Genomic DNA, 72,089 nt, shown 5'->3' on the forward strand with positions numbered 1-72,089 from the left:
CATGTACTGTGGTCGAATATTATGAATTACCTCTAAGAAAACGATTTATTGACACACATTCAACAAGGATTCGGCAAATATCGTTCTTGTGAAACACAACTAGCTCTATGTTCTCACGAAATAACGAGTGCTTTCGACAGGGAACGTAAAATTGATTCCATGTTTTTAGATTCCCAGGAGGCTTTTGACACAGTTTCTCAGAAGGGACTTCTAATCAGATTGCGTGCCTATGGAGTATCGTCTCAGTTGTGTGACTGGATTCGCGATTTCTTGACAGAAAGGTCACAGTTCCTAACAACTGACGCAAAGTCATCGAGGAAAACAAAAGTAATATCTGCCGCTCTTGAAGAATGTATTATAGGCCCTCTGTTGTTCCTGATATACAAAAATGATTTAGGAGACAACGTGATCAGCCCTCTTACATTGTTTTCAGATGGTCGCGTACTTTACCGTCTTGTAAAGCCATCAGATGATTAAAATCAATTGCAAAATGAATTACACGAGGTATCTGTACGGTGTGAAAGGTGTCAATTGACTCTAAATAATGGAAAGTGTAGTCATTTAAATGCATACTAAAAGAAATTTGCTAAATTTCAGTTACACGATAAATCGTACAAATCTAATGACTGACAAATCAATTAAATACTTAGGGACTACATTTGCGAATAAATTGGAATGACGACATGGATAATGTTATGGGGAAAGCAAACCAAAGACTATGATTTATTGGCAGAAAACTTAGCAAGTGCAGCAAGTATACTAGAGAGGCTCCTTACACCACGTTATTCCACCCTCTTCTGGAGTACTGCTGTGCAGTCGGATCTACAGCAGTTAAGATTGACGGAGGACACGGAAAAAGTGCAAAGAATGGCAGCTCGTTTTCTATTATTGCGAAATAGGTGAGAGCGTGCCACGTATACGATACGCAGGTCAGGGTGGCAGTCATTAAAACAAAGGCGTTTTTCGTTGCGGCAGGAGTTTCTCATGAAATTTCAACCACCAACTTTCTCCTCAGAGTGTGAAAATGTTTTATTGGAGCCCCCTACGTAGGGATAAATGATCATCATAATAAAAGAAGAGAAATCAGAGCTCGCACGGAAGGATTTAAGTGTTTGTTTTTGCCGCACCCTGATCGAAAGCGGAACGATACAGAAAGAACTTGAAGCTGGTTCGATGAACCGTTTGCCAGGCACTTTTAATTGTGAACTGTAGAGTAATGATGTAGATAACGCTTTTGACAAAATGAACAAAATACCACTTCCTCCCTCTCGCTCCCTTCCCTCCCTCCTCCCCCCTCTCTCTCCACCCACACACACACACACACACACACAACAACACACACACAAACACACACACACACACACACACACACAATCAGCGCTGCTGGGAATTAACTGACGCATATCTACGGGGGAATTTCAGGTAGAAAGTCAGCCACTATTACGTCAAGCCAAGTAACTTTTGTTGGATGTTGCACTACATGTCAAAGTGACACAGATACAAGACACTATTTTTGAGCATAGTTACCGGGTCTCAGCAAACAACGATCGCAACGTCCTATCATTAGTTCAGAAATCCACTTTTTCGTCAAGGATGCCGTTAGAGAACCACTCTGTCGATGTCTTTACTGTTGGAAGATCTCTTTCCTCTAGGCGCTCTTTCAGCTTGCCGAAAAGATGCACACACGGTGTTTCCGTAAGAGCGCGCAAGAATTTGACAGTACATTTGCTCCACTAAAAAAAAAAAATTGAGATAGGGACCCTATGGTCGGAGAAACCACATACAATGTCATCGGCGAACCTCAAAGTTTTTATTTCTTCTCCATGGATTTTAATACCTACACCAAATTTTTCTTTTGTTTCCTTTACTTCTTTCTCAATATACAGATTGAATAGCATCGGGGAGAGGCTACAAACCTGCCTCGCTCCCTTCCCAATCACTGCTTCCCTTTCATGCCCCTCGACTCTTATAGCTGCCATCTGGTTTCTGTACAAATTGTAAATAGCCTTTCGCTACCTATATTATACTCTGCCACCTTTAGAATTTGAAAGAGAGTATTCCAGTCAACATTGTCAAAAGCTTTCTCTAAGTCCACAAATTCTAGAAACGTAGGTTTGCCTTTCCTTAATCTTTCTTCTAAGATAAGGCATAAGGTCATTATTGCTTTCATCATCATCATAATCATGATCATCATTTAAGACTGATTATGCCTTTCAGCGTTTAGTCTGGAGCATAGCCCCCCTTATAAAATTCCTCCATGATCCCCTATTCACTGCTAACATTGGTGCCTCTTCTGATGTTAAGCCTGTTGTTGTTGTGGTCTTCAGTCCTGAGACTGGTTTGATGCAGCTCTCCATGCTACTCTATCCTGTGCAAGCTTCTTCATCTCCCAGTACCTACTGCAACCTACATCCTTCTGAATCTGCTTAGTATATTGATCTCTTGGTCTCCCTCTACGATTTTCACCCTCCACGCTGCCCTCCAATGCTAAATTTGTGATCCCTTGATGCCTCAAAACATGTCCTACCAACCGATCCCTTCTTCTAGTCAAGTTGTGCCACAAACTTCTCTTCTCCCCAATCCTATTCAATACCTCCTCATTAGTTACGTGATCTACCCACCTTATCTTCAGTATTCTTCTGTAGCACCACATTTCGAAAGCTTCTATTCTCTTCTTGTCCAAACTGGTTATCGTCCATGTTTCACTTCCATACATGGCTACACTCCATACAAATACTTTCAGAAAAGACTTCCTGACACTTAAATCTATACTCGATGTTAACAAATTTCTCTTCTTCAGAAATGATTTCCTTGCCATTGCCAGTCTACATTTTATATCCTCTCTACTTCGACCATCATCAGTTATTTTACTCCCTAAATAGCAAAACTCCTTTACTACTTTAAGTGTCTCATTTCCTAATCTAATCCCCTCAGCATCACCTGATTTAATTTGACTACATTCCATTATCGTCGTTTTGCTTTTGTTGATGTTCATCTTATATCCTCCTTTCAAGACACTGTCCATTCCGTTCAACTGCTCTTCCAAGTCCTTTGCTGTCTCTGACAGAATTACAATGTCATCGGCGAACCTCAAAGTTTTTACTTCTTCTCCATGAATTTTAATACCTACACCGAATTTTTCTTTTGTTTCCTTTACTACTTGCTCAATATACAGATTGAATAACATCGGGGAGAGGCTACAACCCTGTCTCACTCCTTTCCCAACCCCTGCCTCCCTTTCATGCCCCTCGACTCTTATAACTGCCATCTGGTTTCTGTACAAATTGTAAATAGCCTTTCGCTCCCTGTATTTTACCCCTGCCACCTTCAGAATTTGAAAGAGAGTATTCCAGTTAACGTTGTCAAAAGCTTTCTCTAAGTCTACAAATGCTAGAAACGTAGGTTTGCCTTTTCTTAATCTTTCTTCTAAGATAAGTCGTAAGGTTAGTATTGCCTCACGTGTTCCAACATTTCTACGGAATCCAAACTGATCTTCCCCGAGGTCCGCTTCTACCAGTTTTTCCATTCGTCTGTAAACAATTCGCGTTAGTATTTTGCAGCTGTGACTTATTAAACTGATAGTTCGGTAATTTTCACATCTGTCAACACCTGCTTTCTTTGGTATTGGGATTATTATATTCTTCTTGAAGTCTGTGGGTATTTCGCCTGTCTCATACATCTTGCTCACCAGATGGTAGAGTTTTGTCATGACTGGCTCTCCCAAGGCCATCAGTAGTTCTAATGGAATGTTGTCTACTCCCGGGGCCTTGTTTCGACTCAGGTCTTTCAGTGCTCTGTCAAACTCTTCACGCAGTATCTTATCTCCCATTTCATCTTCATCTACATCCTCTTCCATTTCCATAATATTGTCCTCATGTACATCGCCCTTGTATAAACCCTCTATATACTCCTTCCACCTTTCTGCCTTCCCTTTGCTTAGAACTGGGTTGCCATCTGAGCTCTTGATATTCATACAAGTGGTTCTCTTCTCTCCAAAGGTCTCTTTAATTTTCCTGTAGGCAGTATCTATCTTACCCCTAGTGAGACAAGCCTCTACATCCTTACATTTGTCCTCTAGCCATCCCTGCTTAGCCATTTTGCACTTTCTGTCGATCTCATTTTTGAGACGTTTGTATTCCCTTTTGCCTGCTTCATTTACTGCATTTTTATATTTTCTCCTTTCATCAATTAAATTCAGTATTTCTTCTGTTACCCAAGGATTTCTATTAGTCCTCGTCTTTTTACCTACTTGATCCTCTGCTGCCTTCACTACTTCATCCCTCAGAGCTACCCATTCTTCTTCTACTGTATTTCTTTCCCCCATTCCTGTCAATTGTTCCCTTATGCTCTCCCTGAAACTCTTTACAACCTCTGGTTCTTTAAGTTTATCCAGGTCCCATCTCCTTAAATTCCCACCTTTTTGCAGTTTCTTCAGTTTCAATCTGCAGTTCATAACCAATAGATTGTGGTCAGAATCCACATCTGCCCCTGGAAATGTCTTACAATTTAAAACCTGGTTCCTAAATCTCTGTCTTACCATTATATAATCTATCTGATACCTATTAGTATCTCCAGGATTCTTCCAGGTATACAACCTTCTTTTATGATTCTTGAACCAAGTGTTAGCTATGATTAAGTTATGCTCTGTGCAAAATTCTACAAGGCGGCTTCCTCTTTCATTTCTTCCCCCCAATCCATATTCACCTACTATGTTTCCTTCTCTCCCTTTTCCTACTGACGAATTCCAGTCACCCATGACTATTAAATTTTCGTCTCCCTTCACTACCTGAATAATTTCTTTTATCTCGTCATACATTTCATCAATTTCTTCATCATCTGCAGAGCTAGTTGGCATATAAACTTGTACTACTGTAGTAGGCATGGGCTTTGTGTCTATCTTGGCCACAATAATGCGTTCACTATGCTGTTTGTAGTAGCTAACCCGCACTCCTATTTTTTTATTCGTTATTAAACCTACTCCTGCGTTACCCCTATTTGATTTTGTATTTATAACCCTGTAATCACCTGACCAAAAGTCTTGTTCCTCCTGCCACCGAACTTCACTAATTCCCACTATATCTAACTTTAACCTATCCATTTCCCTTTTTAAATTTTCTAACCTACCTGCCCGATTAAGGGATCTGACATTCCACGCTCCGATCCGTAGAATGCCAGTTTTCTTTCTCCTGATAACGACGTCCTCTTGAGTAGTCCCCGCCCGGAGATCCGAATGGGGGACTATTTTACCTCCGGAATATTTTACCCAAGAGGACGCCATCATCATTTAATCATACAGTAAAGCTGCATGTCCTCGGGAAAAATTACGGCTGTAGTTTCCCCTTGCTTTCAGCCGTTCGCAGTACCAGCACAGCAAGACCGTTTTGGTTAATGTTACAAGGCCAGATCAGTCAATCATCCAGACTGTTGCCCCTGCAACTACTGAAAAGGCTGCTGCCCCTCTTCAGGAACCACATGTTTGTCTGGCCTCTCAACAGATACCCCTCCGTTGTGGTTGCACCTACGGTACGGCCATATGTATCGCTGAGGCTCGCAAGCCTCCCCACCAACGGCAAGGTCCATGGTTCATGGGGGAAGAACAGACACATGTCCAACAACAATTCTTCGTATTTGACGCGTGTTTCGCGTTGCGACATCGTACCCAAATACATTACAAAGTGCAATTTCTGTATTTGTTCATGCGGAAAACTGCAAAATTATGCGCCGTTACGTGCTGTTCGAATACTTTTGCGACTGAGTGTATGCAACTTCTCATCTGCAAACAGCAAAACGTAATTTTTATTTTTTTTTCTGTTTATTATCCGTTTACGAACGGAAATGAGTATATATGACGTTTTTTGTGTGTAACTTAAGGTTTTGATGTTGTGGTGCTTTCTCCTATGTTGTTGGCGGAGTGAGTAGGCTTATTTTGTGACTCATGGTCGCTTGGCTCTGCGCTTTTTCCGATTTCTCAAAACGTAGGCAGAGTTTGCGCTGCCATTACGTGTTGTTGTGGCTGTGTGGTATTCAATTGTTTCGTAGCGTGTTTGGCTGGGTGAGGCGCGCGAGTTTGAGGTGTATTTGGCGTCTGTGGTGTTTTGTATATGTGGGTATGTGTGTGTGTGCCAATTAAGCCATAAGCAGAACTTTCACATAATGTTACAAAAAACACAAATGTTAATATGTGACAAGAATTTTACAGCTAAAAATAAAAAATAACCCACTGAAGATAAAAGTGCTGAAAAATCTATGGGTGAAACAAAGCAAATAAAAGGTGTCTTGCATAAGACGGAATTTCTCATCATATCTTGGTCGAATTGTTGGTATCACTACACAATGGCTGGATGCGACATGGCGTTTGGTCCACATACTGCCGGAATTTAACGGTGAAGCTGTGTGCAGTTAAAACGCTTTGTCCACAACTATCGTACTGTCCTGGCTACATCAACTTAGTTAGTTACATGTTTCGTAGATCATCTGAGCGAGTCTTTTATCGAAATGATGTGAAACGAGTCAGTTTACGGGTTTAATATCCATGATCAGTGCTAAAGTGTTAACATTATTGAACACATTATCATTTTATTCCCTGTTTCTAACTACCAGTTTTTAAGTAGAAATTCAGCCATGGAACATAAAAAGCTGTCCAAGGACAATAATTTTAAATTTGATTTAAACCTTGCTTCGCTACCTGACAGACATTTTATGTTGTTGGGCAAATAATCAAAAACTTTCATTGCTGCACATTGAACTCCTCTCTGCGCCACTGACAGCTTTAACAGTGGGTGACACAGATCATTTTTTTCCCCCTCTAGTGTTGTAGATACTGTAAGCGTATTGTCATATCGCTGGCTTGGTTGCGGAGTATCTTTGCAGGCAGCCGCGTCTGTAGAGTCGAGCGCGGGACACGGAACTGTTATGTTGTGTAGTGTGTAGCTCTGCATGTGAGAAGCATTGGTAGTATGGTAGCTGAAGTGTTGCTACAAGTGATATTACAGTAAAGTGATGAAATATGGAAGTGATTCAGAGAAAAATGAGTAATGATGTTGTGGTGTGCGTACTGTAAGACCTTCAGTACACACACCATCAGATTATTAGACTTGTCGCTCTAACGAAGTAGGCGAGTGTCTTATTGTGGCGTGTTTATCTTCTGCCGTTAGGTCAGACGATAGAAATGCCACTTGCACGCTTAGAGTAGCAGATTGACGGTCACCAACTTTAAACAGAACTTGATTAATTTTCACACACATTTATTAAAATAATAACAAGCATAAAAATTACTTAACTTGGTTCTGGGTGCTATTTACAATTGACAATCTGAAATTCCTTTGGTCTTGGTACATTAATCTTATTCTCACATATCTCTGATACTTGACAAAGTGTCTATACATGTATCTTCATGGCTATGTACAGTAATATGATAATCTTATTAGGCGCAGACTGAAACTTGACTACAGACAAATGCAGACTAATGCAGACTGGTACAGACTGGTGCAGACAAATGCAGACTGACTAACCGGAGGTCTGTACACTCGTTATAATACCTCCAGCGTTGATGTATCACTGCGCGAGTGAGATCCGCGAGGAGAAAAGGTTCTACGTTAGCAGCAATCTCAATAGCTGCGTTACATATTAATACCCGGATCGGCGGAAGCAAAATTTGGTCCGTCTCTATGGCAGCGCCATCTCGTAGTGCGGAGACGGACGAGCGCTGCGCCTGCGCTGTTGTGCTTAGCGGGGCGCGCTCTGGTGGGAAAGTTGTGTACGCGCTGACTACGCGGAACTATGTGCACAACAGATGTATTTGAAAATGAGCAGTGCTTCTGATAACGTATTTGTGTATCGTCTCGTTGCGTGTCGCACCGTTTATCAATCATCCGCGCCGTTTCGGTCTCCCAGAATGAACTGATGTGAATCAGTAATACTGTTTACCACGAAAGAGAGCATTTAAGTGCCAGTGTCTTCTAGCGAGCATGAGGACGTATGTTCGGTCATCGCATTTCCGCATATCAACAATCAACCGAGCCGCGACAGTTACACGCACTCTCGTACAATTGAGAACTGTGAACTGTAGATTTAACTTCGTGAACAGTGTTAAATTTATTACTAGTGTCAAGGAGGGCTGGTCCCAAATATCTGTGTATGTGTGACGAGCGTAAGAACTTTCTTTCGATCATCCGACACCGGTAACGTGGTCAGCTCTGGGTTGAGGATTCGTGGCGAGAACAACCCGACCGAGGTGGTCCCACCAATTCTCGGTTGGATTTAAATCTGGGGAGTCTGCTTACCAGAGGAATACTGTAAACTGATGCTGGTGCTCTTCGAACCACACAGGTAAACTGCGAGCTGTGTGGCAAACTGCACTGTCCTGCTAGTAGCTGCCATAGTGCCAAGAAAAAACAGTCTGCACGAGGAGTGGACACAGTCTCCAAGGAGAGATGCAAACTTGTCTCCATTCACTGTGCCTTCCAGAATAACGAGATCGTCCATGGTGTGCAACGCAAACATTCCCCAGACCGCAACCATCCCTCCCCCAGTCTAGACCCTTCCAACGGTTGTTGCTTATAGATGTTTCATGCCATGCGCACCAACGGCCGTCTGCCTGATGGAGCATAAAACGTGACTTACCTCAGAGGGTCACGTGACGTGTCGCACACTCAATGGACGTCCAGTTACGGTATTAGTGTGCAAATTCCAGCCTTCATCAGAATTACGATAAATAATGAAAGACATCTCCTAACATTACAGGAAAATTATCATATATATTGCAACGTAACCTTCCAGTACTGGTGGTGGTAAAAGTCCACCTAAGTAGGTAGATTACCGTCGCTTTGACATGTCCTACCGCTCCTACCAGCTACCGTCTGTAGTAAATGGTTTCTCAAATTCGTGTGGTCCACGAAATTACTGGCCCCTGCGAGTTATTGCTGGGTATTAATAATTTCTAACGGAAGGTTATAACGAACCGGTAGAAATTTGAACGAAACGCATAACACATTTTTTTTTGAACCACTACAGAAGGCACCTATACAGGGCTTAATAGGCAGTATATAGCTTTTATTTGCTTTCATGGCCCAGAATTCGACTGTGGTACTGACTGCCACCTATTATTTATGATGGAAGGAGTAAATAATCAGTCGAGGGTAGAGATTAATTGATATTTATTCAGTACCGATGGTATTTCAACAACTAGCCGTGTTTCTTTTGCAATGTACATCATCAAAGCCGGTCTCTAGTTAACATGGTTCAGTTTCGGCCACGTAATTATGGAATGGGACAGAGGAGCGCAGACCTGGCTTCAATGCAATTTTATACAACCGCATAATTATACCTAAACCCACGGTTATTACATTCCGTTGCTATACTCATAACAAGTTCCGCAAAGACAATACAAGCAAAACTAGGTCAGGGTGGAAGAGTATTTCGCAAATCTTTATCAAATCAGTGCGCATTAAAATCCGATACTTTTCCTAGTGGCACGAGTATTTGACTTAAGGCACAACATCGCCAACAAATCAACTCGTTATGGGGGTGCACAAGAAACATCACTTCAATGCTGTTCTACCCACATGGCCAAGTTTCAGTAACCAACAGAAACCCAGAAAAATATGGACACACACGATTATTCCTTCCCTATTTTACACTCGCTCACTATCGTATGATTATTCATAGTGTACAATATATTTTCAGACCGAAACTACAATTTATCAATGCGGCGGTTGCTCCAACCGACCACGTGGCGCGAAAGCAAGTTCACAGAGAAAACATATGGAAAATAAATAAAAATCCCCAAAATATTACTGTAAATGAGCAGATTAAAATACATTGTATGAGTGAATTTCCGTTAAGCACAGAGCAATAACGTGAGCGTGAGCTTAAGGCACATGGTGCGTTGCCCGAACAAGGCACTAACGCAAGGTCTACTGAAATTCGAGTAAATTAAGAAAATCAATTCCCTTATGGGGCTCAGTGGTAATTTCGCACCTGATTTCAACGTCTGGACTTCATTACAGAGCAGATTTCAGACAATCTAATACCTATGTTAAGATTGCCAAAACGAGAGCTGCGTCTCCATGTCTGTCCAGCACCACGACCCAGGAACAAGTGCTCTTCCAACCGAATTCGCCTAACCGTTCCTCTTACAAACGTGGTGGGGGTGGCGCGCCAACCTGACAGAGCCAATACGCGCGCCTACGTGTCATCTTTGCCCTGACCTGCAAACTTGGTCTCTGCTAAGCTTGTTCACGCTTGGGGGGTTGGTACTACCCTACCCCAGAACGACCATTCATGAAGTCTTACAATCTGTGCCTAAAGCTTTCTGCTAGTTCACACACTCACTCATTTATACCGTCTAGGCCGCACAAAGGAAAGGAAAATGGGAAACGTGGTACACAACAGAAAAAAATTCAATAAATAACCCTGTTCAGTCCATTCTCTCCTTTTGGACACCAGGTGAGGTATTACCTGCAAGAAAAGAAACTCTTGCTAATAATTTCTGCGTGCTAGCAATTTAATAAAACATTGGAACGGTACAACAAGTTCCGTTTCAATACAAAACAAAGGCTGAAAAGAAACAACTACTAAATGACCAAGTAAATATGACTGACAACTCACTGTTTACACTGATTGATCGTATAGTAGACAGAAATCCCAATAAATTATTACACATCTGATTCCTCTCATAAGTATATACAGGAAAATATAATGTTAATAATAAGAATTATTGTTGTTATTTTTAAGAATAAATACATGAATAAAAAATAGTAATAAAATTAAATAAATAATTTTTATTTTATTAAAAAAAATAAGAAATCTCTCTCCCTCTCTAATACACACACACACACACACACACACACACACACACACACACACACACACATTAACAAAACAGTTGAATGCAGAAAACTGAGAATGTTGTAACACTTAGAAAAACAAATGAAACTCTTTATTAAAAAGATGACAGTCACAGTGATGTGTAACGTAAACAGTGAACTGAAAGTGAACTGTAAGATGTCCACCTGGTTTCCAGATGAGAAAAAGCAGTTTGCTTGGATACAGTGAATTAGAGTTACCTGTAAGTGTAAGCACCTTTCAATTTCATAAAAAAAAAGAATTGAGGAATTGTTTTTAAATCTATAACCTAATTGTGAAACCATAACCTATGTGTAAAAATGGACAAATCATGTAATATTTCAGGACACACACTGAAGATGCCTTGTAAAAACAGGCGAAACGTGTGTGGGTGCCTAAATAAAAATAAAAGTTTCGATGTGCAGCTTGCAATAAAGGCATTTTCTTTGAAACAACTGCAAGTTACGCGATTTATTAAAAAAAGGGTTTGTTTAAGAACGATAATTTTTAGTGCTGCTGCTACGTATAATTGCTATTTCATTTTTTACTCGTGTATTAGTAAAAAATAAAGAAACGCCTGTTATAACCGAGACCAAACAAATACCGAAAAATAACCCGTTATTCAGAGCTAAAATATCGGAATCGATTTTAACGGGTCGGTTTTCCCCGTCACTCGGGAAGTTCGCGAGCATAGCATCTGTGCTTAGCTGGTGTAGACAGTTTTCCGAAGATCGTTAGAGTGTCTGCAATGAAGAGGGCCGCGAGCGACTGTCCTTCATTAATAACGATCATATGGATCTGATGAGGCAGGGGACTGTTTGATGGTCCAGGGTACAGTCCCGATCTTGCTCCCACCGATTTCCTCTTTTATAGCACCACAAGAAACTCCTGTCCTACAGTCGGTATTTTCAAAACGACGAAGAGTTCAACGTTATGTCACAGTCTGGTTCCACTCGCAGACTGTATAGGAACACGAACGTTGACCCCATGACATGAAAAAGTTGTCAATTCCGATGGCGATAATGTCGGAAACCAGCACAAACAGTGTTGCATCTGTTGTCAACGAAGTTTTTCATGTAACCCTGTTTTCATTTTTTTATGAGGAAACTTAGTTTCTGGATGACGGTTGTAAATCTATCTTTGCTGAAACTTGTGGCTTAATCCAATTGTTTCTATCGTTCTTATGCTTAAGGAAGGTTTGAACGTTGGACTTTTCGTTGGTAGTCCACATTTACAGAATTTGGCATCTCTATATTTTATAACCCTGTTCATCTTTCTCTTCTCCTTTTTTTTTTTTGGTACTGACCAACTAGAATCACATAACACCTACAGTTCCTCTTCTTTCTGTTTACAATTTTTCCAGTAATCCTTCATCTTCACCCTATGTTATCTACTCCCTTCTGTCCGTATTTTCTCCGGTTTATTATTTCTTCCATATTAAAAGTCTGTGAAATGTTATGGGACTTAACTGCTAAGGTCATCAGTCCCTAAGCTTACACACTACTTAACCTAAATCATCCTAAGGACAAACACACACATCCATGCCTGAGGGAGGACTCTAACCTCCGCCGGGACCAGCCGCACAGTCCATGACTGCAGTGCCCATGACCGCTCGGCTAATCCCGCGCGGTTCTTCTGTATTGAAAGGCTTCTAAATTTCGTCTTCTATTCTCGAAAAGTTTTTTTCTATTTTTTCTGATTTTGAGTACCTGTTTCTTCCTAGTTCTTTTATTATGTCTGTAATCCATGCTATTGTTGACATCTTTTACAAAATGCCGGAATGCAGAAATATTTATTTCCTTAGCCTGTTCTCGTCGATTCGGTAGGAGTGTCCAAGGAGGATTGCTATTATTTCTCATATTTTCCCTATATTTTCGTAGATTTCCGTGAAACATCTAATTTTCCAATCATGTTTAGTTCGCACCCATTATTTTTTTTATTAATCCGTCTTTGAAGTATCTTTACGCTGTCCAACTAACACTTCTTCGTGAAGCATTCACACGCGTATAAACATTGTGACCTTGCACAGTGGTACAGTGTTTTAGTCATGATGTTAGAGATTAGCATTTTTTGTTGTAGATATCTTTTCTCAGACTACATGGTCTTTCCATCTTTAATTCTTACATCGAATGGAAATTTTTCTAGTCGATTCGGCTGATTTACTCTCGCTCCCCTGTTTGTCTTTCTGTGTATTTTGGCTCATTTTTTGAATTTGTAATAAATTTTAAGGCAGATCTACTCGCTATTTTTTCAGAAGATTTTTTTATGAGGAGCTGATTCCAACAAATTTTCTGAGAGCATTGTACAATCGTCTGCAAAAGGTAGATACTTTACATTACTTCCATCTGCCTTCTTTCGTAGAATTATTTGTTCAATTTGTGATATTTTTATCTCCAAATTTCAGATCTGTTTTCTAAAACGCAGTTAAACATCAAAAGTGATAAACCGTCTCAATGCTTAACGCCAGTTTTTTGTGTCAAATGGCTCAGATACTTCTCCCACAAATTTAACTTCAGATATCGTGTTAGTTCGAATATCGCATACTATGTTTGCTAATTTTCATCTTGATGTTGAAGCTCTTTTGCCCGTGTTTGCTTTAACAATACAAACATTTTTGGATGGGGTCCGCCTTTAGCAAAACACAGTTTTGTTTTATATCCCAAACATGTTTCACTGCAGTTACAGCATCATCTGTGGGCTTTTATTTTGTGGCTGTCAAACATAAAGAATGTTCTTTGCTGTTTGTACACATGTAAATATTAGTTTTTAAAATCGTAATTACAATTTTTTTTGAAGAGCATATAAAGCTATGTATTCATACCGTTTTAACACATGGTGATGTGTCGGCAGCTGGGCCAACACCTTGTAGTTGGAGGTGGCTTAAAGGGCACGCGAGACTAACGCAGACGGGCGTGAAGTACTGGAACAGGATACGTAATTAATGCTATGAAGAAAAGAACGGAGCTTCTCATATACTTATCTTTAATGTCTTCTTGTACATCTCTATGGTGAACACAAGTGAGACTCTAATTACAATCACTGTAAGGCTAATGGCGCCTTGCTAGTTAGTAGCCATTAACTTAGCTGAAGGCTATTCTGTCTCTCGGCTAATGAGAAAGGCTTCGTACGTCTAGTCGCTAGCTCTGTCGTCCGTACAACTGGGCTGAGTTCGAGTCAGTCTCTCGAGACCTGCCTTGTGGTGGCGCTAGGTTTGCGATCACACAGTGGCGACACGCGGGTCCGACATGTACTACAGGACCGCGGCCGATTTAAGCTACCACCTAGGACGTGTGGTGTCTGGCTGTGACACCACACATGGTGTGGTTTTCCTGAGGTATGATGTTTTTATAGTGCCTGTTTTCTTTCATAGTTTGTCATTTGCAACCGTATACAACTTGATGTAGATAAATTATTTAAGAAAAAATTACATATTCGAAACTGTTTTGGCTATGCCTGGAATTAGTTAATTCGATGTGGAAGGTTGTGTTTGTGTGTGTGTGTGTGTGTGTGTGTGTGTATTTGTGTGTGTGTGTGAGAGAGAGAGAGTCGGTTTGAGTATTTTTCATTATATTATTATTTATTAATTTTTTTTTACTATCGTATTGACCAACTAGGATCACGTTAACAACTTCAGTTCCTCTTTTTCCTTTGTTGTTGTTTCCTATTTTTCCAGTATTGCCTCATTTTCTCCCCATGAAGTCTCTTCCTTTCTTCTGTCCATGTTGTTCCCGATTTTTTATTTCTTCTGCTTTGAAAGCCTTCCAAATTTAGTATTTTGTTTTTAAAACGGTTTCTTTCTGCTATTTCTGATGTTGTTTCTTTCAAGATCTTTTCTTACTTCTGTAATCCATGCTATTGTCGGTTTCTTCTTCCAGAAATATAGGCGTATTTGTTTTGTCAGTCTATTTCCATCCATTCGGTAGAGATGTCCAAAAAAGGTCAATCTTCGTTTGGCCATTACTTCTCTATATATATTTTCTCTATATTTTTGTAGATCTCCTCATTACTTCTTATTTTCCAACCATCTGCAGTTTTCATTGCACCCATTATTTTTCTAATAATCCTTCTTTGCAGTACCTCTAGTTTGTCCATTTTATAGTTCATCATTAGGCATTCCGATCCATATAAACATTCTGGTCGTACCACTGTAGTGTAGTGTTTTAGTTTTGTTTTTCTAGATATACATTTCTTGTTGTAAATATTTTTGGTCAAACCATATGCTCTTTCCTTTTTTTTTAATTCTTACATCTATTGCAGATTTTTCTAGTCCGTTCTGTTGTATAGTTTCTCCAAGATATTTAAATTTATTTACTCACTCTATTTTACCTATTTGTGTTTCTATGTATTTTGGTGCATTTTTTATATTTGTCATGAATTTTGGTTTTTCAGCTGAAATTTTCAGACCAGTTCTGTTTGCTAATTTTTCCAGAATGTTTATTTGAGTAGCTGCTTCTGTCAGGTTTTCTGAGAGTATTACGAAATCATCCGCAAAAGCCAAGCAGTTTACCTTAATTCCATTTGTTTTCCTTCCCAGAGTTATTGGTTCAATTTTGTGATTTTTTAGCTCCGAATTCCAGATCCTTAAAATTTTTCTAGAACACAGTTAAACAGTGAAGGTGATAAACCGTCACCTTGTCTAAAACCAGTTTTTATTTCAAAAGGCTGAGCTACTTCTCCCATAAATTTGACTTTAGATACTGTACCTGTTAGTGTTTCACGAATTATGTTCGCTAGTTTTGATTTAACACCAAATTCTCTAATGACCTTATCTATCATTTCTCTGTCTATACAGTCAAATGCTTTCTTGAAATCTATAAATGACTCTATTAATTTATTAAATTATTTATTTTTATTTTATTTTTGTCTACATTAAGTTGTATCTGGTTGTAGATGACAAATTGTGGAAAAAAACAGGCACTATAAAAACAGAATATCCCAGGAAAAACACACCATGTGGTAAAAAGGTATGAATATATAACGTTATGTGTTCTTCAAAAAAAATTGTAATTAAGATTTTAAAAACTAATATTTACATGTGTACAACAGTAAAGAACATTCTTTATGTTTGACAGCCATAAAATAAAAACCCACTGATGATGCTGCAACTGCAGTGAAACATGTCTGGGATAAAAAACAATATTGTGTTTTGCTAAAGGCGGACCCCATCCAAAAACACATGTTTTACTATATTTCCTTCGACACCAGATTCTCGAATGATTTTACCAATTGTTCCTCTGGCTCTTCTCTTATTTATTTGTTTTATTTTTTATACTTAAAAAAGAGTGACGTGTGCACTTTTACTGTCGTATAGAAACTGCTGAATGTGAATCATTAGGCTACAACCTTACTGAACGGTGACGTCCGTGTTTTGACGCCCTATAGGCGGCGCCGCCTACTCTACTGTGTCTCTCCTACACTCGCTTATCTTCATCCCTGGTTCTCTCTCTCTCTCTCTCTCTCTCTCTTTCCCACTCCCCTCCCCTCCTCTAGCCAGAGATTTTCGCACCCTGAAAAGGCTTTCACTGTGCCGCTAACACCGCTTCATTTCCTCCCCGACTTACCGACGCGTCCGGAATGCAAATGCGCTCCTCTAGCAACAAGCCCAGCCTTACCACCACCCCCTCTCCCTGCTGCGCTCACCCCCACTTCCCCTAATTTTCTTCTAATACGAGGCACCCCCTTTCCCCTCTCCCTTCGCCGCACGCGAAGCAGCGGCATCTGTAAATGCGTCCCCATCAGACTCCTGCCCCCCTCCACCCCTCCACAACTGCTTCCCTGTTCGTGCCAGTGGCGGTTGGGGGGCGGGGGGGGGGGCGGTGAAAGAAGCAGTGGTAGAGGGAGAGAAGGGGGAGGGAGTAGCTCCTGTCGGGGAGAGGTTGTCGACTTAATACCTGCGCCTCGCTGCAAAGTCCTCCCCGGTCCGCTTATAAGGCGGAGTTCTTCGGCGAGGACCTCCCGGGTTATTATTGCCTGAGATGCTGTAGCTGCTACAGAGTAATTAGGCAGGAACGCTGCCTTCCTTAGCCGTGCCGGCACGGCGTGCTGTGCCGTAAGGAGCCCGAACTCCCGAGTACTTCCGGTTCAGCTTCCTGCACCACCATCTGTCACCGTGTCCAGTTACATGCGTACCAACGTGGAGGGAACACTGAAGGTCTCAAAGCTATTGTCCAGTGCTGTAGTCAGTACCCGCTGTTTGACGCGACGCGGTGACACAGTCATGAAGGCAGCAGAAATCTATTTGTGGGACTGCTGGGTTCGAAATCTACAACTGGCATGTTTTCCGAAAGCGTCACTGAAGAAGCAATACTTTGTGACAGACAGTTACAACTAGAAGACTGAAGAGAACCTCAAATGACGTTTTATAGCTCAAAAACATCATAATTTCCTTGGGACAATATCTGTTAACACATGTGAAGCACCTACAGGGGCGACTAAAACGTTAAAAGGGTGCACGATAAAACATGCACGTTGCCTATCTAACGGCCCCCAGGGGGAACAAAAATGCCATTTTCAAAATTTCATATTATTTTTACAGATTTTAAAAATTTAAAATGCTGTCATAATCTGCTCATTAAGGGGAGTTTGAACGGAAATTTTTTTCACGTTTTAGGATTTTTATCTCATTATAAAATTTGCAATTTTCCGAATAAGATGATATATGTATCACTTATAAACTCACACGGGAAGTATTTCATTTCATTTTTTTAAATATAAACTACCCCGGTTGAAAATGTTAAAATTTTTACGTGGATTACTTCATGATCTAATAAAATCGGTAATTTTTGTATAAAAGGCTGTGGATTGCTGTGTTATAAAGGTTAAATTACGTGTTTGTATTGGTAGCACTGTCAAAAACAGTATCGTATCGTTTCATAGTATAAACACACTAACAAGGTTTGAGAGACAAAGAAACTTTCTGATGGTAAAACCATAAGAGGAAGGCCGACAGCCTGATTGATGAACTACAGCAGTATTATGGGATGGCCATCAGAAATAATATTGAAGATTTGTTGACAATTAAGCAGGCAGTATAGGCTACCTTCTGCCACAGACTGTCAACTGATGAAAAGCCAATACACCACCTTTGCCCTCCTAGATGTGATTCATGGTGCAATTACTGCAATGCCCACGACTCAAACAGTTCATATAGCCATAAACAATCCACCCAGCAGAAGTCATGGATATCATAAAACCTATTTACAGAGACCTGGCAAATCCTGAATTACTGAAGAGGTGTCTGCATAGTCAGGCTCAAAACCTCCAAGATTCGTTCAATAATCTTATATGGACTCGCTTACCAAACAAGAAATTGTTGGAATGAAGACACTAAAGTGGGGGTTCAGTGATGCTGTTACTGCTTTTAATGATGGCAACATTGATAGGGTGAAAGTGTTACAACATATGGGATTTATTCCTGGAGCAAACTGCATCAGAGAACTTGAACGGCTGAACAAGGTTCGCATTGATAAAGCATAGTATGCAACACAGTTCGCCACTAAGGAGTCCAGAAACAAGAAAAGAAGAAAAAACTTGGAAAAAGATCAAGAGGATGACATACAGCATGGTGCAGGGTTCTCCGGAGTGACTAAAAATAAAAAATTAAGCGTATATTAAGTGAGTTACAGCCTTTTGAAACTTCAGAAGCCGTTTCTGAAAATTTGCATTTTGTGTTGCATTTTTCCCTAAATCTCAGAAACCACTTCAAGTAGAGGACTCAAGTTTTCAGGGAGTAATAACATACATATCCTGAGGTTACTTAACTAAAAGAAGACTATAAAGTTTTGTATAATTAAAATTATTTAGGATACCGTACAAAAAAGTACAGAAAATTTTAACCATGTAATTGAAAAATTGCATTTCCGACATCAGTGGCTCAAATGAAATTATTGTAATTCAGTAGACTCAGAATAAACAGTTTAATGTCCCGTAAAAGTTTGATGTCAATGGCTACAGTGGTTCCTGAATTACAGGGAGGCCAAGTCACTTAATTTAAGATTGTCGGGATAGGGCATTCCAACTCCCCTTAAGAGATATAATTTTAAAGGTACGCTAATGATGTAAATGAGTCGCCTTTGCTTATGTTTGTGTTACCGTACACACAAACTTGGGAATGTGAAATGACAACCTAAATATGCTACTGAGCTCAACGCCACATTACTTACATGAAACTGAAAAGAATCCTGTTTGTATGAAACCTGATCTGATTGGTAAGCAAATAAATAAGCAAGCCAATGACTTCGAGCTCAGTAGAATCAGTGTGTGCGAACTGTTTGGAAAAAAAAAAAACGCAAATATATATAAAAACCAAACCAAAGCATAATGTCGACCTTGACCTGTATGAGAATGTAGCCTGAAACACACGAAAATTTTGGGACTGACATATGGCCGTGGTAAAATAAAGAAACTGGCAGAACCTCCATTGCGCAAAGGAAACGAAACAATCATGTACTGTGCCTCTCACCTACAAAATGAGGTACTGGCAGAAACAGCAACGCAGCAAGGCTCAACAACAATTAAAATAATACTGCTACAAACTAACTACAGTTGGTGCACGGAAATTGGAATCATAATGTTGATGCAGAATGCCAATGAAACACATGACTCAACATTTAAGTTCTGAAATTTCATTTAGGACGGAACTTATTTATAAAAAAAGCAATTGCAGACTCTAAAATGAAAATTCGTTTAATCTAATAACTTCCATGGCTCAGTAAATTAACTCAAGAGGAAAAGCAATAGAATAATTATGAAAAACTCGATTGAGACGATGGTGAAGTGAACCAACAATGCAAGTCTACAAAAATAAAAAGAACCTTTTTACCTCCTCCTCCTCCTCCTCCTCGTAATGAATCTGCAACTCAGATAGTTCCAAAAGTACAGCCATGATGATGATGATGTTGGATACGTGGGACGCTCAACTGCGCTCTCATCACCGCCCGTACAAAGTCCCAGGTTTTTTTTACACTCGAATCTAGTCACTGTCACACCTGATGATGATGACAACACAAACACCCAGTCCCCGGGCAGAGAAAAGCCCCCAACCCGCCCGCGAATCGAACCTGGGACCCCGTGATCCAGAGGCAGCTACGCTAGCCACTAGATCACGAGCTGCGGACAAGTGCAGTCATGCATCAGGCTGTACACTCAACGAGTCCTTCCTGACAGTGCACACCGCAGCTTTCCAATACTGACTGTGGAAGATTCTACCACTCGACAGCGCTGCTATCGCAGACACACATACTGTTGCCTTAACAACTGTTTCTCTGACCACAGTTCTTCGAATATATCATTTTCCTTTACAAATATTAACACATCCAATAACAACATCAAAAAATAGCCATGTTACAAAGGTTGAACACAGTTGGCAAAGTATTACAGTTGGAAACCGTATGTTTGTCTCGCGGCAGCATTACTCAGGGCGCGCAAATTACACAGACTATACTCATACAGTATTTGAGAATGAGAGACTTAACACCCTGAAGAGGGGCAGCAGCCTTTTCAGTAGTTGTAGGGGCAACAGTCTGGATGATTGACTGATCTGGCCTTGTTGTGCTGGTACTGCGAACGGCTGAAAGCAAAGGGAAACTACGGCCGTAATTTTTCCCGAGAGCATGCAGCTTTACTGTGTGGATAAATGATGATGGCGTCCTCTTGGGTAAAATATTCCGCAGGTAAAATAGTCCCCCATTCGGATCTCCGGGATGGGACTACTCAAGAGGACGTCGTTATCAGGAGAAAGAAAACTGGCGTCCTACGGATCGGAGCGTGGAATGTCAGATCCCTTAATCGGGCAGGTAGGTTAGAAAATTTAAAAAAGGAAATGGATAGGTTAAAGTTAGGTATAGTGGGAATTAGTGAAGTTCGGTGGCAGGAGTTGGTCAGGTGAACACACGGTTATAAATACAAAATCAAATAGGGGTAATGCAGGAGTAGGTTTAATAATGAATAAAAAAATAGGAGTGTCGGTAAGCTACTTCAAACAGCATAGTGAACGCATTATTGTGGCCAAGATAGACACGAAGCCCACGCCTACTACAGTAGCACAAATCTATATGCCAACTAGCTCCGCAGATGACGAAGAAATTGAAGAAATGTATGATGAGATAAAAGAAATTATTCAGATAGTGAAAGGAGACGAAAATTTAATAGTCGTGGGTGACTGGAATTCGATAGTAGGAAAAGGAAGAGAAGAAAACGTAGTAGGTAAATATGGATTGGGGGTAAGAAATGAAAGAGGAACCCGCCTGGTAGAATTTTGCACAGAGCAGAACTTAATCATAGCTAACACTTGGTTCAAGAATCATAAAAGAAAGTTGTATACATGGAAGAAGCCTGGAGATACTGACAGGTTTCCGATAGATTATATAATAGTAAGACAGAGGTTTAGGAACCAGGTTTTAAATTGTAAGACATTTCGAGGGGCAGATGTGGACTCTGGCCACAATCTATTGGTTATGAACTGTAGATTAAAACTGAAGAAATTGCAAAAAGGTGGGAATTCAAGGAGATGCGACGTGGATAATCTGACTAAACCAGAGGTTGTACAGAGTTTCAGGGAGAGCATAAGGGAACAATTGACAGAAATGGGAGAAAGAAATACAGTAGAAGAAGAATGGGTAGCTTTGAGGGATGAAGTAGTGAAGGCACCAGAGGATCAAGTAGGTAAAAAGACGAGGGCTAGTAGAAATCCTTGGGTGACAGAAGAAATACTGAATTTAATTTATGAAAGGAGAAAATATAAAAATGCAGCCTCAACACGATACCATAGTCCATCAAGAGTAGTGACTGGCGTACTGTGACGAGCCAGTTGCCGGCCACCATTAACCAGACGTTTTCAGTTGGTGAGAGATCTGGAGAATGTGCTGGCCAGAGCAGCAGTCGAACATTTTCTGTATCCAGAAAGGCCCGCACAGGACCTGCAACATGCCGTCGTGCATTATTCTGCTGAAATCTAGTGTTTCGCAGGGATAGAATGAAGGGTAGAGCCATGGGTCATAACACATCTGAAATGCAACGTCCACTGTTTAAAGTGCTGTCAATGCGGAGGTGACTGAGACGTGTGACCAATGGCACCCCATACCATCACGCCGGGTGATACGCCAGTATGGCGATGACGAATACACGCTTCCAATGTGCGTTCACCGCGATGTCGCCAAACACGGACGCGACCATCATGATGCTGTAAACAGAACCTGGATTCATCCGAAAAAATGACGTTTTGCCATTCGTGCACCCAGGTTGGTCGCTGAGTACACGATCGCAGGCGCTCCTGTCTGTGATGCAGCGTCAAGGGTGACCGCAGCCATGGTCTCCGAGCTGATGGTCCATGCTGCTGCAAACGTCGGCGAACTGTTCGTGCGGATGTTTGTTGTCTTGCAAACGTCCCCATCTGTTGACTCCGGGATCGAGACGTGGCTGCACGATCCATTACAGCTATACGGATAAGATGCCTGTCATCACGACTGCTAGTGATACGAGGCCGTTGGGATCCAGCACGGCGTTCCGTATTACCCTCCTGAACCCACCGATTCCATATTCTGCTAACAGTCATCGGATCTCGACCAACGCGAGCAGCAATGTCGGGATACGATAAACCGCAATCGCAATAGGCTACAATCGGACCTTTATCAAAGCCGGAAACGTGATGGTACGCGTTTCTCCTCGTTACACGAGGCATCACAACAACGTTTCACCAGGCAACGACAGTCAACTGCTGTTCGTGTATGAGAAATCGGTTGGAAACTTTCCTGATGTCAGCACGTTGTAGGTGTCGCCATCGGCGCCAACCTAGTGTGAATGCTCTGTGAAGCTAATCATTTGCTCATCACAGCATCTTCTTCCTGTTGGTTAAATTTCGCGTCTGTAGCACTATATCTTCGTGGTGTAGCAATTTTAATGGCCAGTAGTGTATGTTGTATACACATGTGTGGCCGGTACTGTAGCGAAATAGGAACAGACGGCCATTAGGTTACTAGCTGGCTGTATAACTTGCATAAAATATAACAATGTAAAGTGCAGGATGGAATGTAACAATATTTTGTAAAGGATAGTTGCTACTCACCATAGAGCGCAGATGCTCAGTCGCTGATAGGCACAACCAAAAGACTTGAGAGGTGGCATGAGCCCCTTCTCATATTTCTATCTTACGATTCTCCTAATTGCATGCGGTGGAAAGTTGCTATTCCTTCACACGCGGACTTCCCACGCAGCGTCTCTCGTCACCCAGGTGGTCCGGTGACAGGCGGGTCTGCGGATCTCGAGAGGGTTAAGCCAGCGGGTGTGAAGCAGTCGAGAGAATGCTTTCCAGACGCCGACATTGTCAAAAGACACGCCCGGAGGGGCCTGAAGTAGCGGCTGGGCTAGAGGTTCCGTTACTTCGCAGAAACTTAGCGAAAACACTTTCTGGCGGGCTACCAGCGAGGCGTGGGAATGACTTGTGTACCCAGGCAGTTGTGGCGGGAAAATTCCCGCGCTTTCTGCAAAATAGTAACTGTGATTGGCTTGCTCAGGGCATAGCTCCGTGACGTAGCAAAATCAGCGCAGAAATTGGCGCCAAGAATCTCCATTGGTGGAATGGTAGTGCTCCGGCAATGGAGTGGAATTTTCCGCCGGTTTTCGAGTTACTGATTGGAACGTTTAACCACGGCCACTGTCGTGGGGGCGGGAATGTTCTGTGTTCGGCCTGTACGGGTGCTCAGAGTAGTCGGCTCTCGCCTTTCGGTCGAAGACGTCGAAGCAACCAGCCATCGCCTCGGGTACGCCAGATCGTGTTCTGGCAGTTAAGAAGACAGTTTGGTAATGTATGTCCGCAGCACCGGCAGATAGGGATTTTCCCAGGTGATAGAGCTCAGCAGAGCGCGCCTGTTCGTCTTTTACTAACTTTGTTCTGTCTTGAGTAGCAGCAATTACTGTTGGGTTAGCTGGGTGTCTCTCTTAAGATTTGAGTGGCAAGGAATTGGCTCCACATACCACTTCGTCTTAAACCTCACAATCTAGTTTAGGGACAACTTCACCTTTACAGTGTTTGTATGAGTATCCAATTTGAGCCAATTTGATGTATTGTAAATGTTTCATGTGTTTTTGTTTATTATTTTGTGTTTAGTCTTAATAAATCATATTGTTATTTTCGACAGAACTTTCATTCTGTTAATCGGTAGAGCAACCCTATCGTTCCTCACTATGTTAATGAAACCTTCGTTTATTTAACTTATTTATCAAATTAAATTATTGCAGGTGCCAAACTCTCTTCTACTCCACTGGCAGGGTTGATTAGAGTCAGTTCGCGTATTTTTTTTAATCCTTGTGCAACAGCAAAAGTCGGAGTTAGAATAGGGGGGGCTTAGAGCATCATTTACATATGTAGATTCTAGAAGAATTTGGTGTTAAATACACTGCTAGCCCCGGCACCTCGCAGACTGTTGCAAAATGAGCTTTCAGCCAACAAGGTCTTTGTCGAAAATAGACCGCACACACACACACACACACACACACACACACACACACACAACAGGACGCAACACAGGGTGTGTGTGTGTGTTGGTGTGTTTGTGTGAGTGTTAATGTGTATGTTTGTCTATTTTCGACAAAGGCCTTGTCGCCCGAAAGCTCATTTTGTGAAAGTCTTCTTGTTGTGCGTATCTGCGATTCAGCATCTCCGTTGAATGGTGAGTAGCAACTATCCTTTTCATAATATTGTTACATAAAAATCTTAATCTTATAATACCACTTACAGGAACAAGGTGCAAATGTGCTTAAAATTCAATAGTTGGCCTCAATACATCACGTCTTATAGATGAACCAACTGGACCTTAACGATAGTAACTAGCTAGATAGGAGCAAGCTGACGCGGTATAAACCGAGTGATATAATTTAATGTAATACTTTATCGTATTGATACATAACAATGGATTGAGAGTCTTAGCCACAGTCTCAAAAAATTTTTATTTTTGATACATGTCTTCACAACGAACGAAAATATACGGCACATCGCGAACCCTCAGCACTAGGGGCCAGAATTAAGGTCGAACTACCGACAGACAATTTCCCGCAATTGTGACGATAGTAGCTAAAAATAAGGTTATAGACTTTTTAAAGTGGGAAGGGTATAAAATATGTGACAATGTACGTGACAAAGGAACGGTATTTTTGACATGTTGTCCTACATGTCTTGGTCACAAACCAAGGTTTAAGTAGGATCACTTGTGCCGTGGCGGCGCTGTGCTATGTTTGGATCCTTTGATTGGCTGGGATCCCGGTAAGAGGCGAGAGGGCAGCACTGATTCTGTTTATCGGTGTTTGTGAGTGAGGAAAGGGCGGGACCGACGCCACGGTTGGCGAATTGGTGTTGGTATGAAGCGGTACCAGGTAATCGACTGAGCAGCGAGTAAGTTGTGATAGTGGCCGTTGGCTTCTCTTGGTGAATTCGGAGCAGGCTGTACGATAGTATCCATTGTGGCCGATTTATGGGTTTTGGAGAGAGAGTGTATCAGCAATTTGCTTTCTGGAGTGTTCTCGCCGTGTGCAGTTTGGATTTTGGGTTCGGAGTAGTGCTTTGAATGATGGCACATGGCTTACTAAAGGAGTTCTGGTGCGTATCGTGTTTCTTTCTGAGTGAACTTGCATGTGGAGTCCGGAAGATGAGGTTTTCTTGCAATCGCCGTAACCTATTTGAAGCCGCGAGTGTGACCGCCCGATTTGCTTACCGATTTCTATTCACACTGAAGAGCCAAAGAAACTGTTACACCTGCCTAATATCGTGTAGGGCCCCCGCCAGCACGCAGAAATGCCGCAACAAGACGTGGCATGGACTCGGTTAATTTCTGAAGTAGTGCTGGAGGGAACTGACATCGTTAATGCTGCAGGGCTGTCCATAAATCCGTGAAAGTACCAAGGGGTGGAGATGTCTTCTGAACAGCATATCCCAAGGCATCCCAGATATGCTCAATAATGTTCATATCTGGGAGTTTGGTGGCCAGCGAAAGTGTTTAAACTCAGAAGAGTGTTCCTGGAGCCACTCTGTAGCAATTCCGAACGTGTAGGGTGTCGCATTGTCCTGCTGAAACTGCCCAAGTCCGTCGGAATCTACAATGTACATGATTGGATGTTTACGTACGTGTCACCTGTCAGAGTCGTATCTGGACGTATCAGGGCTCCCACATCACTCCACCTGCACACGACACACTCCATTACAGAGCCTCCACCAGCTTGAACATTTCCCTGTTGCCGGCCGCGGTAGCCGAGCGGTTCTAGGCGCTTGAGTCTGCAACCGCGCGACTGCTACGGGCGCAGGTTCGAATCCTGCCTTGGGCATGGATGTGTGTGATGTCCTTAGGTTAGTTAGGTTTAAGCAGTTCTAAGTTCTAGGGGACTGATGACCTCAGATGTTAAGTCCCGTAGTTCTCAGAGCCATCTGAACCATTTGAAGTTCCCTGTTGACATGCAGGGTCCATGGATTCGTGAGGTTGTCTCCATACCCGTAAACGTCCATCAGCTAGATACAATTTGAAACGAGACTCATCCGACCAGGCAACATGTTTCCAGTCATCAACAGTCCAATGTCGGTTCTGACGGGCCCAGGCGAGCCGTGAAGCTTTGTGTCGTACAGTCATCAAGGGTACACTAGTGGGCCTTCGGCTGCGAAAGCCCATATCGATGATGTTTCGTTGAATGGTTCGCGCGCTGACACTTGTTGATGGGCCAGAACTGAAATCTGAAAAAAATTGCGGAACGGTTGCACTTCTGTCCTGTTGAACGATTCTCTTCAATCGTTCTTGGTCCCGTTCTTGCAGGATCTTTTTCCGGCCGCAGCTATGTCGGAAATTTGATGTTTTACCGGACTGCTGATATTCACGGTGCACTTGTGAAAAGGTCGTACGGGAAAATCCGCACTTCATCGCTACCTCGGAGATGCTGTGTCCTGTCGCTCGTGCGCCGACTATACTCTGCCTGTTTTCATGTCTTTGTATGTGAAAACGAATGGCTATGCCAGTTTCTTTGCCGCTCCAACGTAGATAACCTGTGTTACGAGATGATAAATACTGACTGTGTCAGTAACTAAGGTTTAACGGCGTAACGCGTTTGGTAAGACGTCACCTTTTACGTTCAGGCATTTTGGTCTATAGTTTCTTATGCAAATAGTTTTCTTTCATTTTCATTGCTTCTTCTCGATATTAACGCAAATTTTCAGTTTTGCGACCATCGGCCACTTACACTGCCCACGAATGTTGAAAAGCTGTTTTTATCTATGAAATGTATGAATGTTATCATTTTAAAAGAGATTCTAACGATATTTGAAGCCGTAATGGCTCGAACAAAAATCAGGAATATTTTAAAATACGTATTGTGTAATTACTTCGAGTTAATACTTTCAAAAGGTGCTACAATACTATTTGCAGATCTGTAAGCCGTTATATATCGCTAGCATGAGAAAAAGTCGTTTTATACCTTAGATCTGAAGAAGGCTAGATTGTTGGTCGAAAGTAGCATTACATCTAAGTAAAGAAGATAGCGCCGGCCGCTGTGAAAGAGCGGTTCTAGGCGTTTCAGTCCGATTTGCTTACCGATTTCTGTTCTCGGGCATGGATGTTTGTGATGTCCTTAGGTTAGTTAGGTTTACGTAGCTCTAAGTCTGAGGGACTGATGACCTCAGATGTCAGAGCCATTTGAACCATTTTTTGAAAGAGGATTGCAGGCGCGCTCTGGACTTCATGAGATTTCAATCTCGAACACAAATAAAAATTGTACCACAAAGCGCGTATCTCGTGGTTAACAGTGTCAACGATATTACTTTTAGAGTTTCCTTTCCTAATCTAATTCGCCGCTCGGGGTAGCCGCGCGCTCTAGGGCGCCTTGCCACGGTCGGCGCTCCTCCCCCCTGTCGGAGGTTCGAGTCCTTCCTCGGCCATGGATGGGTGTGTTGTCCCTAGCGTAAGTTAGTTTAGGTTACTTAAATTATTATGTAAGCTGAGGGACCGATGACGTCAGCGGTGTGGTCCTATAGAACCTTAGCCGGCCGTGGTGGCCGAGCGGTTCTAGGCGCTTCAGTCTGGAACCGCGCGACCGCTATGATCGCAGGTTCGAATCCTGCCTCGGGCATGGATGTGTGTGGTGTCCTTCGGTTAGTTAGGTTTAAGTAGTTCTAAGTTCTAAGAGACTAATGACCTCAGATGTTAAGTCCCATAGTGCTCAGAGCCATTTGAACTATTTTTTTTAAGTTGTTGATGTTCCTAAAAGTGAATCCAAATTAGTGACACAACTTGACTAATAAAAGAACATGTACTGAAGGTATAAGGAAATGATGTCAGTCTCTAATGGAGGGAAGAGTGCGTGTGTGTGTGTGGTGATTGGGGGCGGGAGTGATTAAGAGGTTTGTACACGATAGAGTAGCCTGGAGGAGGGCATCAAGACCGTCTTCAGAATCATCAGCACAGTAACAAACCGATGAAGTTTCTCATCAGACTTCCTTAGTTGTTTTTTTCTTTTTAGTAAGTTGTTTCGCCGCTATCAGTGTAGCCAAAACGAAAGCCAGTGCGGCGATGGCGCCGGTGGAGTGGGGGACGCGCCGGGCGCTGTTGATCTTCCACCAAGTGGATTCCACCGGCGCCTAACTTGTCTTGGCGCGCCGCAGAAACTGAGCGCCGAGTGTACCCGACTGTGCTAACAGATTAGCCGCAAACTGTTTGACTAATGTTACACCAGCTGCCTCGGTAAACGCCGCCTCCGCCGCCGCCGCCGTCACGGGGAGAGTCAGTCAGTCAGTCAAGAAGCGCCGAACGCTCTGCCAGCAGAGGACAATATTTATGACGCGCGATTACGCGTCTGACCGACCGCCCGAGTCTGTAACTAGCGACCCGCTTTATCGCGCCGGAGTGACGAGTAACAAAACACTCTCGCTTCATCCCCCCCTCCCCCCCCGACGCTTACCCCTATTCCTCCTCCTCTTCCCCCCTTCCCCCTCACCCTACCCCTCCCACTGCGCCCCCGCCGGGCAGAGCCAAACTCGAACAAAGGCGTACCGCACTTGCTGACAGTGATGCCAACAGCACGGCGCCTCCCCGCTGGACGCGCCAGACAGCTGGCACGTGACGGGTTGTCCGCAGTGCAGCCAACCTGCCGGCAGTCGACGCGCGGAGTCGATGCGCGGGGGAAGGGGTGGATGTGGTGGGCGGTGGGGGGAGGTATCGATCCCGCCCCTCCAACTCCCGCCCCCTCTCCTCCCCTACCCCCCCCCCCCCCCGTTCCACCACGCTGTCCACCGTGGCAGTCGATAGCGGTAACCACGCGTAAGAACAGGGGGATGGAAGCAGAACGGTAGAGAACGAGAGAGAGACAGACAGAGACAGCGAGAGAGAGAGAGAGAGAGAGAGAGAGACAGAGAGAGAGAGCTGGGAGCCGACCAGCTGATTGCAGTGATGATATTTCCAGCGTCTTCCACAGTTACAAATCGGAGCATCCTCTTCACCGCTTCATTGGGGGTTTAAAGTGCTACCGCCTCTCTCGCGCAGCTGGCGTCGTTACACAGAAATTGGGCCTAGCTGACACCAGAGGGTACGGAGAACAGTAATTGGTCCTCTTAATTTATTTGGAGCTCTGACCGTTTCATTTGGGTTACTGGGAAAGGTGAATGTGTGGGCTGCGGTGCGTCATCCCAATAAAAGCTGCCGTAGAGAGTAATGGTGTTTTGCTTTCGCTCATATCTAGAGCATGGCTCAGTGTGGTACATGGACGATTTAGAAGATGGAAATGAAACGACTGCAAGCCTCTGACATTTGACGTTGCTGGAGACTGCAGAAGGGGAGGTGAATTGATGGAGTAAGGAATGAAGAGATACTTCAGTAAGTCAAGGGGGGAAAATGCACTCTAAGAAAAATACTCACCATGAATGAATTATCTGAATGGGACGGAAATCGATAGATGTGATGTACATGCAAAGACAAAAAAAAAAAAAAAAAAAAAAAAAAAAAGATTACAATTTCAAAAAAATTTGATGATCTATTCAAGAGAGAGAGAGTTTCACAAATTAAGAAAGTCTGTAACTTGTTGCTCCACCTGTAGACCTTATGCAAGCAGCTGTTTGGCTTGGCACTGTATGATGAAGTTTTTGGATGTCCAACTGAGCGATAATATGCAGATTCTGTGCAATTGGCGGCTTAAATTGGCACAATCCCAACCTCGTTGGAGGATCCTGTCTGTAATGCTCCAAACATTCACACTTGGGGAGAAGTCCGGTGATCTTTCTGGTCAAGGTGGGATTTGGCAAGCGTGAAGACAACTAGTAGAAATTCTGGCCGCGCAAGAGCGGCCACTGTCTTGCTGGCATAAGAACAGGGTGGTTTGCCACGAAGAACAACAAAACAGGACCTATGATATCGTCGTCGTGCTACTGCGCTGTAAGGAAACCGAAGATGACAACCGAAAGTGTCCTGCTGTGAAACGAAATGGCACCCCAGGCTATCACTGCTGATCGCCAGGCTGTGCAGCAGATGACGGTAGGGTAGTATCCCACTGCTGGCCAGGGCATCTACGGACACGTTTGCGCTGGTCATCGAGGTTCAGTTGGAAGTGGGAGTCACTACTGAAGACAATTCCATTCTAGTCAATGAGATTGTAGACCGAATATATGCCTGTAGACGCATCACATATAGGTGGGATACCAACCTGACTATCGCCTTCCGTACGGTCTGACGACAAAGGGCGATGGTCTGGAGCGCCATTTCTGTCCACACCAGCATCCCTTTGGCTATCATCTCCTGCACCCTTACAGCACAGAGGTTCGTCCTTCACCCCATTTTGTTGCCCTTGATGGTAAGCCGTCCAGTTCTCACATTTCAACAAGCACACATGACAAGAGTTTCTATTTTTTTGTTTTCGTGCTTGCCAGGCCCTACTTTGGCCAGAAAGGTCGCTTGAATGTCTCTCACCAATTGGGGGCGCCTAGAGCATTAAGGGCAGGGAGGGCCCTGCAACGAGCTCGGGATTTAGACGATATGACGGGCCAATTGGACAGAATTTGGTACGATGGGCCTCTGGAGGATATCCACAAAACTCCATCAGTCAGTGCCGAGGGGAATAACTGTGCTCGCATAAAGGCCAGAGACTGACTAACGTGTAATGGAATGGATGAGTCTGTGAAGGTCTTTCTCTTCAAAAAGTCATTCAACTTCTTTGTAACTGTAATAATTTGTTTGTCTGTACATGTGCAGCACATATAACGTTTACCGTCCCATTCGGATAATTCCTTCGTGCCGCGCTGGTTTTCTTTCTTTTCATTTTTTTGTCTTAGAGTGTATATGTTAGAGAACATGATGATGAATCGAAGAGAGAGCCAAAACATTACGAGCACTGCCCACTGCGAAGCTGAATTGCAGCTGGTCGCATTGTGATCGTGTGAACAGTATATGGAACGTTATTTCTTTTTTGAACTGCAAATTCCTTAACCTTTAATATAAAGGGAGTGGACAGACTTGACCCATACAGTCATCATTTCATTTCAACATATTTATTTGCATCATAGATAAATCACTAAGAGAATTACAATCATAAATCAGATAATAATTTCTTTAAGAAACGCCATTCAGGCAAACTTTACAAACTGCTTGTTATATAAATCCACAAATGAATTAATCTCTTTGAAAACATTTAAAAACCCGACACTCAGGCCAATTTTACAAACTGCTTGTTGGATGAAAGCACAAGCGAATTAATCTCTTTGCAAAAATTTAAAAAAACCGCCACTCTGGCCAAGTAAATCATTTAAAATAAACTTTACATCAAATAACCAGGAAATCAGCTATTACTTCCACATAGATTGAAAACCGCCCCTCCCGGGCGAGATATTACCAAACAACTTTGCAAGGTTAAAGACAGTTTGATCAATAATAACCCAGTTATTTCCCTATCAAAATTGACATACGCCATTGAGACTGAATTGCACCACAATTAAAAAAAAAAAAGGTTTCAATTAAGACACATTCTTCTAGAAATCCCTCAAAATTCTTAAAACATTCAACCCGGTCAACCTTGCAGAGCCACCACAAATTTTAGAAAACTGCAACTTGTACAACAACTGAGGCCCGAGATTGTGAGGCCGCGACTTGGCCACGAACGGTGGAGGCGACTGAGTACTTATCTTCGAATTAAGATGTGGACTCCGTTTGTACTTCCACCCCGTTCAGAACGCCGAAATCGGAACCAAACAGCACACGCGAGCTCAGGCGAAATCAACCGCCTGTACGTCCGCTAGTAATTTAAAAGGGGAGGCTCTGCACTTCGGTGGCCCACTGCTGCCAATCTCTGAAACATAAATCAGAAGCGACGGCAGGGAACCAAACAATCCTTCATTCACCTTAATACTCAAACTTATACAGAAAACTACTTCGATAAAATGGACAATAATAAAACTGATTTCATTCCTTTAAGCAGAACCACGTAAGCGAATGATGCAAACGGAACTGGCCATTAAAACCCAAGCATCACATGGAGCACCTTATGTAGGCCTGTAAGGTACCACACGGCAATCTTTAGACATGGAATATACAGGGTGTTACAAAAAGGTACGGCCAAACTTTCAGGAAACATTCCTCACACACACAGAAAGAAAATATGTTATCTGGACATGTGTCCGGAAACACTTACTTTCCATGTTAGAGCTCATTTTATTACTTCTCTTCAAATCACATTAATCATGGAATGGAAACACACAGCAACGGAACGTACCAGCGTGACTTCAAACTCTTTCTTACAGGAAATGTTCAAAATGTCCTCCGTTAGCGAGGATACATGGATCCACCCTCCGTCGCATGGAATCCCTGATGCGCTGATGCAGCCCTGGAGAATGGCGTATTGTATCACAGCCGTCCACAATACGAGCACGAAGAGTCTCTACATTTGGTACCGGGGTTGCGTAGACAAGAGCTTTCAAATGCCCTCATAACTGAAAGTCAAGAGGGTTGAGGTCAGGAGAGCGTGGAGGCCACGGAATTGGTCAGCCTCTACCAATCCATCGGTCACCGAATCTGTTGTTGAGAAGCGTACGAACATTTCGACTGAAATGTGCAGGAGCTCCATCGTGCATGAACCACATGTTGTGTCGTACTTGTAAATGCACATGTTCTAGCAGCACAGGTAGAGTATCCCGTATGAAATCATGATAACGTGCTCAATTGAGCGTAGGTGGAAGAACATGGGGCCCAATTAAGACATCACCAACAATGCCTGCCCAAACGTTCACAGAAAATCTGTGTTGATGACGTGATTGCACAATTGCGTGCGGATTCTCGTCAGCCTACACATGTTGATTGTGAAAATTTACAATTTGATCACGTTGGAATGAAGCCTCATCCGTAAAGAGAACATTTGCACTGGAATGAGGATTGACACATTGTCGGATGAACCATTCGCAGAAGTGTACCCGTGGAGGACAATCAGCTGCTGATGGTGCCTGCACCCGCTGTACATGGTACGGAAACAACTGGTTCTCCCGTAGAACTCTCCATACAGTGACGTGGTCAACGTTACCTTGTACAGCAGCAACTTCTCTGACGCTGACATTAGGGTTATCGTCAACTGCACGAAGAATTGTGTCGTCCATTGCAGGTGTCCTCGTCGTTCTAGGTCTTCCCCAGTCGCGAGTCATAGGCCGGAATGTTCCGTGCTCCATAAGACGCCGATCAATTGCTTCGAACGTCTTCCTGTCGGGACACCTTCGTTCTGGAAATTTGTCTCGATACAAACGTACCGCGCCACGGCTATTGCCCCGTGCTAATCCGTACATCAAATTGGCATCTGCCAACTCCGCATTTGTAAACATTGCACTGACTGCAAAACCACGTTCATGGTGAACACTAAACTGTTGATGCTACGTACTGATGTGCTTGATGCTAGTACTATAGAGCAATGAGTCGCATGTCAACACAAGCACCGAAGTCAACATTACCTTCCTTCAATTGGGCCAACTGGCGGTGAATCGAGGAAATACAGTACATACTGACTAAACCAAAATGAGCTCTAACATGGAAATTAAGCGTTTCCGGACACATTTCGACATAACATCTTTACTTTATTTGTGTGTGAGGAATGATTCCTGAAAGTTTGGCTGTGCGTTTTTGTTACACCCTGTAGATCGTTCGGTAAGGCTGCGCACACGTATCAATGTTTTAGACATTTGTCAGCTGAAGTAATAACAATACTATTAAGGAGCGAAGCACACGCTTAGTAAAAGGCATGAAATATCACATCACAGTCCTTGATTTGCTGCCTCAAGAGCAACCATCATTATACACTCCTGGAAATTGAAATAAGAACACCGTGAATTCATTGTCCCAGGAAGGGGAAACTTTATTGACACATTCCTGGGGTCAGATACATCACATGATCACACTGACAGAACCACAGGCACATAGACACAGGCAACAGAGCATGCACAATGTCGGCAGTAGTACAGTGTATATCCACCTTTCGCAGCAATGCAGGCTGCTATTCTCCCATGGAGACGATCGTAGAGATGCTGGATGTAGTCCTGTGGAACGGCTTGCCATGCCATTTCCACCTGGCGCCTCAGTTGGACCAGCGTTCGTGCTGGACGTGCAGACCGCGTGAGACGACGCTTCATCCAGTCCCAAACATGCTCAATGGGGGACAGATCCGGAGATCTTGCTGGCCAGGGTAGTTGACTTACACCTTCTAGAGCACGTTGGTTGGCACGGGATACATGCGGACGTGCATTGTCCTGTTGGAACAGCAAGTTCCCTTGCCGGTCTAGGAATGGTAGAACGATGGGTTCGATGACGGTTTGGATGTACCGTGCACTATTCAGTGTCCCTTCGACGATCACCAGTGGTGTACGGCCAGTGTAGGAGATCGCTCCCCACACCATGATGCCGGGTGTTGGCCCTGTGTGCCTCGGTCGTATGCAGTCCTGATTGTGGCGCTCACCTGCACGGCGCCAAACACGCATACGACCATCATTGGCACCAAGGCGGAAGCGACTCTCATCGCTGAAGACGACACGTCTCCATTCGTCCCTCCATTCACGCCTGTCGCGACACCACTGGAGGCGGGCTGCACGATGTTGGGGCGTGAGCGGAAGACGGCCTAACGGTGTGCGGGACCGTAGCCCAGCTTCATGGAGACGGTTGCGAATGGTCCTCGCCGATACCCCAGGAGCAACAGTGTCCCTAATTTGCTGGGAAGTGACGGTGCGGTCCCCTACGGCACTGCGTAGGTTCCTACAGTCTTGGCGTGCATCCGTGCGTCGCTGCGGTCCGGTCCCAGGTCGACGGGCACGTGCACCTTCCGCCGACCACTGGCGACAACATCGATGTACTGTGGAGACCTCACGCCCCACGTGCTGAGCAATTCGGCGGTACGTCCACCCGGCCTCCCGCATGCCCACTATACGCCCTCGCTCAAAGTCCGTCAACTGCACATACGGTTCACTTCCACGCTGTCGCGGCATGCTACCAGTGTTAAAGACTGCGATGGAGCTCCGTATGCCACGGCAAACTGGCTGACACTGACGGCGGCGGTGCACAAATGCTGCGCAGCTAGCGCCATTCGATGGCCAACACCGCGGTTCCTGGTGTGTCCGCTGTGCCGTGCGTGTGATCTTTGCTTGTACAGCCCTCTCGCAGTGTCCGGAGCAAGTATGGTGGGTCTGACACACCGGTGTCAATGTGTTCTTTTCTCCATTTCCAGGAGTGTATTTCACTGATCGTTGGTAGGACTTGAATTACTTAACTTGATGCCAGCTGCTGGATCGATGAGGCGAAGACACCAGACATTACTTAGTCCGATAGTAACAGCGTGATCCTTCACAGCGCCTGCCCGCTGTTGCTGACCCCAGTACGATCAGGCGCCAACTGCCGTCCGTACTCGGGCACACCGTGCTCGCTGTCGTCTCTCCAACGCCTCGCTAATACGTGTGTGGTGTCACCGCCAGACACCACACTTGCTAGGTGGTAGCCTTCAAATCGGCCGCGGTCCGTTAGTATACGTCGCACCCGCGTCTCGCCACTATCAGTGATTGCAGACTGAGCGCCGCTACACGGCAGGTCTAGTCTAGAGAGACTCCCTAGCACTCGCCCCAGTTGGACAGCCGACTTTGCTAGCGATGGTTCACTGTCTACACACGCTGTCATTTGCCGAGCCGACAGTTTAGCATAGCCTTCAGCTACGTCATTTGCTACGACCTAGCAAGGCGCCATATTCTTCAAGAATATATTCTATCAAACCAGCTACGTCCACTTTCTGAATGCTAATTCCTTGTCATGTTGCAGACCTCACGTCAGTATAGTCCTTCCCTCCTCACGCAAGCCTGCGTGAACTAAAACGCGTGCATTTCGGCCTCCACTAGTAACACGGTGTTGGCTCTTCTGCCAACACAACAAAGCGCACTTCGGCGTGCCGTGCGAAACGTTGTTGTCCTTCTTTCCACTCGGTACTGCCCCCTATATCCTGAGCCGGCCCAGGCTCCAAAGACAAACTTCTGCCAGAGGGAATCGATAGTGCCCAAGCCAAAGATATCCCTGGCGCCAGTCCCGCCACGGCTCAGTATATAATCGGATCAGAGACGAATGGGGAATCATTGTAGTTCCGATATGAGCCACAAATGGGAAGAAACCACTCACGTAGGCGAGTTTCACAAAGGGCAGGTTGTTACAGCCTGGCACCTGAGAGCATGCATCCAGGAAAAAGAGAAGCTGGTTGCCTGCTCGCATGGTACTTTCGTGGTTGAAGGCTGGTGAAACGAGGAGCAGACAAGTTGTTGGGCGTTCACATCCCATCACAGAAAGTGATGTTTGGAGGCTTGACCACTCAGTACAGCAATGTGGATCGTGACATGGGACAGATCTGACGACAGAGTACAATGCTGCTACAAGTATTCCGACTACACAGTTTAGAGTGCATTGTTGAACAAGGGGCTTCCTACGTGTTTCCACGACAGCGCGATTTGCACATTAAGCACGGGATCATTGACATTGGATCGTGGATCCATGGAAATGTATCGCCTGGTCGGATTAATCACATTTCTTCTTATAGCAGGTCAATGAGCATGTACGTGTATGCCCTGATCCAGGCGCCCAGTTATTCAAAATATTCACCGAGCCACGGACACCGTCCAATGGGTAGGGTGGCGAGGCAGTATTTTCCTTTGGGAGACATTCACCTCGCGGCACCTGTGGCAGCAGTGGAAGTCACCACATGGGACCACATGACCTTACAGTGGACCACCAGCATGTTTCAACTCTTCTCTGACGGCGACGGAATCTCCTAGTCTTCCAGCAGGGTAAATGTCTCTCTCACGAGGCCAGAATCGTTCTGCGGTCGTTTTAGGAGCATGATGGTGTTGGTTGGTTGATTTGGGGGAGGGGACCAAACAGCGAGGCCATTGGTCCAAACAGATTAAGGAAGGATGAGGAAGGAAATCGATCATACCCTGTCAAAGGAACCTCCCTGCCATGCATGATTCATATGGGTGTGTTGCTCACCAAATTCGCCTGATCTGAACCCGACAGAACACACCTGGCACGCTATCTGGCGCCCGCTCCGCTTCTTCAAACAACTGGCCTGTAACGTGTAGGAATAGCATGATGTGCAGTCCACGAATTATGAAATTGTAGGTATGAAATTTACAATGTGAAAGATTCTCTACAAGTTGTATAGAGGACAGACTGTGGTTACGAGACTAAGGGTATGTGCGATGATGATGATGATGATGTTCGGTATGTGGGGCGCTCAACCGCGCGGTCATCAGCACCCGTACAAAGTCCAAATTTGGTACAGTCCAAATTTTTTCACAGTCCAATCTAGCCACTGCCACGAATGATGAGGAATATGATGAAATGATAAGGACAACACAAACACCCAGTTCCTGTGCAGGGGAAATCCCCAATCTGGCCGGGAATCGAACCCAGGGCCCCTTGATCAAAAAAAAAAAAAAAAATGGTTCAAATGGCTCTGAGCACTATGGGACTTAACTTCTGAGGTCATCAGTCGCCTAGAACTTAGAACTCGTTAAACCGAACTAACCTAAGGACATCACACATATCCATGCCCGAGGCAGTATTCGAACCTGCGACCGTAGCGGTCGCTCGGTTCCAGACTGTAGCGCCTAGAACCGCATGGTCACTCCGGCCGGCCCCCTTGATCAAGAGGGTAGCCTATTCCTAATGTCATTCAGTCTAAGTATAGTGAAAGCAGATATGTAAATCAAAGAGAATATTAAATCGAAAAATATGGAGAAGAAATAAAAACATCGAGGTTTGCTAATGTTATGGCAGGCGCTGAATATCTAATGCAACACATCTTTTTCTGAAAGCATGTTGGATTCATTGAGGACTCCAATACGCCATATTATTCCCTAATGTTTTGGTTACAAAACCTTACTTTTCAGCGAAATCTCCGTTCAGCGTGACGGCCGTACGCCAGCCTACCGGCACGGCCTGTATGCCCGCGTGGTACCAGCCCGCTGGCCAACATCTTGCTGCTTGAGCAACATCACCATCGTCTCCGGAAGGTGAGGGATCTGGGCTGTAGAGTGGATGAGGAAGAACACTCCAATGAAGTCTTGAGAGCACCCCTCGGGTGCGCAGACTTTTGTAAAACCATGCGTTTGGAAATTAGCAGCCACGCTCCGGAGTATTGTAAAAGGCGTTAGTCACACCCACCTGACCGTGTTTGTAGTTCGGAGCATGCTTGTTTTAATTTCAAAACCTAAACTTAAATGCGTCTGAATCGTGTCGGTTGGATGACAGTGGCGAGTTATTTGAGTGCAAGGTTGCCACTGCCCCCATTTACCAGTGCGAGCAGCGTGACAATGGGCATCCCACGCCGTATTTGTGAAACGCCGCGAGCGCCACAAACGTCGATATTCCACCATCTTAAGGATAGCCCTGCTAATTCGCTGTCGTACGTACACACTGTACCTATCCAGATCGTAATCGTATTGAGGTGGCCTGGGATGAGGGGGTTGCTTAATGATGAATAAAAATATCGGATCTGCAGTAACCTTCAAAAGTAATTGACAGGTGCTTTGTCCACTAATAAAAAGCAGTTACAATAGGAAGGGGTAGATAGTTACAGTTGTGTTTGGCACCTGTTGTTCAAGACGAGAACGCTCGAAATACAGTGGCATCAGGGGAACGTCTACCATTACGTGCTTTCAATGATACTTCCATCAGTCACGTTCTTTTTGTTGTTGTGGTCTTCAGTCCTGAGACTGGTTTGATGGAGCCCTCCATGCTACCCTATCCTGTGCAAGCTTCTTCATCCCCCAGTACCTACTGCAGCCTACATCCTTCTGAATCTGCTTAGTATATTAATCTCTTGGTCTCCATCTTCGATTTTTACCCTCCATGCTGCCCTCCAATACTAAATTGGTGATCCCTCGATGTCTCAGAACATGTCCTACCAACCGATCCCTTTTTCTAGACAAGTTGTATCACAAGCTCCTCTTCTCCCCAATTCTATTCAAAACCTCCTCATTAGTTATGTGATCTACCCATTTAATCTTCAGCATTCTTCTGTAGCACCACGTTTCGAAAGCTTCTATTCTCTTCTTGTCCAAACTATTTATCGCCCACGTTTCACTTCCATACATGGCTACACTCCATACAAATACTTTCAGAAACGACTTCCTGACATTTAAATCTATACTCGATGTTAACAAATTTCTCTTCTTCAGAAACGATTTCCTTGCCATTGCCATTCTACATTTTATATCCTCTCTACTTTGACCATCATCAGTTATTTTGCTCCCGAAATAGCAAAACTCCTTTACTACTTTAAGTGTCTCATTTCCTAATGTAATTCCCTCAGCATCACCCGACTTAATTCGACTACATTCCATTATCCTCGTTTTGCTTTTGTTGATGTTCATCTTATATCCTCCTTTCAAGACGCTGTCCATTCCGTTCAACTGCTCTTCCAAGTCCTTTGCTGTCTCTCACAGAATTACAATGTCATCGGCGAACCTCAAACTTTTTATTTCTTCTCCATGGATTTTAATACCTACTCCGAACTTTTCTTTTGTTTCCTTCACTGCTTGCTCAATATACAGATTGAATAACATCGGGAATAGGTTACAACTCTGTCTCACTCCTTTCCCAACCACTGCTTCCCTTTCATGCCCCTCGTCTCTTATAACTGCCATCTGGTTTGTGTACAAATTGTAAATAGCCTTTCGCTCCCTGTATTTTACCCCTGCCACCTTCATAATTTGAAAAAGAGTATTCCAATCAACATTGTCAAAAGCTTTCTCTAAGTCTACAAATGCTGGAAACGTAGGTTTGCCTTTCCTTAATCTTCCTTCTAAGATAAGTCGTAGGGTCAGTATTGCCTCACGTGTTCCAACGTTTCGACGGAATCTACATTATACAACATGATTCTCCTCACAAATCGGGCTGTCTCTGCGAAGAGAATCGGCATTCACATTAGCCATTTCTAGAACTCCAAACCTATCTCAAGCACTTGGTAGTTTAACATAGTTACAACAGAGATAAATAATACGTAAAGAGACTTTCACTTAAATTAATCAAATTGATACACTGCCCGCGGGCCTTTTAACAATGATTCAATAATGATTCTAAACTACAGTCTTCCTCATCTGCGCATAATAAACGAAATAAACGATCATCATTCAACACTTGGATCACGCGACCAAACGGCTATCTACGTGGTTAACTCTTTAAGATACAACCATCGGAAATCTCTGTTGAGACAGCATAGTGACTTGAGAACGCGGTCCTACTATCGTTTTAATAATCGCCACAGAGGGAAATGATGCTCGTATACAAATTCAATGTGACTTCCAACTCAGAGACGTTACTGCTTTTAATATTTGCGGAATAACCTGTTGCTAGTCAGATGGTGTTTCGGACACTTGGAGCAGTGTCTGAAAAGCGCTAGTACTCCGAAGTGGTATATCACGTGAGAAATGAACACTTTTGCCAAGCGTTCGTCTACGTCACCCGCCTCTCACGCAGCCCGCTAGCGACTTACAAGGGGAAGGTCTCAGACGCAGCCAACCGATTCGGCTCAAACTTGGCAGGTCGCTTATGTACAACCTAAAACGAAGGACTCTAAGTTATTTTGTGTCAACACCTCCGCAATTTTAAGAAAATCACCCATAAACGTTGTGACGACCAATCGGCTCAAAATTGGCGGGATCGATAGACAATTGTAAATAGAGCATTTTTCATCATCAGGTATGGGATCCGCAAACGCAGAATTTTCCAGAAATCGAGGACAGAAACTTTTGCAACTGCCGCTTCTGTACCCACACGGTAAACGCCATTCGCCGACAGCGCCGATAGCGCAATAGCCAAGGTAATGGGCTGAGAATCGGAAAACCCGGGTTCGAATCTCGAAGAAACGAAGCGGATGTTATTCTTTTCGTTTGTATTTTTCCATATCTCAGTTGATAGGCATGTTGTTGTTGTGGTCTTCAGTCCTGAGACTGGTTTGATGCAGCTCTCCATGCTACTCTATCGTGTGTAAGCTTCTTCATCGCCCAGTACCTACTGCAACCTACATCCTTCTGAATCTGTTTAGTGTATTCATCTCTTGGTCTCCCTCTACGATTTTTACCCTCCACGCTGCCCTCCAATACTAAATTGGTGATCCCTTGATGCCTCAGAACATGATAGGGATAGGAGGGTTAATAAGGTAAGTAAATCAATAAGGAAAGATAATAATACTTACCTTATTAACCCTCCTATCCCTATTAATTGAGATATGGAAAAATACAAACGAAAAGAACAACATCCGCTAGGTTTCTTCTAGATTCGAACCCGGGTTCTGCAAGTCACAGCCAGTTACCTTGGCCATTGCGCTATCGGTGCTGTCGGCGAAAAGCGTTAACCATGTGGTTACAGAAGCGGCAGTTGTAAAAGTTTCTTACCTCGATTTCTGGAAAAGTATGCATTTTCCGACCCTATACCTGATGATGAAAAATGCTCTAATTACAATTATCTATCGATCCTGCCAATTTTGAGTCGATTGTTCGTCATAACCTATAGCGGCGATTTCCTCAAAATTTCTGGGGTGTTGACCCAAAATACCTTAGATTCCTTCCTTTTATGTTGTACACAAGTGACTTGCCAAATTTGAGCTGAATCGGTTGGCCGTGTCTGAGGCCTTTCCCTTGTTAGTCCACCGAGCGCGCCGACGCCTCAGCTGGTGGCCCCTCCACTGAACTTATGCTTCTGTGCTCGTGAGTCACAGCAGGTGTACCCGCCTTCGAAAATAAATGAAAACATATGGACTGAAACAGAGGAATCTGACCCATTAGATATTGTCTGCTATTAGCTTCTTTATATCACAATTAAAATAAATAGTTCTAAGGGGTACCGGTATGAAATGAGCGTTTTTTTGTGAAAATAAAACCCTAATTTTGAATTGAAAAGTAAAAACATTTTATTCAAAGTACTGACCATTGCTTTCTATACATTTTGACCACCTTTCTGGCAATTTGTGGACACCACGCCAATAGAAATGTTCGTCTTTTGAATGGCTCAAATGGCTCTGAGCACTATGCGACTCAACTTCTGAGGTCATCAGTCGCCTAGAACTTAGAACTAATTAAACATAACTAACCTAAGGACATCACACACATCCATGCCCGAGGCAGGATTCGAACCTGCGACCGCAGCGGTCACGCGGTTCCAGACTGAAGCGCCTTTAACCGCACGGCCACACCGGCCGGCCATCTTTTGAAGCAAACCAATCAGACACCCAATTTTCCACTTCTTCGTAGGAATCGGAGTGTTCCTCAGCCAATGCGTGTCCCATTGATGAAAACAAATGGTAGTCGGAAGGGGCCAAGTCTGGTGAATACGGCGTGTGGGGTAGCAGCTCCCAGCCAAGTGTTTTGATTGTGTAACCAGTTTTGCTTTCGGTGCAGGTGCATTGTCGTGTAAAAAAATTACTTTGTCGTGTCTTCTGGCCCATTCCGCTCTTTTTTCGATCAATGCATAGTTCAAATTGATCATCTGTTGTCTGTAATGATTAGTATTCACAGTTTCACCGGGTTTTAGAAGCTCATGACACACCACACCTTTCTGATCCCACCAAACACAGAGCATTGTCTTCTTGCGGAATCGATCTGGTTTTGCAGTCGATGTTGATGGCTGTCCCGGATTAACCCATGATTTTTCCCGTTTAGGATTCTTAAAATAAATCCATTTGTCATCGCCAGTAACAATTCGATGCAAAATTGATTTACTTTCATGTCTTTGAAGCAAAATTTGACAAATGGTTTTTCGGTTTTCCATCTGTCTTTCATTCAATTTATGTGGCACCGATTTTCCACACTTTTGGATCTTTCCCATAGCTTTCAAACGGTCAGAAATTGTTTTTTGTGCAACATTTAGCATTTCTGCCATTTGCTTCTGACTCAAAGTATCATCTTCATCCAATATTGCTTGCAATTCGGCGTCTTCGAACTTTTTTGATGGTCTTCCACGTTCATTTCTTACATCAAAATAATTATTTCTGAACCGTTGAAACCATCTTTTGCATGTTGCTTCTGATAGAGCATGATCACCATATGCCTCGACAAGCATTCGATGCGACTCTGCAGCACTTTTTTTCAAATGAAAACAAAAAATTAATGCCTCACAAGCTTCGACATCGTCGCGAAAACAACACGGTGACGCGTATATGTAATAAGTTTCCTTTAATTTACGTCTATGGTCACAATCTTTTCTGTTTAGCAGATTACCGGTTTCTGTCTTTAATGACCATCATCAGATCTGTCTCATAAGAACAAAGTCCTAATGCACTGCAGCCATAGTGGCATTGTCAAATGTTAATTGCGGGATCAGGAGGAGGAGGTTAGTGTTTAACGTCCCGTCGACAACGAGGTCATTAGAGACGGAGCGCAAGCTCGGGTTACGGAAGGATGGGGAAGGAAATCGGCCGTGCCCTTTCAAAGGAACCATCCCGGCATTTGCCTGGAACGATTTAGGTTCAAAAATGGTTCAAATGGCTCTGAGCACTATGGGACTCAACTGCTGAGGTCATTAGTCCCCTAGAACTTAGAACTAGTTAAACCTAACTAACCTAAGGACATCACAAACATCCATGCCCGAGGCAGAATTAGAACCTGCGACCGTAGCGGTCTTGCGGTTCCAGACTGCAGCGCCTTTAACCGCGCGGCCACTTCGTCCGGCCGAACGATTTAGGGAAATCACGGAAAACCTAAATCAGGATGGCTGGAGACGGGATTGAACCGTCGTGCTCCCTAATGCGGGATCAGCACCAGCATAGTCAAATACATATAGATAACGTCACATGCACGAATCATGAATTTATATGTATTTGACGATGCTGGTGCTGATTCCGCATTTAACATTTGACAATGCCACTATGGCTGTAGTGCATTAGGACTTTGTTTTTATGAGACAGATCTGATTATGGTCATTAAAGACCGAAACCGGTAATCTGTTAAACAGAAAAGATTGTGACCATAGACGTAAATTAAAGGAAACTTAAAAAATTAATGCTTTCCGCAAATCATCACTTTCTGGTACAAAATTCGACATTGTTAACACGATGAAAACATATGATGTTGTTTGTTGCATCACTTGATGCATACTAAATATCTTTGACAGATGTCATACCAACCAAACAAAAGAAAATTAAGGTTAGTTCACAACAAATGTTCCCTATCAACACATTTGTATCTTAACGCTCATTTCATACAGCTACACCTAGGGTGTACTTATGTGACGATGCTTCTAGGAAAATAGAGACGTTTTCTACGTTGCGGCTACTTCACTTTCGCCTTCCTACTGTGTGCTACTCACCGCCTTCCATACGAAACGTTCAGTCATCTGCCTAGCTAGTATCATTACAAACGCTTACTTTAATTGGAGTACAAGGTAAATAGTTTGTTTCATGTCACCTTATAGTACACAGCCATTCGTGTACTAACATATTCTCGTCTCAGTATCATAGCCTACGCCAGGAAACTTTGACACCCAGAGTGACATCTCGGAATGCAGTACGGGGTCCGCTATTCGACCACGGGACGGGGCTGCCTGCCCTGAGCCACGAAAGCAACTGCCACCAGAGCAGAGAGCTGGCCACTCGCTGGAGGGACGTCACGGCCGCCTCCTCAGAATTATCAGCTGTGCTGTCGTCACAGCCAGAGACATTGCTGATGGCAGTGTTAGAAGACCCGTGGATTGTGAAATGAGACGTCAGGATGACAGTATGTGTAATTAACATGTTCATTCTGACCCTTGGCTGTAGTACGAGGGCAGGTCAATAAGTAATGCAACACATTTTTTTTCTCGGCCAATTTTGGTTGAAAAAACCGGAAATTTCTTGTGGAATATTTTCAAACATTCCCGCTTCGTCTCGTATAGTTTCATTGACTTCCGACAGGTGGCAGCAATGTACGGAGCTGTTAAAATGGCGTCTGTAACGGATGTGCGTTGCAAACAACGGGCAGTGATCGAGTTTCAAAAAAATGGTTCAAATGGCTCTGAGCACTATGGGACTCAACTGCTGTGGTCATTAGTCCCCTAGAACTTAGAACTACTTAAACCTAACTAACCTAAGGACATCACACACATCCATGCCCGAGGCAGGATTCGAACCTGCGACCGTAGCAATCGCGCGGTTCCGGACTGCGCGCCTAGAACCGCGAGACCACCGCGGCCGGCGATCGAGTTTCTTTTGGCGGAAAACCAGGGCATCTCAGATATTCATAGGCGCTTGCAGAATGCCTACGGTTATCTGGCAGTGGACAAAAGCACGGTGAGTCGTTGGGCAAAGCGTGTGTCATCATCGCTGCAAGGTCAAGCAAGACTGTCTGATCTCCCGCGTGCGGGCCGACCGTGCACAGCTGTGACTCCTGCAATGGCGGAGCGTGCGAACACACTCGTTCGAGATGATCGACGGATCACCATCAAACTACTCAGAGCTCAACTTGACATCTCTGTTGGTAGTGCTGTCACAATTGTTCACCAGTTGGGATATTCAAAGGTTTGTTCCCGCTGGGTCCCTCGTTGTCTAACCGAACACCATAAAGAGCAAAGGAGAACCATCTGTGCGGAATTGCTTGCTCGTCATGTGGCTGAGGGTGACAATTTCTTGTCAAAGATTGTTACAGGCGATGAAACATGGGTTCATCACTTCGAACCTGAAACAAAACGGCAATCAATGGAGTGGCGCCACACCCACTCCCCTACCAAGAAAAAGTTTAAAGCCATACCCTCAGCCGGTAAAGTCATGGTTACAGTCTTCTGGGACGCTGAAGGGGTTATTCTGTTCGATGTCCTTCCCCATGGTCAAACGATCAACTCAGAAGTGTATTGTGCTACTCTTCAGAAATTGAAGAAACGACTTCAGCGTGTTCGTAGGCACAAAAATCTGAACGAACTTCTCCTTCTTCATGACAACGCAAGACCTCACACAAGTCTTCGCACCCGAGAGGAGCTCACAAAACTTCAGTGGACTGTTCTTCCTCGTGCACCCTACAGCCCCGCCGGCCGCGGTGGTCTCGCGGTTCTAGGCGCGCAGTCCGGAACCGTGCGACTGCTACGGTCGCAAGTTCGAATCCTGCCTCGGGCATGGATGTGTGTGATGTCCTTAGGTTAGTTAGGTTTAAGTAGTTCTAAGTTCTAGGGGACTGATGACCAAAGCAGTTGAGTCCCATAGTGCTCAGAGCCATTTGAACCATTTGAACCTACAGCCCCGATCTCGCACCGTCGGATTTCCATATGTTTGGCCCAATGAAGGACGCAATCCGTTGGAGGCACTACGCGGATGATGAAGAAGTTATTGATGCAGTACGACGTTGGCTCCGACATCGACCAGTGGAATGGTACCGTGCAGGCATACAGGCCCTCATTTCAAGGTGGCGTAAGGCCGTAGCATTGAATGGAGATATTTCCATATGTTTAGCCCAATGAAGGACGCAATCCGTGGGAGGCACTACGCGGATGATGAAGAAGTTATTGATGCAGTACGACGTTGGCTCCGACATCGACCAGTGGAATGGTACCGTGCAGGCATACAGGCCCTCATTTCAAGGTGGCGTAAGGCCGTAGCATTGAATGGAGATTACGTTGAAAAATAGTGTTGTGTAGCTAAAAGATTGGGGAATAACCTGGTGTATTTCAATGCTGAATAAAACAACCCCTGTTTCAGAAAAAAAATGTGTTCCATTACTTATTGAACTGTCCTCGTATATCAAGAACAGCTCAGTGGAGGCGTCCTGTTGCCTCTCATGTGAAACAATAGACGTCCGGAACTGCTGACAGTGCGAAGCGTAGGATCGAGTTTGGAACCACTCGAATGCTGCCATCAGTAATGTCTCTGGATGCGGCTGTGACCAAGTGCGACAGAGCGGGTGACGATACTGCAAAGGCAGCTGTGACCTCTCTCCAGCGAGTGGGTCACTCTCATCCACATCTACATCTACATCTACATGCAAATTGATACTCTACAAGCCACCGAGCGGTGCTTGGCGGAATGTCCCCTGTACCACTACTGGTCATTTCCAGAGCGAGGGAAAAACGAGTGCTTGCATGGCTCCGTATGAGCCTTAATTTCTCGTATCTTCATGCTCCTTACGCACAATGTACGTTAGTGGCAGTAGAATCGTTCGTCAATCAGCTTTAAATACCGCTTCTCTAAATTTTCTAAATAGTGTTTCTCGTAAAGAACGCCAGCCTCCCTCCAGGGATTCCCATTTCAGTTGCTGAAGCATACACGAGGGTGAGTCAAATGAAAACGTTAAATTTGTAATAACAAATCGAAATTTCGCGCCGTTATCCTGTAAGTTGGTAAGCGTGCTACAAACAGCGTGCAGAATGGCCTGTAGGTGGCAGCATAGTGCAGATGCACACATACCGTCGCAGTATCAGTATAAAGATGGCCGCCCCACTTGCGACTTGCACCAGGGAAGAACAGCGTTCTGTTATTCGGTTTTTGCGCGGTGAAGGTGTGAAACCTATTGAAATTCATCGACGAATGAAGGTTCAGTACGGTGATGCAAGTTTGGCACATCAGTAAGAGTACAGATGGAGTAGGATGTTCGCAAATGGTGTGACTTCAATGGAAGACGCTCCTCGTCCAGGTCAGGCACAACGAGTTGTGACTCCACAGAACATTGCAGCAGTTGAAGCCAAAGTGAAGGAAAACCGCCGAGTGACACTGAATGACGTTGTTGCATGTTTACAGATTAGTCATGCATGAGTCAGTACATCACATTGTGCATAATGTGCTCCAGTTTCACGAAATGTCTGCAAGATGGGTGCCACGGCAGCTGACTGCTGAAATAACGACGTGTTGATGCTTGTGAAGAACTTCTTCGGCGCTTTGAACGAGAAGGTGATGGCTTCCCTGCAAGAATCGTTACTGGGGACGAAACCTGGGTTCACTTCCACCAACCGGAAACGAAGAGAGCGAGCAAGTAATGGCGCCATTCCTCATCACCAAAACCAAAGAAGTTCCGAAAAGAACCATCAGCAGGGAATGTTATGCTGACCCTCTTTTGAGACGAAAAAGTCGTCATTTTGGAGCATTACATGCCTAGAGAGAACATTGTCACGAGTGCATCATAGACAGATATCGTAAAAAATCATCTGCGGCCTGCAATCAAATCAAAGCGACGTGGATTGATGTCAGCAGGTGTCCTTTTGCAACATGGCTATGCAAGGCCCCACACTGCCTGTAAAACAGTTGAAACAATCACAGACCTGTATTTTGAGTGTCTTCCTCATCCACCATACTCACCAGACATTGCCCCAAGTGATTTCTATATGTTTGGACCACTCAGAGACGCAAAGGGAGGAAAGAAGTTCCCTTCTGATGCAGAGGTACGCCACGCGGTGCACGAGTGGTTGCTTGGGCTACCAGAAGAATTTGTTTTCTAAAGGAATTGAGGCACTTTGTAAGCGCTAGAGGACTTGCATTGAGCGTGGGGGAGATTATGTTGAAAAGTGATACAGCTTTCTACCACTTCTGCACAATCAATAATATTTAAAAAAATATTTAAGATTTTCATTTGACTCACCCTCGTATCTAACACCTGCGTTTTGTTTGAACCTACCAGTAACAAATCTAGCAGCGCGCGTCTGAATTCCTTTGATGTCTTCCTTCAGTCCGACTTGGTATGGATCGCAGACACTGGACCAGTACTCACGGATAGGTCGCATCAGCATCCACTCTTTCCTAAAATTCTCCCAATAAACCACTTCCTCGCCTTCCCTGTCACAATTGTCGCACGCTCGTTCCACCTCATACTGCTTTTAAATGTTATGACCACATATTTAAACGACTCTACTGATGACATTGTAATTCTGTCAGAGACAGCAAAGGATTTGGAAGAGCAGTTGAACGGGATGGACACTGTCTTGAAAGGAGGGTATAAGATGAACATCAACAAAAGCAAAACGAGGATAATGGAATGTAGTCGAATTAAGTCAGGTGCTGCTGAGGGAATTAGATTAGGAAAGGAGACGCTTAAAGTAGTAAAGGAGTTTTGCCATTTAGGGAGCAAAATAACTGATGATGGTCGAAGTAGAGAGGATATAAAATGTAGACTGACAAAGGCAAGCAAAGCGTTTCTGAAGAAGATAAATTTGTTAACATCGAGTATCGATTTAAGTGTCAGGAGGTAGTTTCTGAAAGTATTTGTATGGAGTGTAGCCATGTATGGAAGTTAAACATGGACGATAAATAGCTTGGACAAGAAGAGAATAGAAACTTTCGAAATGTGGTGCTACAGAAGGATTCTGAAGATTAGATGGGTAAATCACATAACTAATGAGGAAGTATTGAATAGAATTGCGGAGAAGAGGAGTTTGTGGCACAACTTGACAAGAAGAAGGGACCGGTTGGTAGGACATGTTCTGAGGCATCAAAGGATCACAAATTTAGCATTGGAGGGCAGCGTGGAGGGTAAAAATCGTAGAGGGAGACCAAAGACGAATACACTAAACAGATTCAGAAGGATGTAGTTTGGAGTAGGTACTGGGAGATGAAGAAGCTTGCACAGGATAGAGTAGCATGGAGAGCTGCATCAAACCAGTCTCAGGACTGAAGACCACAACAACAACATCTAGCCCTCAAATCAGTCTTTTGCTTCGCCTTCTACGTACCATAACAAGGACTACGCTCAACAGAACACGTGTTGCTGTGGTGGTTGGCATCACAATAGTCAATGTTGTCTCTTTCTGGTACTGATTTTTCCGATATAAATTTACGAGCTGCACTGAGTTCTCCAGGGAACTTCGCCCCTCCTGCTGGTACAAAAGCGTGATTGTAGACTCCATTAATTCGAGCCCTGGCATTTGATTTAAGGTGGTTAGATTTGCGGCACCTGGCGCTTCCATGGGCTCCCGTCGCCAATACAAAGAAGGCTGCGGAATACGCAGTTGAGTTATCCCTCAAATAGCGGCGGGCAGATGAAAAGCAGGCTCCATTACCTGGCCCGGTGTTACATTTAATAACAAACCACTCCCATTTAATTCTAGCTTTTTCGCTGACTTAAGCTTCCTCTTAGCGAAACACCTAGCTCCTACTACCACGGCGTCAAAGGCAGAGTACAACCTATGTGCCTCGACCTGCAGAAAGTACAATACAATTCCAGCTCGATCACTTCCTTATCACATTCACTTAGCTCCTATTGTCCCATTGGTAATTTAACTACGCAGGAATCCTACCTCTCTTTTATTACCATTACCATAGGTAGCATTTTTGTAACTTTGCTTCCTTCATTTCTACATATACTCCTTCAATATCCCACACTTGACAGGATATACATGAACTATGTAGCACTCGAAACGTGCTTGTTTCCCTGTTACTAGTAATAAAACGGAAATGTAAACTTCCGCTCCATTAGTTCTCATTGATACTGTTTCTGCCTTGAAATAAAAAGGTAAATTTTTCTGCTCGGGTTTTAAAACCAAACCTAATTCCAGCAGTTGTTTCTTCTGTACTTACCCGAGACACTCTAAATACTTTATTATTTTCAATTCCGTTTCTCATTTATCTATCCATGCTCGTAGAAGATTACTGCAAGAATGTTTTCCAGTGTGTAGTGAATTAACATTGTCCTTATTCGCTTACTAATTGTATGTCTGGTGAATGAATTTTGAGAAAGAAAAAAAACGACACAAATTTGAATGGAAAAATTATTTGAAATTATTTTCGGTGAAATTCCTGTAGTGTGTGTGGCCTCGTAATCGACTGCAGGCGCCAGTTTTCCGAAAAGTGATCTGTTAAGTCTGGTTTGCCGGGAAATTATCGTCATCGCGTTTAATCTTCAGGAATGTTAACTACGTTTCTTTCCCGAGTGACATTCGGAGGAAGAAATGTCTATACGGCAACCCTACCTTCGCGCGATGCTTGTAGTGTTCTGAACTTTTATGTCTCGAGTATTTGTACGGTCTGTACCATCCAAGGGAATATACCAAATCTTACTGAACAATAAAAACGAGAAAAAATGCAAATATTAACGACTGATATGAGATTGTAATGTAAGAATATGAGAATTTAGAAACGTTGTAACCCTGGAAATACCATAAATAAATTTGTAATTAATGTGTGCCAGTTATTGTGAAACGCAGCTGTACCTGCACAATTAATGCACTGAGATGACAAAAGCTGTGTGATAACGATACGCACATACACATATTGCGGTAGTATCGCGTACACAAGACGACAAGTTGTTGATCGAAACATCTACGTAACTGTAGATGTTAACCACCTGAAAATGGGCATGGTAGCCTGAAACTGCTTGTGGCACTGACATAAAAGTACCCTCGACATTCGAATCAGTAACTTGATCAACCCCTGACTGATATCGTTAGATACGTAATTTCACAAGCAATCCGAGTCTGTAATCGGTAACGTAAATTAATTTTGAGTAGCAACTGCTTCTTTCTCTGCAGACTGGGCAATATTGCAGTCGTGCGTTCTCCACACCTCTTGTATGCCAGAGAAAAGTGTCCGAGTTAGAATATCAACAGTTGTTTGCCGGTCCTGCAGTTCTTCATAGAATTACATTTGACTTTATTTTAACATCTACTGTTGTTCATGGTGGGCAAAATTGGGTGCTCATGTTGACAAGAATAATAGTGCTGAAATTATTGCTTTGGAAAAGTTTGCGCTTCCAAATGTTGTCGATCACTTAATGTACTTTACTTGTGTCTGAGACTGCCTCGTCTAATTCTGCATCAGCTACTGTATCTGTTGCTGCTAATAAAGCTTTGTGTTTTCGCTATAGACGTCGTTGTAAATTAAGTACTGACGATACGATATGTGTCTGGATTGCAGGACGTGGTGATGATGCTAAGTTCACTGTAATGCTATGCACAGCTATTTTTAAGGCGTGGGGCGTTCAATAAGTAATGCAACACTTTTTTTCTCAGCCGATTTCGGTTGAAAAAATGAACAATTTGCTGTCGGACATCCTGGAATATTCTCGCTTCAGCCGCTCTAGTTTCATGAAGTTCCGATAGATGGCGGCGCAATACGTAGTCTTCAAAATGGCGTTTGTTACGGACGTGCGTTCCAGGCAGAGAGCTGTCATTGAGTTTCTTGTGGCCGGAAACCAGAGCAGTGCAGTTATTCATAGCCGCTTGCAGGATGTCTACGGAGACCTGGTAGTGAACAAAAGCACGGCGAGTCGTTGGGCGAGGCGTCCGTCACACTCGCAACAATGTCGCGCAAACCTGTCCGATGTCTCTCGTGCCGACCGGCCGCGCACAACCGCACTGACTCATGCACTGTTGGAACGTGCGGACACTCTCATTCCAGGTGATCGACGCTTCACTGTCAACATACATTTGAATGATATTTCCACCATTTGACGGTACAGTTTATTTATCTTATACTACTCTTACTATCATGATTTCAGCCGTCTTTATCAAGTACAACAATTTCAGGTATAAATATTCATTAAACTATCGACAACAGTGTTGAATTGGGTGTTGTAGCGTGTAAATAAACATAAAATCAACTAAATGCATGGCAGACAGGCAGCAAACAAAGTTATCCAGCCACAAAACAGTTCAGCCACAGAATCTACGAACTCTTCCTTCTCTATGACAACGCAATGCCTCGGTCAAGCCTGCACAACCGAGAGGAGCTCAAAGAACTTCATTGGGCTGTTTTTCCTCGTGCAGTCTACAGTCTGGGCCTTGCACCTTCAGACTTCTATCTCTTTGTCCCAATGAAGAATTCGCTTCGCGGGAAGCAGTACTTGCATGATGGGGAGGTTACGGATGCAGCAAGACGTTGGCTCCGACATCGACCAGTGGAGTGGAACCATGTGGGCGTACGAGCCTTGCCAGTAAGGTCGCGTAAGGTCATCGTATTCAACAGAGATTGTTTTGAAAAATAAGGTTTCATAGCCGAAACAGTGGGGAATAACTTGATGCACAGGAATCCTGAATAAAACCAACCTGGGTTCAGAGAAAAGGTGTTCATTACTTACAGAAGGTCTCTCTCAGAAATACAGATGAGGACGTTATTACAGTGGAAGTATGAATTAACAAACGCCTTCAGTCAAAACTTTTCGTGTTTTATTAAGTACACGATGCATTTCGGACCCCGTGGGTCAATCATCAGGTGTAATTTTTTTCTATTGAAAGATGTGAAATGCATATTCCTGTCATGAAAAGGTTTGGTGTTAGGTTACGAATATGGTAAGTCAAAGGCGGAAAATATGTGCGAAATAGTGGGAAAGATGAAAAGTGTAAAGTTACTACATAATCCAAGAAAAGCGTTTTTAACGTTTTAGCACCAGCATACATTATTTTCTCCATCGTTTTCGTACACATCGATTCTTTCAAGAGGCACATTCGCATACAGGTATTTGTAAACACTTCACAGACGCTTTTATACATGATGTGATCAAAGATGAATTTATTCGTAGTACTAAAAATATAATTATTAAACAGTTGACATGTGCACGAAAGAACTTTAGAATATATCTTGAAAATTACTGAAATAGCTGTGGCGTGCGAAATCTGTTGATTTAACATACATCCTGATTTTTTTTTGATTTTGTGGAGGTATATCTCCAGTTGTTGTAACAGAGTTAGGGTATTACCATTGCCTTCATTATGTAGTACTATCAAATTGTTTTCTAGATCCTTTCATTTCTAACATATGTTGTCCAGTGACTGATTTTTCGAAGTCATGAGCTTGAGAGCATTTACGTGTTCTCGAAAACGGGTTTTGAAGTTTCTGCCTATATAGTAGGCAGGACAGCTGAGGCATGATACCTTGTACACTGCATTGTTGTTGCATGTTTACGTTTTATGTTATTGGTGACCCTGCACCTCTCTTCGAATGAAATGCTAATTAAATCAAGACCCTAAGCTGTCGACAGGCGTTGATATACATCAACGGGGACAGTTGAAAATATGTGCTCTGACCGGGACTCGAACCCGGGATCTCTTGCTTACATGGCAAACGCTCTATCCATCTGAAGCACCGAGGGCACAGAGGATAGTGCGACTGCAGGGATTTATCCCTTGCACGCTCTCCGTGAGACCCACATTCCCAACTTAATGTCCACACACTACATTCGTAGTGCCCCTGCTCATTACACTCATTACTCGCGGCAGACAATCTTACCGAGTGCCGTAAGAGTTCGGGCAATGCGTGTGCGTCCGCACCAGTTGCAGCTTCAGTGTATGGTGACGAAGGTTGTATGTATGTTCCACTGCTGATACAACTGTATGTAAGTGTCTATTTACTTGAACAATTTACCTCAGTGAACTTGTATTGTAGGATCAGCGCAACAGCCGGCCGGAGTGGCCGAGTGGTTCTAGGCGCTACAGTCTGGAACCGCGCGACCGCTACTGTCGCAGGTTCGAATCCTGCCTCGGGCATGGATGTGTGTGATGTCCTTAGGTTAGTTAGGTTTAAGTAGTTCTAAGTTCTAGGGGACTCATGGCCATAGAAGTTAAGTCCCATAGTGCTCAGAGCCATTTGAACCATTTGAATGAGCGCAACAAGCGACGTATTTACCTTCACACAACAAACAATGAAGTACATGATCCGCACACAGCGTTTATTCCCTTCCAGAATGTCTCTCCCTTGTCATTGCGTTCCTACCACTTGTTGAGGGCAGTTGGAACTACGTGTAGAACGGGTAGCCTAGTTAAGGACAAAGACTGTGTCTGCTGTCACAAAGTAAAGTACGTCACGGAGTTACGTAGGTTTAACGCTACTAATTGTAACGGCTACGTGGGGTTTCCTATCGTGGGGTTTCCTACAAGGGTGCAGCTGGTAGTGAAGCTCTCCAGAGCAACCGGTTCCCTAACGAGGTGTTTGCGAACAGAGCCTTCCCCACTGCTTGTCTACCCTCAGTGCAGGTGTTGTCACCGTTTCTCAGACAGTGTCGTCGTCGATCAGCATCAATAATTTCGCAAAGTTAACTTGACGATTCTGGAGTTTCGTCATATATGTCATACGAAACTAATTATTTGTATTTGGCGGATCTCACCCACAAAAGTACGCTTTTAACGGTATTTCTGAAGGTCTAATATACAATCTGCTATTTATTGAATTTTTATCGCAACAAAACTGAAATTTTACTTGGTAATTTCTTACATAACCTGGTAACTCGTCCTGTGAAGATTCCAGAATTTATGTGAGGAAGGCGGAATGACGACTCAGACAGCTGGTTGCCCACTTTTCTGTCAGAGACTTTTAAACACGATCATATTTGCCTTTATTTTACACCAACAGGAGCATTTTTCAGCTGATTAATATGTACTTCATTTTATAAAGATGAAATTCCAACTAGATGAACTTTGGTGGAGCCGTCTATATTAAGCAACGAATTTTATCATCTGTAGACATCAAGAACAGCCGGCCGCGGTGGTCTCGCGGTTCTAGGCGCGCAGTCCGGAACCGTGCGACTGATACGGTCACAGGTTCGAATCCTGCCTCGGCCATGGATGTGTGTGATGTCCTTAGGTTAGTTAGGTTTAAGTAGTTCTAAGTTCTAGGGGACTGATAACCACAGCAGTTGAGTCCCATAGTGCTCAGAGCCATTTTTTTTTTTTTTTTTTTGAGTCACATCAAGAACAACACTATAGTTATCGAACTTTATAGGCCGCATCTAACCATAGGGAAATATTCTGTAATTTCTTTCAGATGAACACGCCCGTTGTCGCGTAAATCTTTATCTAATTACTAACTGTAAACCCGGCGTTGCCCGGATATTTATTCATCCCAGTTTTATGTCAGTTCATCCCCTCTTCCCTCATCTCTCTTGTCCATTTAGTCCTATCTCGTCTCTCTATCCACCTCCTCCTTCCGCCCATCCGTCTCTCTTTCCATCTCCTTCATCTGCCCCCGCCCCCTCTCTAACAACACTTACTCCTCCTCTCCATCCTCCTCTCCATCTTCCCGTCTCTGTCCAACTCCTCCTCCGCTTTTTCTAATAGTACATCAAATTCACAGTAACACCCCAAATTTATGTATCTAATACAGTGTTCCGTTAGTCATTCATCACCTTCCCCCTTACTCTATTTACCTGCTGCTCCCTCTCTCTTTTAATCTGCTTCTCTCACTTCTCTGGATGCACCTCCTCCCCGCTCCCTGCCCCTATCACGTTCTCCTCTGTCCGTATATCTCCTCCTCCTCCTCCTCCGTCATGCCATCTCCTCTTTCCCAGTCTATGAAAAAATACGTAATTCTGCCAACTTTCATGCTGATGGCCGAGACGATGTTGAATTTATTTAAAGGTAGGCCAACCATCCGCCATCCAGCATACGTTGGCTTGTGTAAATGCCTTCACCACGAAAACATACATACGTGAACCAACTCCCAAGCTGATCAGTCAAATGGTGTGTAATTCTGTTGTAAGGCACCCTCCGCCATACACCGTACGAAATTTAACGTAGACGGTGAGGTTTCCCTTGTTTTGAAGATCAAATGTACAAAATTTCATCAAGATCGTAGCAACACTGTGGCTGTTGTGGAAATCCGTAAGTAAAGTATCCTCCACCATGCACTGAACGAAGTTTTATGTAGACAGTGACCTTCCTCTTGGTTTGGGGAAATAGGGATTCATTTTTATGCACCCCACTCGCTGTATGCCTACTTAGTTGTGAAACATAAATAATAGATACGAACAAGGGGCAACATAGCTATTAAATAATAGTAACGAGATTATGAGAGCAGTCACGTTGCGTGTTACGTAAAATAACGTTATACCTTTAAATTATCACGACTCAAAATGAAGATGATAAGCAATGTGGGACTTCCTTCCGTTTGTGTTTGAAACTATCGGAGAAATCCTGTGTGGTGAGGAGGGTGGGAGGAGGCAGCAAGGGGAGCCTCTGACAGGTTTAGTGTGCCACTGCACGTAGGAAACCACACAGTAGGAAACCCCACAGTAGGAAACCCCACGGTAGGAAACCCCACGACACCATTACAACGCTCTCAGAGGCGTTTAAGCAGGCAGTTTTTTCGCTCTCCATAAGCGAATGAAAAAAAAAAAAAATGAAAGACACTAGCGTGTGGTATTGTGCGCAGTACCTTGTGCCACAGTGGTTCGCAGAGTATGTATGTAGATGTACTCTGCCTAACCAAAAGTATCAGCACACCTGTTAGTGGACATTAATATGAGGTTTGTCCACTCTTAGCCTTCATGATAGCTTGATCTCTGCCGGGAACAATGAGGTGTCTTAATGTCTTTAGAGGAATAATAGATACGAACATTCTTCCTCCAGAGTCGAAACGAGAGAAGGAAGTAATATCGGCTAGAGGGGTCTGGAGCAAAGTCGATGTTCTGACATCCTAAAGGCCTTCCACTGTGTTCAGGCCACTACATTTCATTGCCTCAAGTTGCTGCTTTATGGCAGGGTGTATTGTCATGCTGGAACAAACTGTACACAGTATACAGTGGTGTAAAATATTGTTCGCATCCTCCCAAATTTAGCGTTTTCCTAAACACAATAAGGTGCTCACACCCACAAAAAGCTGCTTCATACCATAACACCACTTCCCCACTTCCGTATTGTTACTACACATGAAGGTTGGTCCAGGCTTTCGCCTAACCGAAACCCTTCCATCGGACTGCCACAGCGTACAGCGTAATTCATCGGTTACGATCATTCCTTTCGAATCAAGTGGCGTCGCTTTTTAAACCACCTTCAGGTGTCGCGTACCACTGACTACAGAGATGCGTGGTTTACTAAGAGCTGCTCTACCGCCGTACCCCGTTCTGTTTGTCTCCCTACGCACAGTCATTGTGCTAGCTGGATCGCAGGTAGCACTCTGGAACTCAGGAGCGAATCCTTTCACCGTTTTCTTGTGACTTTTTACAACTACCATTCACATTGTTCGAGGGTACCTTTCCTTCGGTACACGAAATTTACCTGGTCTTGGTTCAGAAGGTCTACAAGGCTTGAACTGCCCTGGATGGATTTGTTAGTCAGGTGACATACAATGACTAGTGTATGTTCGAAGTCACTGAGCTGTCATGGGCGAACCAGTGTGCAGTTAGTGCTTCTGTGCTGTCAGCACAGTACTCTGCGCCTCTTTTTATCCTGTCTGTTCCTCCTCTCGTGAAATATAGTGGTGCGCTGCTCAGTACGTAGGCGTGTCTGGATACTGCTGATCATTGAGTGTAGATGAACGCGTAGAACCTCATTATCCTCCAGGGTAGCCCTGTGCGTTAAACCGCCGCTTCCGGGGCGGGGAGGTGCTCCGACCCGTGATCGAATCTGCCTGGCGAGTTAACGACGAGGGTCGGTGTGCGGACCAGCTTGGATGTGGTTTTTAGGAGGTTTCCCACATGCCACTCGGGGAATGCCGGGCTGGTTCCGAAGTCGTGCCTCAGTCACACTGTTCGCAAACATTTAGAAAACCTTCGCTTACTTTCACATGGATAACACTACACGCAGATGATTAACTGACATTGTCAGCTGTATTGGAGGCGATCTTACTACAGAAGTTTATTCGCCTAGATCGGCCAATAATACATAATGGTTACTAGTTTCAGCGAAATTAAATCGCTAGCTTCCGATCACCTTCACATCACCTGAATATGGCGATTTAATTTCGCTCAGACTGATAACCATCGTGTATTTTTGTGCGATCTTGGCGAATAAACTTTTGTACAGTGGCGGCTCGAAGGTATACATTCTGGGTGTTAACACGTTTTTAAATTGAGATAAATTTGAGAGTCCGATATTATTAGCAGTTGCTGTATATCACTTATCCTTATTAACACATCTATACAACTTCAGCCGCTGTCAATAAAAATAGCAATAATAATAAAAATAATAATAATTACACAAAAACAATTCTTCCTTCTTTCAGTTACGTATAGTTAATAATAATAATAATAAAAATTATACGTAACTTAACTGAAAGGAGGAAGAATTGTTTTTGTGTAATTTTATTATTTTGTATATAATTAAGTACAGGTTATGGCAAGCACGAAATAATGTTCAAGTTATTGTTACTCTCCGTTTTGTGTAAGTGGGAGTTTTCATGCTTTTCTTTTATTTTTTTCGGACAAAAGTACGTATCCGACATAAACTTTTCCGTATGTGCATGGTCGGAATGACTGGACGATCAATTAACACCAGGATCAAAGAGCATAAGCGACATTGCAGGTTGGGGCAGGTGGAGAAATAGGCCGTGGCAGAGCACGCACTGAATGGGACCGACCACGTAATAAAATTCGCCGACACGGAAGTTCTAGCTGTAGAGAAGCACTATCACACGCGCTTGTTCAGAGAAGCTGTAGAAATACAAAAACACGCGAACAGTTTCAACAAGAAAGAGGAAAGCCTTAAGGTAAACGGATCCTGGCTTCCCGTATTGCAGCGAACGACCGTCGCAGGTAGCAAGAGGAGAACCGCACCGGAAATGACCGCGGAGAAGCCCTCGGACGTTGGCGCGCCAGGTACATATACACTCCTGGAAATGGAAAAAAGAACACATTGACACCGGTGTGTCAGACCCACCATACTTGCTCCGGACACTGCGAGAGGGCTGTACAAGCAATGATCACACGCACGGCACAGCGGACACACCAGGAACCGCGGTGTTGGCCGTCGAATGGCGCTAGCTGCGCAGCATTTGTGCACCGCCGCCGTCAGTGTCAGCCAGTTTGCCGTGGCATACGGAGCTCCATTGCAGTCTTTAACACTGGTAGCATGCCGCGACAGCGTGGACGTGAACCGTATGTGCAGTTGACGGACTTTGAGCGAGGGCGTATAGTGGGCATGCGGGAGGCCGGGTGGACGTACCGCCGAATTGCTCAACACGTGGGGCGTGAGGTCTCCACAGTACATCGATGTTGTCGCCAGTGGTCGGCGGAAGGTGCACGTGCCCGTCGACCTGGGACCGGACCGCAGCGACGCACGGATGCACGCCAAGACCGTAGGATACTACGCAGTGCCGTAGGGGACCGCACCGCCACTTCCCAGCAAATTAGGGACACTGTTGCTCCTGGGGTATCGGCGAGGACCATTCGCAACCGTCTCCATGAAGCTGGGCTACGGTCCCGCACACCGTTAGGCCGTCTTCCGCTCACGCCGCAACATCGTGCAGCCCGCCTCCAGTGGTGTCGCGACAGGCGTGAATGGAGGGACGAATGGAGACGTGTCGTCTTCAGCGATGAGAGTCGCTTCTGCCTTGGTGCCAATGATGGTCGTATGCGTGTTTGGCGCCGTGCAGGTGAGCGCCACAATCAGGACTGCATACGACCGAGGCACACAGGGCCAACACCCGGCATCATGGTGTGGGGAGCGATCTCCTACACTGGCCGTACACCACTGGTGATCGTCGAGGGGACACTGAATAGTGCACGGTACATCCAAACCGTCATCGAACCCATCGTTCTACCATTCCTAGACCGGCAAGGCAACTTGCTGTTCCAACAGGACAATGCACGTCCGCATGTATCCCGTGCCACCCAACGTGCTCTAGAAGGTGTAAGTCAACTACCCTGGCCAGCAAGATCTCCGGATCTGTCCCCCATTGAGCATGTTTGGGACTGGATGAAGCGTCGTCTCACGCGGTCTGCACGTCCAGCACGAACGCTGGTCCAACTGAGGCGCCAGGTGGAAATGGCATGGCAAGCCGTTCCACAGGACTACATCCAGCATCTCTACGATCGTCTCCATGGGAGAATAGCAGCCTGAATTGCTGCGAAAGGTGGATATACACTGTACTAGTGCCGACATTGTGCATGCTCTGTTGCCTGTGTCTATGTGCCTGTGGTTCTGTCGGTGTGATCATGTGATGTATCTGACCCCAGGAATGTGTCAATAAAGTTTCCCCTTCCTGGGACAATGAATTCACGGTGTTCTTATTTCAATTTCCAGGAGTGTAGTCTGCGGCCGCGAGCTCGCCTCCAGTTCACCACCGGCAGTGGAGGGTGAAGCTTTGACAGTGCCAGCCACTCGTGCTGGCGAAACGTCAGAAAAATCATTAGATGAACGTCGGCCGAAGAACCTGAGACAGAAGCCAATAGGCAGTTTGTCAATATACAGAAGAATGGAAAAGAAATTTGAGAATGCGCTAGGTGACGATCAGTTTGGCTTTAGGAAAAGTAAAGGGACGAGAGAGGCAATTCTGACGTTACGACTAATAATGGAAGCAAGACTAAAGAAAAATCAAGACACTTTCATAGGATTTGTCGACCTGGAAAAAGCTTTCGACAATATAAAATGGTGTAAGCTGTTCGAGATTCTGAAAAAACTAGGGGTAAGCTATAGGGAGAGACGGGTCATATACAATATGTACAACAACCAAGAGGGAATAAGAAGAGTGGACGATCAAGAACGAAGTGCTCGTATTAAGAAGGGTGTAAGACAAGGCTGTAACCTTTCGCCCCTACTCTTCAATCTGTACATCGAGGAAGCAATGATGGAAATAAAAGAAAGGTTCAGGAGTGGAATTAAAATACAAGGTGAAAGGATATCAATGATACGATTCGCTGATGACATTGCTATCCTGAGTGAAAGTGAAGAAGAATTAAATGATCTGCTGAACGGAATGAACAGTCTAATGAGTACACAGTATGGTTTGAGAGTAAATCGGGGAAAGACGAAGGTAATGAGAAGTAGTAGAAATGAGAACAGCGAGAAACTTAACATCAGGATTGATGGTCACGAAGTCAATGAAGTTAAGGAATTCTGATACCTAGGCAGTAAAATAACCAATGACGGACGGAGCAAGGAGGACATCAAAAGCAGACTCGCTATGGCAAAAAAGGCATTTCTGGCCAAGAGAAGTCTACTAATATCAAATACCGGCCTTAATTTGAGGAAGAAATTTCTGAGGATGTACGTCTGGAGTACAGCATTGTATGGTAGTGAAACATGGACTGTGGGAAAACCGGAACAGAAGAGAATCGAAGCATTTGAGATGTGGTGCTATAGACGAATGTTGAAAATTAGGTGGACTGATAAGGTAAGGAATGAGAAGGTTCTATGCAGAATCGGAGAGGAAAGGAATATGTGGAAAACACTGATAAGGAGAAGGGACAGGATGATAGAACATCTGCTAAGACATGAGGGAGCTGTAGAGGGCAAAAACTGTAGAGGAAGACAGAGATTTGGAATACGTCAAGCAAATAATTGAGGACGTAGGTTGCAAGGTACCAATGACGGACGGAGCAAGGAGGACATGAAAAGCAGACTCGCTATGGCAAAAAAGGCATTTCTGGCCAAGAGAAGTCTACTAATATCAAATACCGGCCTTAATTTGAGGAAGAAATTTCTGAGGATGTACGTCTGGAGTACAGCATTGTATGGTAGTGAAACATGGACTGTGGGAAAACCGGAACAGAAGAGAATCGAAGCATTTGAGATGTGGTGCTATAGACGAATGTTGAAAATTAGGTGGACTGATAAGGTAAGGAATGAGGAGGTTCTATGCAGAATCGGAGAGGAAAGGAATATGTGGAAAACACTGATAAGGAGAAGGGACAGGATGATAGAACATCTGCTAAGACATGAGGGAGCTGTAGAGTGCAAAAACTGTAGAGGAAGACAGAGATTTGGAATACGTCAAGCAAATAATTGAGGACGTAGGTTGCAAGTGGTACTCTGAGATGAAGAGGTTGGCACAGGAAAGGAATTCGTGGCGGGCCGCATCAAACCAGTCAGTAGACTGATGACAAAAAGAAATGATAGTGTTACGTTATCATCAATTGTACTAAACCCTTCACGGAACCCAGATTGCTCAGTAGCTTGGGCTAGGTCAAGTGTAGAGCTCAATCTGGTAGTCAAAAATTTAGTAAAAGCTTTGTACAGTGTCGACTGGAGGCTGATAGGGCGATAGTTCTTTATGTCTTTAGTTCTGCTTTTCTTACATATTAGGATTTTTTTGGTTTTTTTTTTTCCAATCTCTTGGTCATCTTCCACTCTACCTAAGTGCTTTATACATTCGTCACCAAGCAGCCACTTATTAAGTTAGCGTGTTCCCACGCGTCAGCTGCCACCTGTTTCTGTGGTGAAGTGCAGCCCGGCTGTGTACAGGCTCTCGGTGTACACAAAGTGCTCCCCCCGACCTCTCAGCTGGTTAGCTTCCAGAGGGACGGACCCGCCTGGAGCGTCTAGGCTGCCTCAATTACGTGATTGCTTCCAGAGCGGGCTCGATGCCTCTCCACTGGCGGTCGCGGCTCGCTAAGTAGCTCCGCCCGGTCCATCATTCCCACCCTCCCGTCCGCCCTCCTTCCCTCTCTCTCTCTCTCTCTCTCTCTCTCTCTCTCTCTCTCTCTCCCTCTCTCTCCACTAGAACCGCGTCCCATGTCGCACACCACTGTCTCACTCGATCCCGACACTGTGCCACAACTAACGTTTGCTTATCACTCACAACACTTTTGCTTGCTTCTCGAAGAATGTGCAACAAAATAATATTGAATCATCAAGCAATGACTTTATAAAGGCTATGCCCAAGCGTTTTACTGTATATAACAAGGTCTTGGTCACTTAACACACATCTTTATTTACAACGCCTTTTCCACTACTGTCATCATCACATCTGTAATTAATACACTGATGGACATTAAAATTGGTACACCACGAAGATGACGTGCTGCAGACGCGGAAGTTAACCGGCAGGAAGAAGATGCTGTGATATGCAAATGATTAGCTTTTCCGTGCATTCACACAAGGTTGACGCCGGTGGCGACACCTACATCGTGCTGACACGAGGAAAGTTTCCAACCGATTTCTCATACACAAACAGCAGTTGAACGGCGTTGCCTGCTGAAACGTTGTTGTGATGCCTCGTGTAAGGAGGAGAAATGCGTACCATCACGTTTCCTACTTTGATAAAGGTCGGATTGTAGCCTATCGCGATTGCGGTTTATCGTATCGCGACATTGCTGCTCGCGTTGGTCGAGATCTTTGTTAGCAGAATATAGAATCGGTGTGTTCAGGAGGGTAATACGGAATGCCGTGCTGGATCCCAACGGCCTCGTATCACTAGCAGTCGAGATGACAGGCATCTTATGCGCATGGCTGTAACGGATCGTGCAGCCACTTCAGGTTCTGTTTACAGCATCATCATGGTCGCAACCGTGTTTGGTAACATCGTGGTGAACCCACATTGGAAGCGTGTATTGGTCATCGGCATACTGGCGTATCACCCGGCGTGATGGTATGGGGTGCCATTGGTTACACGTCTCGGTCACCTCTTGTTCGCATTGATGGCACTTTGAACAGTGGACGTTACACTTCAGATGTGTTACGACCCGTGGCTCTACCCTTCATTCGATCCCTACATTTCGGCAGGATAATACACGACCGCATGTTGCAGCTCCTGTACGGGCCTTTCTCGATACAGAAAATGTTCGACTGCTGTCCTGGCCAGCACATTCTCCAGATCTCTCACCAATTGAACACGTCTGGTCAATGGTGGCCGAGCAAGTGGCTCGTCACAATACGCCAGTGACTCGATGAACTGTGATATCTTGTTGAAGCTGCCGAACGCCAGTGACTCGATGAACTGTGATATCTTGTTGAAGCTGCATGGGCAGCTGTACCTGTACACGCCATCCGAGCTCTGTTTTACTCAGTGCCCAGGCGTATCAAGGCCGTTATTACGGCCAGAGGTTGTTGTTGTGGGTACTGATTTCTCAGGATCTATGCACCCAAATTGCGTGGAAATGTAATCAGATGTCAGTTCTAGTATAATATATTTGTCCAGTGAATACCCGTTTATCATCTGCATTTCTTCTTGGTGTAGCATTTTTAATGGCCAGAAGTGTATTAAGGAAACATACACTGAAACGGAGTGTGCTGCTGCCTAGGGGGATATATGCCAAGTGAATGTGGATAAAAGTCTGCCACCTGGTGTTATTAATGTAAACTAGCGTAGGGCTAGCTGTGCACTTCGTCAACCGTGCACATTGTTTATCAAATCCGTATGTATCTGGCTCGTAAGGCTATTACGTCACGCCAGTTGCGCATGCACAGAAACTCGTTAAAAAGTGCACAAGTGAAGGTGTGCCAAGGCTCACAGAGTCTGAAAGAGCAATATGTAGCACAGTGCGGTGGACTTTGCACCTTGTATTTCAGATTACCACATCTACATTACGTTTAACAGCATTCAAAGGAAAATAACCAATAAATCCACAAGGTGTCAAAAGTTATGGTGTTCATGTGCTCTTGTGCTCTTACACAGCAGCCGCCTCTGTTTTTCTAATAACAAGAACAACCGTGTTTACCACATGCAGGCATTTGTGGTACGCAGATTCCGTCCCAGGGAGTAATGAGGTGGCGAGGGGAAGAGCATTGGGCCACCCCTATAGAGCAACCGTGTCAAATCCGTTAATAACCCTGCTGATCCTTCACCGCAACACATAGAGGATGGGTTCGAGAACAGGAAGATCACCGGGGCTGTCTTCCTAGACCTATCAGCAGCCTACGACACAGTCAAGCACCGACTGCTCCTGGGGAAAATATGCGCAATGAGTAGGGACTACAGACTAACTTTACTGATTGGAAACCTACTCCAGAATCGAAGATTGTTAGTGGATTTTCAGGGACAGAGAAGCTGGTGGAGGATACAGAAAAATGGGCTCCCCCAAGGAAGCGTACTGGCCCCAACACTTTTTAATATATATACTAATGACCAGCCCCTCCCCCAAGGCACCGAAAGCTTCATATATGCAGATGATTGCGCTATTACCGCTCAAGCAGACAGCTTTGAAACTGTCGAACAGAATTTGTCAGAAGCCTTCGAACAGCTTGCCACCTACTATAAGGGGAACCATCTCAAACCCAACCCTGGGAAAACCCAAACCTGAGCCTTCGACCTAAAGAACAGAAAATCTGCAAGAAGACTACAACTTAACTGGGAAGGAGTGCCCCTGGAACACTGCGAAACACCAAAATATTTAGGCGTCACCTTGGACAGAGCATTCGCCTATAAAAAGCACTGCATGAACACTAAGCACAAAGTAGCCGCGAGAAACAACATTGTGCGCAAACTAACGGGCGCTACATGGGAGGCACAGCCTGGAATGGTGAGAACCACAGCTCTTGCTTTGAGCTATTCAACATCGGGGTACGCGTGCCCAGTGTGGTACAATTCTAGCCACGCCAAGCAAGTGGACATAGCGCTTAATGAACCCTGCCGCATCATCACAGGCTGGCTGAGACCAACCCCGACTGATAAACTGTACTGCCTGGCAGGCGTGGCCCCACCAGGTACTAGAAGGAAAGTTGCGGCCAGGAAGGAAAAGACAAAGGCGTTGACCTCACCTGCCCACCCGCTGTACAAGCACCAGCCAGCCCGCCGTCGACTAAAATGTAGAAAAAGCTTCCTGCACACAGCAGAAAACGTCGTCGGGACACCGCAGCAAGTGAGGCTGGCAATGTGGCGAGAAGAAAACGCGCACCTCGGGGAATGGTTAGTCCCAAACGAAGAACTCCCTCCCGGCCATATGGAAGGATGGACGACATGGAAATCTCTTAATAGGCTGCGCTCTGGTGTCACACGATCCAGAGAGAACATGCGCAAATGGGGCCTCTCAAATGAACTGGCGCTGTGTGACTGTGGGCACACTCAAACCACCACCCACCTCACGCAGTATGTGCTGTGTACAAGCACCTGCACCACGAAGGATTTGATGAATGCCACCCCGGAAGCGCTGGACGTGGCCAGGTTCTGTTCCAAGACTTCATAAAATAAGAAAACTGCCTGGCCCTGCTTATTTATCTGTATACTTTTATACTCTTTTTGTATTTGTCATATACTTGATATGTATGTGTTAATCATTTGATTTTATGCACGATGCTTCTGACACAACTAAATAAGTAAAGCCGATGTGGGCCAAGGAACAATAAGGAACTGGCAGAAGCAAAGCTGTGAGGACGGGGCGTGAGTCGTGCTTGGGTAGCTCAGTTGGTAGAGCACTTGCCTGCGAAAGGCAAAGGTCCCGAGTTCGAGCCTCTGTCCGGCACACAGTTTTAATCTGCCAGGGAGGTTCATATCAGTGCACACTCCGCTGCAGAGTGAAAATCTCATTCTGGAACAATAAGGAGAAGATGAAGAACAAGGAGGCGTAGAATATTGTTTCTTTCTTTGGCTTCCAGTTAAGAGAAAGCAATGCACAGGACAGGTTTAGCGACACTGTGAAAAATACGTGTTTGCAACTAAAAAGGTACATAACGGATTGACGGATGTAATGTTCGCCATTTATTGCGGCGTTAAACAAACTACTCTTTTGACACTTTCTATCTGGACATAAATTTTCGCGGGAAATGTTGCCTGCACTGAGTCCGCTGCTGCCACCGTCGACAGCTGGTTCACAGAAGCTATTTCGTGCGTGTGTGTGTGTGTGTGTGTGTGTGTGTGTGTGTGTGTAGTCCGCTTGGCGGTGACCAACACAGCTCTCGCAGAGTTTCGCGGCGAAATAGCGGCTGCTGCGCCTGATGTTAATTTAATGAGCACGCTGCAACCCCCTTCTGCCCTCCTGCCAACCCCCTTCTCGCGCACAATCGCAGGGCCCGCTCCCTCCCCTCTGCTTCCTCTATACCCCTCCTCCAACCCTCCGCCACCTGTCCTCTTCCTCGCCATCTGCGCATGCGCCGCCGTGCGACGCAACACCCCGATTCCACCCACCGCCTCACCCCTTGCCTGGTACAACGTCGCCGGCCGACCTTCACCCCCTTATTATTTCTCGGAGCTCCAACCCCTCGTTTACGAGGAGAGACACAGGGGGAAGGGAGGGAGGGGGGGGGTGGGGGGGCCTCTGCCAGAGTGACGCTCAGAAATGCGGTGGGGTAGTTGTGCGGCTGAGATTGCGAGCGACGCGTCTCGTACTTAGCACCAGAAGGCGACACATTGTCACCATTTTAGCAAACAGAACACACCATGTTGTTCTCAATGGAGAGGCGTCTACAGACGTTAAAGTAACCTCTACCGTGCCACAGGGGAGTGTTATGGGACCATTGCTTTTCACAATATACAGGGTGGTCCCGAATTCATGGTACAAACTTTAATGGTAGGTGCAGGACATTGTAACAAGGATATATTGTATAGGAATGTATAGTCCCAGGTGACGCGGTGAGGCGTAAACAGGGGAAATAACGGCCGAAAGGAAAACGAAAGATTTTATTGAAATCGTTGTTGACAAGTGTCATGTTTACAGTAAGTGTTCAAAATTGCGTCCACCATGAGCGATACATGCTTGACAGCGTCGGTGCAGCGATTGGCGTACACGTTCAAAGATGCCTGGTATTTCACGCACACCTGCAGCAGCTACAGATATGCGAGCAACGAGATCCTCATCTGAGTCAACTGGAGTCTCATAAACAAGACTCTTAAGATGTCCCCATAAAAAGTAATCGAGGCAAGAGAAATCGGGAGATCGGGGTGGCCAAGGGACTGGTCCACCACGCCCAATCCATCTAGCACCAAACGTGGCATTCAGGTAATTCCGTACAGCAGTGCTGAAGTGTGCTGGCGCTCCATCGTGCTGAAACCACATGCGGTTACGAATGGCGAGCGGAACATCTTGCAGCAGTTCTGGTAACACTTCTTGCAGAAAAATACGATAGCTTTCGCCACAGAGTCGCGTGGGTAGTAAGTATGGCCCAATCAAAAAGTCGTTCACAATACCAGCCCACACATTAATACCGAAACGTTGTTGATACGCATGTGGACGCGTTGCATGTGGATTATCTGTTGCCCACACATGGGAATTGTGCGCATTAAAGACACCCTCGCGTGAAAATGTCGCTTCATCTGTAAATAGCACATGACCTACGAAATCCGGCTGCAACGCACATTGCTGCAACAACCACTGGCAGAAGTTCACGCGAAGAGGATAATCTGCCGGATTCAATGCTTGTACTTTTTGAAAATGGAAGGGGTGTAAGCGATTTTCATTTAACACTCTGCATACAGTCTGATGACTCACATGTACGTCACGCGCAACAGTTCTTGTGCTCGACTCGGGTCTATCAGCCACTATGTTCAAGATGCGTTCTTCCAGTCTTGGAGTGCGTACAGCTCTTAATCGACCAGCGTCATGTCTGTTGACGTCGAACGTACCTGTTTCACAAACTTGCCGATGTAACCGTTGAAAAATTCTATGATCCGGCATTCGTCGATTAGGATACTCCGCGCGATACATTCGTAACGCAGCTCTGGCGTTACCATTTGCACGGCCGTACATGTAATGCATGTCTGCTTTTTCTGCATACGTAAAGTCACCCATCGTCTACGGCAGCACAATTGTGAATGCCGCTTGTCCCTACTGCGATACATCATGTTCATCTACTGCCCTCTACCGGCAGTGACACCAACCGATCACTCCATTTCTCTTTCCCCTGTCTACGCCTCACCGCGTCACCTGCGACTATACATTCCTATACAATAAATCCTTGTTACAATGTCCTGTACCTACCATTAAAGTTTGTACCATGAATTCGGGACCACCCTGTATATAAATGACCTAGTAGATAGTGTCGAAAGTTCCATGCAGCTTTTCGCAGCTGATGCTGTAGTATACAGAGAAGTTGTAGCATTTGAAAATTGTAGCGAAATGCAGGAAGATCTGCAGCGGATAGCCACTTGGTGCAGGGAGTGGCAATTGACCCTTAACATAGACAAATGTAATGTATTGCGAATACATAGAAAGAAGGATCCTTTATTGTACGATTATATGATAGCGGAACAAACACTGGTAGCAGTTACTTCTGTAAAATATCTGGGAGTATGCGTACGGAACGATTTGAAGTGGAATGATCATATGAAATTAATTGTTGGTAAGGCGGGTACCAGGTTGAGATTCATTGGGGGAGTCCTTAGAAAAAATTGTCCATCAACAAAGGAGGTGGCTTACAAAACACTCGTTCGACCTATACTTGAGTATTGCTCATCAGTGTGGGATCTCTACCAGATGGGGTTGACAGAGGAAATAGAGAAGATCCAAAGAAGAGCGGCGCGTTTCGTCACAGGGTTATCTGGTAAGTGGGATGGCATTACAGAGATGTTTAGCAAACTCAAGTGGCAGACTCTGCAAGAGAGGCGCTCTGCATCGCGGTGTAGCTTGCTGTCCAGGTTTCGAGAGGGTGCGTTTCTGGATGAGGTATCGAATATATTGCTTCCCCCTACTTATACCTCCCGAGGAGATCACGAATGTAAAATTAGAGAGATTCGAGTGCGCACGGAGGCTTTCCGGCAGTCGTTCTTCCCGCGAACCATAAGCGACTGGAACCGGAAAGGGAGGTAATGACAGTGGCACGTAAAGTGCCCTCCGCCACACACCTTGAGTGTCTGCCGGCTACTCTGTATGGTGGTTACCAGCCTACGTGCAAAATGAAATTTTCTAAGTATTAAAAATAGTGATACAATCATTTTTGAAAGTGCCCCAGAAAATGAGTTAAGAACAGTCCAGACTCTACAGACATACACACATCTTTTTGCATGGAAAGGGCTTTATTCCAGATACTGTAAGAGGGTTACTCAGAAAGTAATGGACCGCCATTTTTTTCTCGCCCTAAAGCAATGCTACTGATGCGGAACGTTACGCAAGTATTATTCGAAGTATCCTGAGCGAGCACGCAAAGTTTACCTCACTTCCGACAGATAGCGTAGCTGCAGGGCAGTTTCAAAGTGGCGTCTGTAGGTGATGTACGTTACAAGAAAGGTGCCGTCATAGAATTTCACGCTGCAGAGAAAGAAACTGTGGGGAATATTCAAAAACGATTGTGCAAAGTCTATGGAGCATCTGCTGTCGACGTAAGAACAGTTAGTCACTGGGCGTGGAGGGTGACGTCATCAGAGAGCGGTTCGGCGGAGCTCCACGATTTGCAGCGGTCAGGGAGACCATCCACGGTTGTCATACTTGACAGCCCCCTCGGACTTCCACTTGTTTGGAATGCCACTCGCAGGAGATATTTTGAGGACGATGAGGATGTAATTCACACAGTGAAGCACTGGCTCCACCACCACGACAAGGAATGGTACCGACAGGCCGGCCGATATGGCCGAGCGGTTCTAGTCGCTTCAGTCTGGAACTGTGCGACCGCTACGATCGCAGGTTCGAATCCTGCCTCGGGCATGGAAGTGTGTTATGTCCTTAGGTTAGTTAGGTTTAAGTAGTTCTAAGTTCTAGGGGACTCATGACCTCAGATGTTAAATCCCATAGTGCTCAGAGCCATTTGAACCATTTGGTACCGACAGGGTATACACACCCTCGTTTCGCGCTGGAGGAAGGCCACAGAACGGGAAGGAGATTACGTGGAAAAATGGGGTGTCTAGATGAAACACCACTCTTTCATTTGTGTAATTCTCATTATGTTCAATAAAAAATTGTTGAAGAAAAACAAAATTCGGTGCATTACTTTCTGGGCAACCCTCGTAAATGTATTTGTGCGACATCGTTCTAGCGACGTCACTGTTGAAAGGGCTTTAGTCCTGGAATAATGTCCTTTCAATTGTGATCAACTACGCATGTCATTTATTGAACACCTAGTGCAGTATCTGTCACGTTTCGCTTTTCGTAGTTCAACTGTTGTTATGTGTGAACTTGTATAGTGGGACGCAAAAACACATTAAGTATTGAGTTAGAACATAGTCAAAGTACCAAAGAAAGAATGAAAGGAAGGAAGGAAGAAAAAAGTAATGTTGGATATTGTGAATAGAACGCTATAAAAACAGCTTGAGTGAAATGTCATGAGTACACTACCCTTTCCAACAACAATCCTTAACGCATTTTGAACATAGTAAGTTACAGTCATGTCTTGTGGCTTCTAAACACATAATAGGAT

The sequence above is a fragment of the Schistocerca nitens genome, chromosome 10 (assembly GCF_023898315.1).
Source record: "Schistocerca nitens isolate TAMUIC-IGC-003100 chromosome 10, iqSchNite1.1, whole genome shotgun sequence".
NCBI lineage: Eukaryota > Metazoa > Arthropoda > Insecta > Orthoptera > Acrididae > Schistocerca > Schistocerca nitens.